The 60,948-nt window shown below is 43.7% G+C and overlaps 1 protein-coding gene and 2 long non-coding RNA genes across 4 annotated transcripts in view; all 3 read right to left on the bottom strand.

Moving 5' to 3' along the window:
* The window catches only part of LOC140687074 (uncharacterized), a 7,588-nt gene extending 31 nt beyond the window's left edge, over window positions 1–7,557 (bottom strand). Inside the window, exons 1-2 of the long non-coding RNA XR_012061134.1 lie at window positions 6,069–7,557; window positions 1–523 (exon numbers count right to left, since the gene is read on the bottom strand). The exon at window positions 1–523 is cut by the window's left edge and continues 31 nt beyond it. This is a non-coding gene — a long non-coding RNA (uncharacterized lncRNA). The remainder of the gene's footprint in view (window positions 524–6,068) is intronic.
* Window positions 7,558–31,110: 23,553 nt separating this feature from the next.
* Window positions 31,111–34,960, bottom strand: LOC116284233 (uncharacterized). Of its 2 annotated transcripts, XR_012061133.1 has the most exons (3): window positions 34,828–34,960; window positions 32,467–32,527; window positions 31,111–31,273 (listed from the first exon to the last, which is right to left on the bottom strand). It is a non-coding gene; the product is annotated as an uncharacterized lncRNA (long non-coding RNA). The 2 variants fall into 2 exon arrangements; XR_012061132.1 differs by lacking the exon at window positions 32,467–32,527.
* Window positions 34,961–53,372: 18,412 nt separating this feature from the next.
* Window positions 53,373–59,586, bottom strand: RPS15A (ribosomal protein S15a). Its single transcript, XM_006212093.4, has 5 exons — window positions 59,443–59,586; window positions 58,258–58,395; window positions 57,721–57,800; window positions 54,788–54,873; window positions 53,373–53,505 (listed from the first exon to the last, which is right to left on the bottom strand). The coding sequence occupies exons 2-5, from the start codon at window positions 58,388–58,390 to the stop codon at window positions 53,412–53,414; spliced, it is 393 nt and encodes a 130-aa protein (XP_006212155.1). The 5' UTR covers window positions 58,391–58,395; window positions 59,443–59,586; the 3' UTR covers window positions 53,373–53,411.
* Window positions 59,587–60,948: the final 1,362 nt, after the last annotated feature.

The following is a 60,948-nucleotide window of genomic DNA, read 5'->3' on the forward strand; positions in this document are numbered from 1 at the left end:
TTGGAGGCAAGAAGTTGAATCTGATATGCATCCTACCTGTGATTAATGTACAGTCTTACACGAGCATCATGACTTACTCAAATAAGTACAATTTAAAAAAAAAATAAGTACCACAGTGTAAACATAAGTGCAGCACTTGCAGGATTCAGAGATGGGACAGGAGGATAGAAAGGCAACGTGAAGGCAATGACATTGGAGTTAGGTCTTGAGACTCAGGTCCAATTTTGACACTTGGAAATGGGTGGAAGGAAAAGAACTGGAGGAGAAGGGGGAACAACACATCTTTCTTTTTCAAATCCCTGGCCAGGAATAAAAACAAGGAACCTTGAATTGCAAATATGCATCGATTACAGGTGACCGCTGGTGAACTGCACGCCCGATAGTGCACACACAATGCATGCACTGCTCACGTCCCCACCGTCTGAGATCCCAGCCAGTCCGTAAGGATGGAAAGTCAAGGCCGTCAACGATTTCTTGATCCGGCTATAGGACAGCATTACACAACTATAAGTTTAGTGGCAACCTTGAAAGAAAAAAGGAAAAAGCTAAAATGTGTTCCAATAAACTTTACTCATTCCACAGATAACTAATATTTTAGTTATAGGAGATAATATGGTGAGAAAGATAGCAAGCCCAGGGTGAGGATTCTGCCTAATGGGAACATGGGAACATTTAAAGAGCAGTAAAGTTTGTCATCCGCCTCTCAGTCTTGCTTTCTCAATATCATTCCCATAAAAGGAACCAGGGTTCCCAGGAGAAATAGCTGATTCTCAGGCTGGAAAATACAAGATGAGTCAGGAGCATCTTATAGAGAGCAAAAGTAAGGAAATGCTCAAAAAAAAAAAAAAAAAAGAGAGAGAGAGAGAGTGACATATCAAAGGGACACAGGAGCCAATCTGAAAGAGCCCCCAGTGGCCAAAGCTGGAACACGTTGAAACAATTTATACCCAAAGTATAAAATAAATATATATGAGTTTTCATACTTATGTAAATAAGTGGTTGAATAAATAAATACATTGAGGGGGAAAAGGACAAAGCTTCTGTACAAAAAAGTTTCAAATAATATCTACAGATTCCCACCACCACCAATTCCACTCCCTCTGGATGTGGACTGGACTGAGTAACTGGCTTCTAACAAATATGGAGACTAGCTTGAGTGTGAAGAGGGAAGACCGAGGCTGACAGCAGAGAGGCCTGACAGACACAGCCGTAACCATGTGATCAAGGTTGGCTGCCATCTCTACTGATGTCCACTGGGTAGTGCTATTCCTCCCCCCAAATTCCCCAGTCTGAACTGTGAGAAAAAAAAGATTCAGACAAACCCAAATTGAGGGACATTTGACAAAACACCCAACCAGTCCTCCTCAAAACCATCAAGTTCACAAAAACCAAGGAAAGAATGAGAAACTGTCACAGGCCAGAGGAAAGTAAGGAGACACCAGGACTACATACCATGTGGTGGAAAGAGCCTCTAAGTGTCCATGGACAGATGAACAGGTAAAGAAAATGTGGTATATTTACACAGTGGAATATTACTCAGCCACAAAAAAGGCAGAGATTCTGCCATTTTTGACCACATGGACGAACACTGAAGGCATTATGGTAAGTGAAGTAAGTCACAGCAAGACAAACACTGTGCAATCTCATCTATATGTGGAATCTAAACATGCTGAACTCATAGAAACAGAGAGCAGACTAGTGGTCATCAGGGCTGGGGGTTTGGGGAAGAAGGGAGATGTCAGTCAAAGGGCACAGTCATGCAGTTGTAAGATGAGTGAGTTCTGATGATCTAAGATGCCAGAGTTAACAATACTGTGTTGTATACTTGAAAGTTACTATAAGAGTAGAGTTTAATGTTCTTCCATGACAACAACAACAAAGTGGTAATCATGTGAGGTGATGGAAGTGGTAACTCACCTTACATGTGTATCACAATATACATCACAGTATATACGTGTATCGAGTCATTACATTGTACACCTTAAACTTATACAATTTTTGTATGTCAATTCTCTCTCAATAAACCTGGAAAAATAAAAATTGATGCAATGTGGCATCCTACATGGGATCCTGGTACAGGGAAAGAACATTAGTGGAAAGAACGAGGGAAATCCAGATAAAGTCCGAAGTTCCATTTTAAAAACATAAACATAAAGTTGGATACGTGATATTTAAAAATTTCCAAGGTGCAGCAAGAGGACACACCAGGAGCCATTAATCAGGACACAAAGATTTCAAAGCAGAAGAAAACTCTGGATAGAATTTTTTCCGTGCAAAACCCAAGGTACCTGCCTCTAGAAGGTTAACTGACTTATTTTATTGTTTTTGTTGTCATTTATCATTTTTGTCTCTCCCTTGCTACACACACACACACACATACACACACACTAGAATGTAAACTTCATGATAAAAGGGTCAAGTCTGTATTATTCACTTGCCTAGAAGTGAATTGTACCTAGAAAAATGCCTGGCATATAGTAAAACAATGTCTGGCTCAAAAAATACATGGTGAGTGAAGGAATGAGTCACAGAATTGGAAATACCATGATGCAGTCAACCATTCTTGACAGATTTTCAGATGGTCTTCAGTTCAGATTGGTTTTGTTACTGTTGCCTCCTGTTATACACAACGTATCTTTAGCTACTGAAGTACATCCTTACCTGCTAATCCCATTGGTCCTGCAGTAGGACTCCTCAAGGTGGAATTTCTGTCACAGCTTATACCCCCATCTTTTTTTTTTTTAACAAAAAAATGCCTTTCCTAAAAGGTTGTGATGATTTGCAATCACACCAGCAGTGTATAAAACTTCCTTATTTCTTTCCCTACTCTAGATAACATCAACGATTTTAATATTTTCCATTGATCTCCTTTGCCTAATTTCCTATTCGGTTGTTTTTATTTTGAGCTTGTGCTGTTGTTTTAAATCCACTTGTAGTGACTGTGGGCATTAGGGATAGTAAGTCTTCGCCACGAGTTTCGAATATGCTCTCTTTATTTATAGTTCACTCCGTCTTGTGCCCCAAGAGTTTTTATGAGAATACGGTCAGATCTGTCAGTTTTTTTCTTTTGAGGCTTCTGGGGTTCCCATCTTGCTGACATAAATTGACTTTCAATTCTAAGACTAACCTTCACATCTCAGAGAATTCATTTGGCAAGTCCTGGAGGGCGTGAGTCTATAAATTCACCGCCAGCCATTTCAGAATCCATCTTCCCAACATGTCTGTTCATTTCTCTCTCTAGTTGGGACTTGGTGACCTTATCCTTTGGACACAGTTTGGTCACTCTTTGGTTAGCCAAGAGCGCCAACACCGTTTACCATGAAAATCTGAAAAAGTGGACCATCACCAGTGCTGCTGTTTGCAGAGAGAGAGATGGGGGCCCCCAAAAAGGCTGAAAATGAACCAAAGACAGGGACCACGCTGATGCACTTTTCTCTCAACTTGCAATATTTTTAAATTTCCAACTTATGGAAAAGTTGTAAGAATGATACAACAAAAGACCACACATCCATAATTTAGATTTGACTGTTAACATTTTGTCCCTCCTTAAAAATTACTCTCCTCACACACAGATAAATAAATATCTATGCATAGATCTAATATTATGCTAACCCAATTGAGAGCAAGTTGCAGATACTTGAATCCTAAAAAGCTTGCCGTGTATTTCCTAAGAACAAGAACACTGTGCTGCAAAATTATAGCACAGTTATCACACTTTGGAAAATCACTATCAGTACAATAGTGTTACCTAATCTTCAGTCTATATGCAAATTTTCCCATTGTCTCTATAATGTCCTTTAAAGCTGGATTTATTTTTTTGGTCCAGGACCCAATCAAAGATCACATATCACATTTAATTGTCCTTTCCTTTTATTCTTCTTTCATCTAAAAATGTTTCCAAACATGTTTGTTTGTTTCTATGGCATTGATTTTTTTCAAAGTCCAAGCCAGTTATTTGGCACAATGCCCCTCGACTTGGATTTGTTAGATTGTCTCCTCGTGGTTACATTTTTGGCAAGAACACTGCGTAAGGACTGCTGTGACGTGTTCAGTGCTGTTGTCCCAGGAGGCGAATGATGATATGATTGATTACCCAGGTAAGGTGGTGCCTGCATCTCTCTCCATTCGAAAGGGACATTTACCGTAAATTGGTAAGTGATCTGTAGGTGGATAATTTGAGGCTTGTGCCACACCCTTCCCCACAATATTTCATCTACTGGTTCTTAGATTTGTTGTGGATTCTTGCATGAACTGAGTATTCCATTGATGGTTCCAAAACAAGAGCTTCTAAGTCTATCATTCTTTCCATGTTTATTAGTTGACATTCTTCAGCACGTTCTCATTCCCCTCTCTTGCCTTCCTTCTATCTTAATATCAGTATGGACTCATGGACTTGCCATTAATTCTATGTGTTATAATCCATTACTATCATTACTAATTTAGTTGTTCATATCACCCCAGATTTGGCCAGTGGGAGCCCCTTCAGGCTAACTCCTGTTTCATTGTGACATGCCTCCTTTTTTTTTTAAGAACACTATATTCTCTGGTTAAAAAAAAAAAGTTTCAAGTATACTTTGTACTTTTCCTGCCCCAGCCCTAGAACCAGCCATTTCTCCAAGGAGCGCTGGTAACTTTTAGTGGAAAGTGCTATTTAGAAACCAAGATGTGAGTAGGGAGAGGGCTCATTGCTCCTGGGATGTCATGCCTCAGTAGAGCAAATGCACTTTTAACAACCCCGGCATGGGAAGTCAAAGCCAAAGGCATCAGGCAGCTGCCACAGCAGCAGAGGCTGAATTCAATGCTGGAATCAGGTACCATCCTCCAAGTACAGGACATACTTGTTTTGTTTTGTTTTGTTTTGTTTTTTCAGGTGACCAGCACCCACTCCTCATTCATCTAACAACAGCAGGAAAAAGGAATTACCTCTCCTTCCTGTGGACGGTCACAGCGGGACTGTAAACCAAGGTGTCCTAAACCCCTCCTCATATCCAAGAGGTAGGTGCTAAATCCCCAAATCAGACAGGAGCCCCTGGACCCAGGAAGGAAGCTGAAGAAGGATACTGAGACTGTATGAGCGTAAGGGGTTTGACCATATATCCAGAGCTGGCAAAGTTACATGCCTTACAAGGTGAAGTTCCCCCATTGCAAGGTCTGATGGCTTCTCATTTAGCGAGAGCCTGAAAGCTTCCCTGTCTTTGTAGAAAAGTTCTGGCACAGTAGAGCACATGGTGAACTTCTTCCCCTAATATTGGGCCTTTCGTTCATCCTTCCCACTTCACAGAATGTAGTTGTTTTGACAAATGTCTAGATGGCTAGTGATACATTTTCATCTCCTTCCAAATCCACACAACTGAACCGCTGCTTGTAAATCAGCATTTTTTTTCCAGAGGAAAATCTTCCAAAACTTTGTGTCAATCCCTGCAGGGTTTCTTTATCTGCCTGCCTGCTTGCTTTGTGGGGGGTAAAAGAAAAGCCTAAAATCTTTTTTTTTCTTTTAATTGAGAGAAGCCTGAAATCTTGATACTCACAACTTCAAAAATTATTACATTTATTAACCTTCTATTTTCCTTTTTTAAAAATCCTTTTCCCCTTCCTCTTCCTTGTTATTCTTAAAAGAATAATCTTTGATATACGAGTGTTACACAAAGTGGTAGATTTGGGTGAAAGGAAGGGAGGGAGGGAGAGAGAAAAGTGAAGGAAGGATCAAAAGGAAGGAAGATTCTTATACTCCCCATGCTTCATAATGTAAAGACACAAGTTTTCTATCTTCTGGTACATAGGGTTTTTTTGAGTCACCCAACCCTTGGACACTGAACTTGTACATGTCAAAAGGATCTGGTTGTCATGAGGTACCATTGCTCTGGGGTGGATGGGGAGAAGCAGAGATCCAAGGGTGCCAATCTGATAGGGGGGGCCCTCATCCCCTCTAAATGAGCACCAGGCTTGACTTGCAAAATGAGCCCTGAGACTAAAAGGCATCACCATGGTTATTTCAGGGTTGCAGGAGACACCAGCTGTCAGAGCCTGAGGCTCCTCTCCCTGCTCTGCCCTCATGAATCTGAACTTACAGGACAAGATGGGAGGAGGCTCAGTGTTGGGTGATGAGTTCAGCTATCCATGGAAAGAAGTAAAACAGCTGAGGGGAGGGGAGGTTCTGTAGACGTTATTATCCATTTTTCTGCGGTTTGGAGCACAGACAGCCTTCCAACGGGGGAGCGGGGTGCTTTGTTTGCTACTCACTGAAGATAATTTTTTAGCTCATCCAACATTTATTGAGGGTCAGTGCCATCTGGAGAGGCAAACATGAGCAAGCTCTCAGGGTTTTGCTCATAAAGGGGGAATGGCCACCCCTGCCCTGAGCAGTGTGATAGCTTCCATTCATGTTGTGCTATGTTGACACCAACAGTGCCCTGCAGACCCTTCAGAGTGCACTTCTGAGTCTGGTCCTTGTGCAAACTTCATTTGTTCTTCTCCTACAGCTGGACCACTTACTGTTAACAGTGATTTCTGTATGATTTCTGTTGAGCTGAATGGGCCATGCAAGACGTTCAAAGATGGAGTTAAACTTGAAACAAGTAAATCCAAGTGGAGCCAAACATCAAAGGTACGCCAAGAAAAGATACCATACTTCCCAGATACTTGATACTCAAAATGTGATCGTCATGCCAGCAGCCTGGGTATGACCCGGGAGTTTGTGGGAAATGCACAATCTCTGGCCCCACCTCAGTCCTGTGAATCAGAACCTGCATATTAACAACATCCCCAGTGATTTGTGTGCATGCAGAAGTTTGAGAAGCAGAAGCTTAGACCACAGAAGAGCTCTCTCATATGAACGTATGAGAGACCTTGGCCAGCACATTAAGCAAGCCAAGTGACATCCAAGGGTCAACCAGGTGATCAGTGGGTAAAGCTGAACAGTGGTAGATAAAACGCAACCTGCTTTGTGTGCTGCATGGTTTCTGACGTTCTGAGAACAGGCACAGACTCAGACAGCTGAGAACGACTGCTTGCCCTGCACTCAATGCTACATCGTCCTCTGCGACAGTCACCACAGAGCTGCCAGGTAATTTACAGGTGGAGAAACTGAGGCTCTCAGAAGGTGAAGTGGCTCGCCCAAAGCCATAGGACTCCAGTGGGGTCCAGCTGGGACTTGAACGTTGACTGCCTGGTTCCAGGAAGGTGGTCCTTCTACAGCTGCTTTGAAGCAGTGTTGCTAAGGACCAGGCAGGTCATGTGATTGAAGGGAAATCAGTGTGACTTGGGCATGAAAAGAAACAGGATGTCTCCAGTGGGGAGCTGGGGAAAGTAGGTAGGCTGACACCACGCTGAAAGCTTCAGATCCTGCGTGTCTGGCTCCGTGAAGACCCCGCCTTCACATTCATATCCTTCCTGGGCACGCGGCAGTGAGATGATGTCAACAGTCCATCCTGCTGAGACCTAGAAACCATCCAGGACAACGTGCGTCCCTCAAATCTAGGACAGGTGCCTTCTTTGGGCAATAATGAGCTATTTTTCTCCTCAGCAGGGTGACCAAACTCTTCCCTTCATCTCCAAGTGAGGCTGAAAAAAAACAGATTTAGGGCTTCTTGCTGATACGAACTAACCTGAACAGAAAACCCCATTGTTCAGCCTTGTTTCCCCAGCCACCCGCCTAACCTGATAGTAGTCACTTAGAGAGAAGTTCCCCGCAGAGACACTGAAGAGCTCTGCTTCAGGTAATCAGCCGAGGCCTGGGCGCTCTGCAGACCTCAGGAGACGTTCTCGCAACTGTGCCAGGGTATGTTTCTCTCACTCCTCCTGACAACGTCTATAAAACTCTGGGTCCTGATGGGTTTCAGAAAAAGGGACCTCATGGATTCTGAGGAACAGGGAAGCTGGGGAAAGGCTGGAAGGCTACGGGCACTGGGTAGGAAGATCACCACTGTGTGGACAGTGTAGCTTAGCACTTGGCTTACCTGCCTCCGACAGCACTGTCTTCATGTAGGAGGCCAGGGTAGGAGAGAAAGAAGCGGAATTCCTGGAATGATGCTCCATTAAACTAACCCAATATATCACTTGGTTCATTTCGAGCTATCTTCAGGATAAATGAGAAATCAAAAGTCCCAAGAAAAATCTCAGCATCACTAACTGGCTCTGTTCAATGCATTCTGATGCAAAAAAAAAAAAAAGAAGAAGAATTAATAAACATAGCTTGGAAGTCCTCCTGGACCTGTACGATGAGGGTTGGCCAATGTTTTTCTCATACACGGAAATGGACAACTTCTCACCACTCCCTGACTCCCATCCACCCCATGATCAGTGGTTTCTTATGCTTGTGTCTCAGAAAGCAATCGCATCAGCAAAGCAGGTACCACTCTAGGTATTTCAAGTAAGTGAATTGATTATTTAGAGATCAGTGGAAGATCAATTGAAAAAGGGAGCCTGAGAAGCAAAAAGAAGAAGGGATGATAACCAGAGATCAGAAGCTGCTGACGCCCCTAGGCTAGCTCGATGGGCCTGCACCTGATGCCGCACCAGCAGAGATTCTGCTGCATCACTTCTGGATTTATCAAAGAGGGGCCGCCTCCACCAGGTTCTGCCTCCACCTGGGATACTGGTGCTGGAATCACTCCCCTTCTGCGGCTGTTACAGCTACAGAAATCTCCCTCCACTCCCGCCTTTTGATCTCCATCCAGTGCACCTCAAGAAAAAGCCAGGAGGCAGAGAAGCCAAGGAAATACAGTTTGCATATTCCCAGCCCCAGCACTACAGCCCCATTACAGAAGGGGAAGTGTTTACAACCAGCCCAGCAACCAAGCTGTCCCAGGTTGACAGTGCCACCCGGTGGTCAGCAATGGAAACAACATGACCCACCACCTTTCTTCTTTCTGTTCAGTAAACAGAGAGACAGGGAGACTTCACTTAGCTTTAAGCTGTGAGTAAGATTCAGATCCACATATGCCTGCTCTAAGCCTCAGGCTGAAGGAGCAGCAGCAACCCAGGACATGCTTTTCCAGAGTGGATTGTAAGAGTGCAAGAAGGTGAGCCAAAGCACACAGCACATCTGAGGCATCTGTTTACATCATAGCGGCTGCTAAGATTCCACTGGCCACAACGGATCACAGGACCACAGCCAATGTCTCACCATTCTCTGGGTAGTCAGGCTGTGCCTCAGGTTAGACTATATACCATGGGGGCAGCCAAAGTTAAAGGCAGATGAGAGTCAGCCAAGGAAGAGACCATGTCACTGAAAGCAGACCTGCGGTGCACACCAGGTTCAAGTGGTCCAGTGTTTACTTGCAGCACGAGAGGAGAGGCAGCCCGGTGCAATGTGTCAGTCCACATGGCCAGAGGATCCACAGCTGATACATCAATACCCCACGTCACGCTGCAACACAAGGACTCCAACCCATTCTCCTGGGGTCTGGAATACAGAAAGCTGCAGCATGCTTGAGGGCCACTGGTGCATGAGCTTAAGCAGAACAAAGAAGTGCACACCAAGCCAGGAACAGGGAAAGATACTCCTTCCCAAGGCCATAAGCCCAGCACGGGCTGTGAGAGCGCTTTATCTCCCCGTGAGTGGACATTCCAGCCTCAAGCTCACTCATATATGGCCAAGCTGGGGTCAAAGGACTGCACGCAGAGACTGCCTTTCCCAACGCCCAACATCCTGGGTGAGGAATCCACTCCACTCCACAGTGCAGTAGCACTGGGAGGTCATCAGGCAGAAGAACTGTGATTAATAATCCAACTGACCACAGAAGGCAGAAAACAAACTCTATCTCTTTCATCTCTCTATTCCTACCAACAAGTACCAGGATCCGTGCAGACAGACAACAAGCAATAATTGCTGAAACTGATTATGAATGGCATGGAACACGTGAGACAAATATGTAACACAGTGGTCAAGAATTCGGGCTTTAGACTCACAAGGATCTGAGCTAACAGCAAAATGAAAGAGCCACTTTAAAAACAGTTTGGTAGTTTCTTTTTTTTTTTTTTATAATAAAGATTGACATGGGGAGGGGACAGCTTATGGTTAGAGTGTACGCTTAGCATGCACGAGGTCCTGGGTTCAATCCCCAGTACTTCCATATAAATAAATAAGTAAACCTAGTTACCAACCCCCCAAAATAAAATCAAATAAAAATTAAAAAAAAAAAGATTGACATAAACTTACCATTAAACCCAGCAATTCCACTCCTAGGATCTACCCGAAAGAAACATACACGTCCACCCAAAGACTTGCACATGAATGTTTAGAGCAGAATTATTCAAAACAGCCAGGAAACGGAAATAATCCAAATGTCTATCAGATGGTAAACAGACGAACAAAATGTAGCATACCCATACGACGGAATGCTCGTCTGCAATAAAAATGAGTAAGCTACTGATACAGCACAGACATACCTCTGGGTAAATAAAAGAAGCCAAATGAAAAGACCACTTATTGTATGGTTCCACTTATATGAAATGTCCAGAAAGAGGTACATTTATAGAGACATACAGTAGATTGCTGGGATGCCTGGAGCTCCGGATGGAAAGGGAGATTGACTTCAAACGAGCACAAGGGATTTTGAGGGGTGATGGGATATACTGATTGCACAACTTTTACAATTTACTAAAAATCATCGAAATATACATGCAAATGGGTGAAGTATGATAAAAATTAAAGAAGATCCGGGTTCAGATCCTGGCTGTACTCACTATCCTTGTGACCCAGAGTGAATTATATAGCGACATAACCTTATGAGCCTCAATTTCACCATCTGTAAAATGGGGACAAAAGAGAGGACTATTGAGGGATCAGTGAGATAACGCCTGTTGCGCCCCCAGCAAAGGACCTGACAAGTGTCTGAAGAGCTGTTGTGACTTCTCCAGCACCCTGTGCTCTGGAGGAAATCACGTCATTCCAAGTCCATCCCAAGACCAAGGTCCAGTCCCTGTTTGTATTTAAGTTGCTGGTTCCCAGATACCCTTGGGAATATGTCAATCACTGCCTTGTTCCAAAATCCCAGATACAAAAATTACTTAGAATATTTCTGGGCCAGAAATTAAAATATATCAACTTCACTCACATCACAGCTTCAGAAACGGAGGCTTTTCCAGAATGCTATACTCAGATAAAAGAGGTTCTGACCAGATACAGGCATTTCCTCTCCACTTTTTATTTTACATATTTTTAATGGAGGAAAAAAACCACCTTGGCTTAGCAGGTCTGGGCTGCCTAGAGCTGACAGATTCTACAAGCAATTTGTAGGAAACATTCCAGCCTTTACAATGAACCTTGGGGGACAGAGCGGCCACTGAGACGGGTGATTCACTTCGATGACAGCTTCCTGATAAGGGCTCGAACCGGCCAGAGGGTTGGTCAATTTACAACTTCACAAAAGATTCAATAAAAGTCATAAATAAAAGAGCACATGGGTGTGAGTGCACTGCCCAGAGTTGGAAGGTCCCAGATGACAGAACACAAGGCTGGCGACTCTGATTTAAGGTTTATCACCGACGCAGTGAAAGGTACAGATCCCACATGCCAGGGGTGCTCACCGTCCAGCGCAGACAGACTGCATCCAAGGACTAGGGGAGCCATTTCTTAGATTCCTCGGCTGTGAATCTGTGGGCAGTGGGGACGAGGAAAGGCTGCCTTCCCTAATATACAGATCTTGGTGCCTCCAAGTTTGATCCTAGATAAGGACTCTTCTGGGAGTAACTGGATGTCTCCCCTTCCAAACTGCCCAACTTTCTACCATTCAATCCGCTCTTAGAGCTGAAGGCTTTGTCTCCTGATACAACACAAAACCACCTCAGAACAGGCCACGTGCACTCGCATTCAATCATCTAATAACCCTTCTTCCTATGATTATCAATATTCATAAAATTGATTCTGCGCTCTCTTCCCCTCTGGAAATAATTCAAACTTCAAGGCGTTGCTGTGACGGTGAGGGTTAAATGAGCTGGAGTTAAAAATAAATAAGTGACCCTCAGCACGTGCCTGGCACAGAGTCATCCGCCATAAACTGTAGCTATATAATTGCTCACAGTCTAAACCCTTTCCCACGAGAGGATTTAAAGCTCATGTGGCGGTGTTATAATAATAAAATTAATAGTAATAATTATTACCACTATTAATCACAGCTCTTGGCTTGTTTTGTGCACAAAGTGTGCTAGAAGCTCTGGTCCCTTCTCTCACTTGGAGAAGGTAGGATTTTCATTATACATATTTCTGTAGATTTTATGTATAGCATGATACACATAGTCAGATAGCACATGGTAAGAGGACCGGTGTGATATGCCAAAGGGTGGTCAGGAAAGTCTTCCCTGATAAAGTGGCATTTGAGCAGAATCCTGAGTGAAGTGAGGGAGAGGACCACGTGGCTACGTGGAGGAAGGGCATCCCAGGTACCAGGAACAGCAAGTGCAAAGGCTCTCAGGTGGGATCAAAGCACAGGAATTTTCCTGTGACGTTTCCCTTCTGAACTATCTCGCCTGGAGTGAGAGAGATCTCCGATTTGGGCATAAGTGCATTGATTACGTTTCAGAATAAGACCCTCTTCCTGGACGAAAAAAAAGAAAAAGAGGAAATCATTAAACTGAGCCTGAAAAAGAAAAGACTAGCACGCAGGCAACGAAGGTGGCATCAAAGCCGTCGGAGATGGAAATTACATGAACAGCAGCCTAGACTCCTCAAATGTAGACTTCTCCCATCCAGGTTCTTCACAATCTCCAGACGCTTTATGCTGTACACCAGAAATTGGCACACCTGACTATACTTCAATAAATAAATAAATATATATATATATATATATATATATTTAAAAAAAAAAAAACCTCCAGACGCTTGAAGGAAAACACTGTAGGTAAACTGCTATGTATTTTTCCCTCATTGCCTGTGCAAACCCATCCTTCTAAGCTACACGTGTCCTTATCTTCTTTCTCTATTCTCCATCACACCGGTTGCCCGGAGCCCATGTTTCTCCATTTTTCAGCTCTCAAAATTGCACACAGAGTTGCCTGCTGCCTTTGGTCTGTCAAGACTCATACATAGTCTGACATGCTGGCTAAGAACAGAAAGGGAGATGGGAGGCTGAGAAGGCAGAAGGGAGCAAGAGCCTGAGTCTTGCCCAGAGAGGCCGGGAATATGAGCATTTGCTCAGGCGGGTCAATAGGGTGTGGGTTGCATGAATCTTAAGGGCAGTACAATGCCTCGTTCTAGGAGAACACAGTGTCCGATAGTTCTCCCCCACATATGTGAATGGAAAGCTGCTCGCTCTTAGGGCAAAAGGAGATTAAGGGCCAACACTTACTGAGCACCTACTATGCACGTGGCACACATCTCCCTAATCCCTACAGCAGCCCTGAGAGAGGGGCAGCTCATCTCATTTCGTAGATTAGAATAATAGGATACTGTGAACTCCATCAGAGCAGGGAGTTTGCTCGTGTGCCCACACCGTCAGCAGAATGCCTAGCACCTCGGAGGTGCTCAGTAAACACTTGGTGAATGAGTGAATGAGGAAACTAAGACTCACAGAAATACAGCACATAGGAGTAGTGAAGAACGAGACATTGGAGGTGAAGAGACTTGAGCGTGAGCCCGGCTCTGCCATTTACCGGCCGTGTAATCGCTAATCTTTGCCTGCAAAACGGATCTAACAGTGGAACCCACCTCCTGGATCTGAGGGAGGATTGGAGAAGTTCTTACAAAAGTACTTGTAATCAAGCCCTCGATAAATGGTAGTTATTTCTATTATGGAATCATGACGGTCAAGGCTACACTTGAATCAATGTTTGATGATGATGAAGATGAAAAAGGAGGAGGAGGAGAGAGAAGATCAGGATGGTCTCAGGAGCTTCAGTTGGAAAAAAGATCCTGGCTTGAAATCTTATGGAAGATTGCTGAATAGATGAAAATTTCCCTATATATTCTTACTGAATTGGCGCAGTCTCCTTAAGGGCCACCATCTGTCTTGAACATTCTAAGGACTCAGAATTTAAGCTTCGACTTTCCCTAGTCCAGACAAGTGAAGTTAGATGTGACTTTTTTTCCTTCCACTGTCCAATTTGAGAATGACTTTTCAAGGTTAATATTTAGTCCCTTTTAGGACATTCCCCACAGAGCTTATTCAAAAGGCCTGGATTGAATGTTTCTCAAATACAGTGGTTCTAAAAGTGTGCTTCCACGACCAGCAGCATCAGTGACACCTAGGAACTTGTTAGAAATGTGAATTCTTCACCCACCCTAGATCCCCTGAACAGGAAACTCTGGGCGTGGGGCCCAGCGATCAGAGTTTTAACACAGGCGACTGCTGCATGGGTAAGTTTTGAGAATTGCTGCTCTAATGAAAGCCGAAGAGGGCGGCCACAAACTGTCCTCTCCAGTTAGCCCCTGAGAGGCTTCTGGTGTTCAGGTGAGAAGAATGAGGCGGCAGCAAGACTCCCTGGAGACTGCGCATCTTCTCCAGCAAATGGCAAAGGAGTTTTAACATGAGGAACCATAAAACTGTGTAGCTCAGTCACCCAAAAAACACTGAGTGCCTACTATGTTCCAGGTGCTGTGCTAAGTTCCAGGGGTATCAGGGCAAACACAACATGTGATTCCAGGTCTCCAGGGATGAACACTGGGTGTGAAAGACCTGCGTTTCACACGCATCAAACTGGTAAGGATGGAAAGTCTGACAAAACCAAATGCTGGAGAAACAGGAAGTCTCACGTACTGCTGGTAAGAGTGGAAATGGTACAACTGCTCTGGGGAGCAACTGGGGGAAATCTAGTAAAGCTGAAGACGTAGAGCTCCTAGTAATTTCATTCCTAGGTTTATATCCTAAGCCTGGAGAAGCTCCATCGGTTTTCACGAAGAGAAGTGCACAGGAATATTTACTGCAGCGCTGTCCGCAAAGCAGGAACACAGGGACAACCTAAATGTCCACTTACAGGGGAATGGATAAACAAATCGTGATAGAGCTGTACAGTGGCACGCCATCAGTAACAAGCTAACACGAAAGAAGTGGAAAATGAGTGAAACGCAACTTTGACCAATTGAAAAATCATCATAATTAACCAAAAAAGCAAGTCTAGGAATGATATGGATGGTGGGATTCTATTTAAAGTTTTAAAATACGCAACGTAATACTATATGTTAATAACTGGTGGTACATATGCAGCGGAAGTATTCAAATACGCATGGAATAAAAATACAGCTGGAGGGTGGAGGTCACCACTGGGAAAGGAGGGAGAGGGGAAGGGACACAAGCTTTAGATGGGTCCACAGTGGAATCAGATTGCATCTGTGATGTTACATTTCTCAAACTGAGTGATGGGTAAACGTTTGTTCACTCTACTCGTCTTTAAAGTTTTTTGTGTGCCTGAAACATTTCATAACAAAACTTACAAAAGCCATTGCAAGTAATTAATTAATAATGATCAATATGTCCAGTACTGCAAAGAAGGACTATAGGTTGTCATAAGTGAAGACATAACAAATTCCTCTATTTCAACCCTCCTCTTAACTTGCTGCAAAAGTCTTACATTCAGCTCCAGCCAGTCATGAATGATATGTCACTTTAGCTTATCTATATTCTTTAATTTTTCTACCAAGAAAATAGACCACTTGGATTTCAAGATATCTAACTGACAGTTTTGAACAAAGCAGTCAAAATCAGTGTACAAATGTTTGCATAGGCTATTCCAATGTTCTATATGTCTAATATATGCTTGTAAGTATAGACACATAAGGGAGGGAGTGGAGAATTCTAGAAAGCTCTACATAAAGAAGTCGGAAGTCATTATTTCTGGGAGGTAGGAGTATTGGAAATTGGTGGGAGTATTTGCTTCTTATAGTGTTTCATCCCCTTCTCGTCTTTCTTCTAGAACAGAATCCATCCTTCCTCCGGGAAACCTATTTCTTGTATGTCAAGTGAGATTTGCATTGGCTCCACCTCCCTGGGCCATTGACTCACTAAACTGACCAATTAGAGCACTTTATTTGTAGCCACAGGGAATGGCTCAAGAATGTACATGTGATATACTTCCAACCAATCAAGTCCCTCCCTGAGACTCTTCTGAGAAAAGACATTTCCCTTCTAGTAGATTGTTCAATTGATAGGGATTAACCTGGGGTTAACAGTGTCCACTTTTCCCCCAGCTGGAGTAGGCCTATTAGAGAAATGAATAGAGAGAGAGCAAGCGTATCCCATTTTGAGTATTTTGAGCCTCGGACACAGCCATGCCTGATTTATCCCTGGAACATCCTTGTTATCTGAGCCAATGTATTGTTTTGAATCACCTAAATCAGTCTGAGATTGATTCCTGACACTTAGACTGAACAAGTTCTGACTTTTATACTTTTATTTTGTTCCCCTCTATTTTCTACATTTGTCCACAATGAGCATGTATCACATGTAAAACATGTTTCAGATGCAAAAATTTAAAAAGGAAGGAAGGAAGGAAACAGCAGATCAGCATTTGTCTGCAGAGGGCTTGCTGGTGGACACGCCTGCCTAATTTGGGGGAGGCCATGGTTTGCCTCTGGCTCGTGAGTCTGTTGGCCCCTTTGAGGTCTCCTGGCCTGACTCACTGCTTTCAGACTAAAGACTTGACACCCCCAAATCAAGAGCACTGCCAAATCCACCTTTTCCAGCACCCCCACTGGTCCCTGCTTTAAAGTGATAATTAGCATAAAGTTGGGTATCTTTTCCCTCTGGGAGAAAATTCTTTAATGGCGTGAAGTGGAGCAGAGTGTGGGTGGATTTAACAAGGAGGTAAGGAAGCTTATGTAAGTGGCATTATTATATATGATTATATCACCAGGGTAAGAGAGACTCATTCCTACTTGGGTGTTATACCGATCATTAAGTTTTAGGCTTACATGAAATAAAGTGATGAAGAAAAGCCATGCTCTCTCTCCTTCACCCAACCCCAGAATAACATCAATACTCATTCAGCCTTACCCTGTTCCCAGCACCATTCTAAGCTCCTTCCGTGCATTAAATCCTCACAGCAATCCCTTGGGGGGGGGGTATTGTTACTATACCCATTTTACAGATGAGGAGACTGAGTTACAAGAGATCACAGAATTTGCCCAAGATCCCACAGCTGGAAAGTGGGCAAGCCAAATTCCCAGTACACACTGTTCAGCTCCCTCCATCCACATGCTAAACCTCTTGGACAAGCCAACACCAATGCTGTGTATAAAACCAAAAAGTAACAAGTCAGATCTCTGTTTGGTTGAACACACCATAAATTAGGCAGTGAGGGGGGAAAAATCAATCCACCTATTTTTGTTTTCTTATATTTTAATTAAATTGACCTCCTAGCTTGTGCAAAGCCACCAAATCAGGAATTACTCTAAACAAAAACCTCTGCGTATAAGGCAGAGGTTTCAAAGTGGAGAGCCATCGACCAAATTCAGCCCACAGGTATGTTTGGCACTGGCTGAATCAGGTTGTTTTTCAAACTGTTTTAAATGGAGTATGTGCTCTCTAGTTTATAGTCCTCACCACTCCCTAATGCCTTCCATCTGGCCCACTCATTTGCAGGGAATCTGAACTAGCAGCCTCTGATATAAGGAATGCTTGGTAGCAGAAGGAAGTGGAAAAGGAAACTCTTTTTTTGTTGACTTCCAAAGAGTATTTGGGTAATAATAATAGTTTAAATGTGTTAAGGGCTTACTCTATGCCAGATCTTGTACAAGGTGCTTTGTCTCATTTGATCACAGCAACAGTCCTGTGAGAGGTTAAGTGGTGTGGTGACCGTGAGAATGCACTTAGGATTTGAGATCCATTGCACCCCAAGAATGATGAGTGCAACAGGGACACTAAAGCAGGCCTGCTGCTAGAAAACACAGGCTCCTCTGACAGCCCACGTGGATGCCCCAGCCTTCCTCAGGCGGCACGGTGCGGACACTCCCAGGCAACCTTCTCTCTCCCTCCTCTCCTTCACTGGAGGTTGGACTTGCATAGCAGTCTGATTTCCTTCACACAAGCACCTCCCCTAATAAAGTCCTTGCACAGTGCTTCTCAGAACACTGTCTGCTTCCTGGAGCTGACACTGGGGCTTTCCCACGGTCACAACTAGCAAGTGACAGCCAGGATTTCAGCCGGGCCCACCAGACCCCAGAAGCCAGAGCTCTGAACCACTACCTCAGCCACCCCCACTTTTTTTTTTTTCCTGCTATAGGCTCTTCTTTTCTCAAAACTCTTTCTGGTCCAGAATAACCAGAAATCACCATCTGGACCTAAGAGTGAGCCAGAGGCAAGAGGGAGTTTCAGACCCCAAAGCCAGGCATGATGCACACACCGGGACTCCTCACAGTTGCCATGGTGACCAGGAAGTGTGTTGGCTACCCAGAGCCCAAGGAAGGAAGCACAGGCGACTGACGAGGGGACATAAGTCTATGATGCGCCTTTCCCAAAGCACTGAGGGCCAGCCAGCCCCCTTCCTCAGGGCTGCAGGGAAGCACAGGCCATACAACACGAGAGGGAGCACTGAACTGAGAGTCTGGGGGTGTCCCCAGCCTACCTCCAAGATGCATCAGCAAACAGGATGAGTAACCAAGGGCTCTGTAGCCCATGAACTATATCATGTCTACTGTCATCACATTTGATCCTTAGGTACAGTCATTATACGTGTAAGGACTTTTACCTGTTAAAACATTTGCATGCTTAATTTCACCCTTGTGAACGGAGGTGAAATTCACTTTATTCATCATCACTAAACAAATCCCTGCAGCGACTCCCCCCAGCACAGGCTACGGAGAGCCGCCGCTGTGAGAAGCAGCTCCCTTTTACACCAATTGGGTGGGAGTGTCCTCACGACTTCTGTTGTGCAAAGGTCGTATTTAACACTCTCCTTTGACTTCTCTGGCCAGAGTACATCTCTCTTTACCAGCATCACACATGCTCTCCTTGCTGCTCAAGCGTCAGCAGCTTGGAAGAGTGACTGCCTCTCCCCTCCAGTGTCCCCCAGGACCCTCCAGATTACTGCATGTCTGCCTCGGAGTCAGACCATCTTGATACACACTCCACATTCAGTGAAAGTCCATCCACCCACACTCCTGCGATTTGGTGTCACTTTATCTTAGGACTTCTCGTATGTTACAAGAGAAAAATATTATGTACCTTCTTGAACCAATAGAGATATTTAGGCCCAAAAAGCTTACACCACTTGACCAAAGAGATCTCCTAACTATCCACCCAGAGTCTTTCCCTCCAGCTCTTCCTCACAGACACCAAAAGAAATATTCTAATGCCCAAATCCTATCTTCTGTTTAAAATCATCTGATGCTGCCCTGTAACTTACCCCAGACCCTGACCTTCATTTTACCCAACTGGACACACAAGACAGGTCACATTCACATAAGCAGGACCATCTTTGGACACATGGTGGGGAGGGAGGGGTGTCATTCCCAGCATGCCAATCCTGTCTGTTTCTCTCCCACTCAAAGCAGCACATTCATAGGCAAGTACAAGAGAGGGACACTATTACAGACATACACTTGTGCGTTTCCTGTTCACTAAGTAAACTGTCGGGAAGCTTCTTTCCAGGAACCAACACCACTTGTAAAATGCTTCCCAATGGAATGCTGTGAACCAAGGTTAAGACTTTGACCCAGAAGCTAGTAGGTGCTCAGTAAACGTAGGTTGAATAAATAAAGGCAATACCAGCAGGCAAAGGGAGCTGATAAAGTGTAGTGGGCTACTGGAGACACTGGGCACTGCCTGGCTTTATGAAAGGCCCAATGATGTCAGATGCCGAGCTTCAGAACCAAAAGAGAATCCATATTTAGGCCAGCATTTCCCAAACTGCAGTCACTCAAGAACCACCATCTCTAGTTGTATGTGTGTGTATATAATATTGTTTCTCCTATACTATTATTTGCTTCATCAATTTATAATAAAGCAACTCTCACCTCTAAAAAATTAAATACACTTACTGAAAATGGAAGCTTTGTAACATTCCGGTAAATGGAAAGCCAGTATCATTTGTCATAAGTTGCAGGCAATCATAAAAAATAAACACAATGAAGATCTCCCCCCAAAATCCAATTTTAACTAGGATTCTCTGCTGAAAGCTCTATGCTATGAGGCCTGCTCTCCCTTTATTAAAATAAAAGGGGGTGGGCAGAAAAATGTCAGAGCCATACAGGTATCAAACTGAGATATTCCCCTAGGTGTAATCAGGTTAAAAGAGAACCTAAACAGGACTAATAGTTCAAAACACACCCCAGACACAACTCCTTCTTAACTTCAGCATGGATGCCACCTTAGTGTAAGTCACCATCATCTCTCTTCTAGCACTTTGCTACTCAGTCACCTGGAACCAGCTGCCTCACGTCACCGAGGCGCTTGTGTTTAGCAAGCCCTGCAGGAGATTCTGATGCAGACCTGAGTTGAGAACCACTGCCCTCAATGACAACAGCCTCTTCTCAGGTCTATCAGATGCCATTTTGCCTCCCAACACGCACCCACCAACATTTCTTTCTCCTCACAGCAGCCAAAGTGACATGTCTAAATTCGTAAGTCATACTGCTTCATTTCCCCATTTAAACCTCCAAAGACTTCCACTGGACTTGGAATAAAATCAAATGTCTTCCTTTTCCTGCAAGGGTCAGAGGCTAGCCCCATCTTCCCCTTTGAAATCTAACTCCTACTTCCCAGTGCTCTGCTTCATACACCCTGGCCTTCTCCAAGTCCTTCCAAGGTCCCCAAGAATGCTTCTGCCTCAGGGCCTTTGCACATCCTATTCTCTCTGCCAACATGCCCAGAGCTCACCCCCTCGCTTCATTCGGTTCCTACTTGAATGCCCCCTCCTTAGAGAGGCCCTGACCACCCATGAAAAGGCTACCCTTCTTAGGGTGACCAACTCATCCCAGTTTGCCCAGTTTTAAAACCGGAAATCCCCAGAGGGGAAAGCAGGTGGAAAATGTTAATAAATTGGGGGTTTGAGATTTGCAAATGCTAAAATACTGTATATACAATAGATAAACAGCAAGTTTCTACTATACAGCACAGGGAACTATATTCAGTATCTTGCGGTAACCTATAATGAAAAAGAATATGAGAATGAATATACAGATGTATATGTATGACTGGAGCATTGTGTTATACACCAGAAGCTGACACAACATTGTAAACTGACTATATTTCAAAAAGAAAAAAAAAAATTTTTTTAACCAAAAACCCCCTGTGCTGGGAACCCCTCTTCAGTCCCCAGTGAAACAGAACAGTTGTTCATCCTACAGTCCCCACCCCTCCCTCCCACAGAACCCTGCTTTATTCTTCTTATCTTATCGCATGTTCATATTTTTGCTTTTTTGTTTTCTTCCTCCTTCACTAGACTATGAGTCCCATGAGAGCAGGCAGTTTGGGGTATTTTGTTCACGACTGTATACCTGACACAAAGAACAGCACCCGGCACACAACTGGCATTTAACAAATATTACTTGACAAAAATATCAAAGGAATGACCCTCGTGGCTTATTTAATCTATTGCTTACAGTTTAGTTGCCTCTCCTGTTTGGCTGCAATGAGCAAAGCTTTCTCCAGATTTAGAATGATATCCCTGGGCTAGGTTACCAGAAGTGGATTTATTGAGCTGAGGAGAATACCATGTTTAAGCTTTGGATACCCAGCGTCAAATTGTTTTCCAAAAGGGTCAGACCCCCCTCTACCAATTCCCATTGCATCCTGGGTCCCCATGTCGACCTCACTCCACCCTGGCCAGAGCCAGCATTATCATTGTTAAAATCCTTCCTGGGTGGAAGTGTAGCTGTTTGTTGTTTTAATTTGCATGTCTTTGATTACGAGATATAAGCTGATCATTTCCCCGTGTGCTTCGCTAATTGCATTTCATCTTTTTTGAGTTGTCTGTTCATACCCCTTTGCTTGTTTTTCTACCCAGTTGCAAGACTTAGGTTATTGATTTGTTTGAGTTCTTTGAAAAAGAAAGATATTAGCCCTTTTTCCCTCATACATGAAAGGCTTGATTCTTTGCATTTTCTGACGCCTGCTGTCAATTCTGGCCCTTCTATATTTCCTTATTCCCTCTTTTTGCATCTTTCTTTTCACTTGAGCTTAGATTTTTTTCATAATTATTGAATAGATATTTAGTAAAAGCCTCTAAAAGCTTCCCATCTCACTCAGAGTGTAAGATGCATTTTTAAAAAATCACCTACAAGGCACTCCGTGATCTGTGTCCACACCCCCATGTTACCTCTCCGACCTCAGGTCCTACCCCTCTGCCCCTGGGTCTCTCTGCTCCAGACTTTCTGGCTCCTCTGCTGATCTTCAAACACACCAGCCCACCCCTACCTCAGGACCTTTACACGTGCTTCTCCCGCTGCCTGGAAGGCTCTGTCCCCAGATCCCTACCTGACTCCCTCCCTCACTCCCTTCAAGTCTTTACTCAAATGTCATCTCAGTGAGTCCCTCCTTGATCACCTTATCTAGAATTTCAGTCCCTGTGGCAGACAGAATGTCTCCTGCAAACACATTCACATCCCAATCCCCGGGACCTGTCAATATGTGACCTTATCTGGCAAAAGGGAGGTCACAGATGATGCGGATGTTTTTAAGTCACGGATTTTGAGATGAGAAGATGATCTGGGTGGGCCCAATCGAATCATATGGGTCCTTATAAGAGGCAGCATCAGAGTCAGAGGGGATGTGACAACCCAGCAGAGGCTGGAGTGATGCAGAGCCAAGAACCGAGGAACTTGGCAGCCTTTAGAAGCTGGACAACACGATAAGGAAATGGATCTGCCCCTAGAACCTCCAGAAGGAGTGCAGCCTGGCAGACTGGCCTAGACTTCTGACCTCCAGAACAGTAAGACAAGAAACATGGATTGTTTTCAGCCACTCCATGTATAGTCTGTTACAACAGCCATCAGAAACAAATACAGCCCCAGTACCTCCCCTCCACTGCCTGATTGGTTTCTTCTTGTCATTCATCACTGTCCAAATTCCTGTAATTTTGTATGCCTTTTTTTTTTTTTAATTCTTGCCTCCCCTAACAGAAGATAAACTCTGTGAGGACAGGAGTTGTCTCTCTGGCCCACTGTCACACCCCCGGTACCTGGAACGGTGCCTGGCATGCATCGGGAATTCTGTAAGCCTCTGTTGAATGAATGGACGCAGGAATGAGAATGAAGGGGGCTTTTGTTCGCCTGTCAAATAGAAACCCTGGTCAGCTGAGGTTGCTGGAAGGTCATTCCATCCGAAGGGCCACTCTGGGTAGAACAGGGTCTTGGAGAAGAAACCAGGCACTGGAAGATGATGAGTCTGAATTCTAGAGAACTCCTGGGGTTGCTCCATCCACCACCCTTTAACAGGACACACCTGTGCAATCAGTGGAGGACACGATGTCGTGGTCAAGCCTGCGCCCGAGACTCAGACTTCCCGGGTTCATACCCTAGCTCAGTGCTGTGTCCGACAGAATTACATTGCGAGCGTGTTACATTCTTTAAAATTTCCTAGCAGCCATATTTTAAAAGGTTTGTTAAAAGGTGAAATTTTAGTATGTTGTATTTGGCTTAATGTATTCGGGACATTATAATTTCAACATGTAATCCATTTTTAAAAATTATTGGTGAGATATTTGTTTTCTTCCTCCTTCTTTTTTCTGTATACTAAGTCTTTAAACGCCCATGCATCTTTTATGGTACTTTCAATGTGGACATTAGATTTTCAGCAGTTAAAGTGAAACAGAATCCCACTAAAACCATCAAGTTGTTTTCTCAGAAAAATACTTCACATAGCTTCAGTTTTTAAATTAAACGCAAATGAGTTAAAGTTAAATAAAATTTAGAATTCACTCCCTTCTCGGCACTGGGTGAGTTTGCAGGACTCAGTAGCCACATGCGGCCAGTGGCCCCCCCGTCTTGGGCAGCACAGCCCCATGGTGCAAACTCTCCTGGGCAATGTGACCTTGTGCATGTTATTTAAGCTCTCTGAATCTCCTTCCATCATGCACAGAACAGGCGTGATAATAGTAGCTATTTTTGTGGGTTAAATGCAGTCATGCGTGGAAAAGTAACTGGTCCACAGTAAACACTTTATAAATTATAGCTATTGTTACCCTGGGGCAATTTCTTGTCTTTCCAAGGAGGAGCCCATGGTTAGAAAGGAGACTGGACTGACATTTATGGATCACCTACTGTGTGCCAGCCCAGAGCTGCAGGTGTTCTGTCTCCAACTGCCCAGCAAACCTTCCCGGTGGGAGTTGTCACCTCCACCTGGCCCGCCCCCCTGAACTCCCAGGCGGCTGGAAGGAGCCCATCTCCCTGCTGGCAGTGGGAGGATGGCTGTCCAACAGAAACCACCCTGGGAAATACAGCCGTGCTTTTCAGTTATCTTCAAAGACTGGTACCTTCTGCCTGGGCGGCTGTCTGCTGGCCTTCCTGCTCTTCTTCCCTCTGCGCCTCCCACCCTCCCATCTTCCTCTGTCCCTCCCTCCCCCCTCCTCCTCCTCTCCCACACCCTCTCCTGCCCTCCCTCCCCCTTTGCTAGGAGATCCTGAAGCTGCTTCTCCAGCCTGTTTATAGACAGCCCCTTATCTCAGAGTTTTCCAACACGATGTTTCTCTCCCCACGGGGAATGGAGGATGGCAGCTGGTGGCTCAAACCCACTCTTAAAGGGAGAGGGCCCCTCCTACAGCCCCTCCTGGTCTAGACTCGAGCTTCCTGAGACATAAATAATTAGAGAAACTCAGCCATAGAACACCCAGAAAAATCCAACCTATTTCTTTGGCTTCCAAGATGTTCTTGCAGAAGGTGGGGCCAGAGCTCTTGCCTCCCACAAAGGTCACAACAGAAAGAGCTTGGATGCTGGAGTCTGGAAGCCTGGGTACCCCCTCCCCTTACTTCTTGGCCCTGGACAAGTTGTTTCATCTCTCTGAGTCCAGTTTCTTCACCTGTAAAAAATATATAGCGATCCCCTCCTGAGAGGTCATTGTAAGGATTAATGAATGCATCAAAGGCACCGTGCTTGGCATACAGTACGTGCTCAATAAATGGTGATTATTAGCTGTCAACTCCTTGAGAACAAGAACCGTGACTGTATCTCATTCACAGCTCCATCTGCAATACCAGAGATGCATAGTAGGTGCTACACAACCAGCATTGTATACATAAAAACACGCATTTTAATGTAATGATACTGAGCCCCCCAGACCAGTGAAAACTTGCAAGTTGCTCCCCACATGCCAAGGCCAGGAGGGCCAGGCAAGTGAGGCACTCCCCTTGGGCGCAAGATGTAAGGGGGCAGCAAAAAAAAAAAACAGTCATCAAGATAAACAGTATTTTGGTGCAATATTCTAAAAAAACAAAAGGAATGCAAAAATATCCATGAAGAACAAAAACAAAAATCCAAGTTTCAAATAAAGACAAAGCCAGTGTTATCAATTTTTCCTTCTGCCTCCAGCTCCCCACCCCCCAACCCGGACACTGCCAGGCATGGTCTAAGCGCTTTTCAAATATTAACCCATCCCACCCTCACAATAACCCTATGAAGTAAACACTTCAAATAATCACCATTCAGCCCTCGTGATAACCCAGTGACATAGCTACAAGCGTTCAGATGAGGAAAAGGGGGAAAAGAGAAGTAACTTGTCCCAGGTGGCTCAGCTCCCAAGTGCCAGAGCTGGGAGTGGAACCCGGGCCATCTGAACTGAGAGACCCAGTTCCTACCACAATCCTGTGCCCTTCAACGATGCAGCTCTGCCCATTGGGTCTTCTATCATTAGATCATGTGCTCCAGCCACAGCTTTGGTGGCAGAGCAGGGCCTGGTCCTGTCACTCAGATCACAGACATGTGCCACCCCCTGGTGGGCTGGATCCTGCAGACGCAGGAATAATCTTACCAACAGCCTGTCCTACAAGGGCTCATGGGGCCTGGCCCAGGGCTCCGGGAGGCTGGAAGAAGGAGTGACTAACTCGGCTGTCTCGCCAGGAGGTCACTTGAAATGCAGAGGTGGCTCCTGCCTTCCATCCTGTGACAGCTGACGCACCTTTGAGAGATGAGTAAGCGCTTGTTGTCAGCTGGAGAATACAGGGCAGCAATGTCCCCGTTTGACACACACGGAAACTCGGCTCCAAGTGACTGTTACCAAAGGCACGGAACTCGGGGGTAAAGGTGGCTCCGTGCCACCCTCGGTTCTTCGTGGTCCCCTAAAGACCCTTTGTGAGCAGCATGAGGTGATGGTGACAAGCACAGAGTCAGACACTCTGCTCTTTCTAAACTGGGTGACCCTGGGCAAGGCACACAGCTCCAGCCTCGGTTTCTTCATCAAGGAAATGGGGGTAGTTGTCTACTTTTTTTTTTTTTTCGAGGGGAGGTAGTTAAGTTTACTTCTTTATTGAGGAGGCACTGGGGATTGAACCCAGGACCTTGTGCATGCTAAGCACGCACTCTACCACTTGAGCTGTACCCTCCCCTCGGTTTATCTACTTTATATATAGTAGCACCTGCAAATTTCAAACTCCCAATTTATCCCTTCCCACCCTCTTCCCCCACTGGTAACCATAACTGTTTTCTATGTCTGTGAATCTCTTTCTGTTTTGTAAATAAGTTCATTTGTGTCTTTTTTTTTAGATTCCACACAGAAGTGATATATTGTATTTTTCTTTCTCTTTCACAGGGAACTCTATTCAATATCTTGTAGTAACCTATAATGAAAAAGAATATAAAAATGAATATATGTGTATATATATAACTGAAACATTATGCTGTACACTGGAAATTGAAACAATATTGTAAACTGACTATACTTCAATTTAAAAAAAAATGTTTTTTAATGGCGATAGAGATGCCAACCTCACATTGGAGGTTAAATATAATAAATGCAAATAAAGTACCCAGCGCAGTGCTAGGCAGGTAGAAAGAACTCAGTTAAGTGGTACCTACTGTCACTGTTTTCAAAAATGGGTTGCAGTGCCCACTGCCAAAGGTCACCTATGTTTACAAAACAATGCAGCACTCAGTCCTCCACGAGGAACCACCCATTTAATGGCCTGTTTGACGCAGTGAAACAGTAAGTTCATTGAAAAACTCAAGCGCAAAGACATCATTACCTGAAGAGTCAGAAAAGCTCACTGATTCCACCCCCCAGGGATTCTGTTTACATTCGCCTGGAGGGTCTCGGCATCATTTCTGTGTAAAGTTTTCCCAGGTGATCCTACGGGGGCGGCCAGGGGTGAGAACCCCCAAGCAAGTGGGAGGGGAGGAGTTAACGTGGGGAAGGGGTTCTGGTGGGGGAGTGGCGAGGCTGGCGATGACCTGGTAGTAGATACAGGGATGTCCACTTGAGTCATCACTCACTCACAGCACTTTCAAGTTTTACGTGCTTTTTGTATCAGAATTCACAGCCTTGACTTTTTATTAAGGAGAATTCTAAACATACACTAAGTAAACAAATGAGTAAAATGCATCCTCGTGTGTTACCACTCGGGTCTCCAAACACCCAACCGTGGCCAGTCCTGCCCCACCCACACTCAAGGCGCTGCCTCCACCAGTATTTTGCAACAAATGCCAGATGTGAAATCATTTCATCTGTATTTCCACATGTAACTCTAAAAGATAAAAGCTCTTTTTTAATACAACTACACTACCATTATCACAGCTAACAAATTAATAATTCCTTGTGGTCCTTAAATATCCAATAAGTGTTCAGATTGTCTCATGAATGCCATACTGCTTTTTTTTTTTTTTTAACATTTTTCCCTCCAGGATTTACAGAAGGTCTGCACCATGGCAAGGGGCTGGTTCGTCTTCCGGGTTTCAGATTTTAGCGCTTCCCACACTTTAACTTGTAGGTGAATTTCCTGGGGATCTTGTTAAAATGAAGATTCTAACTGAGCAGGTTTGGGGCAGGGCCTGAGAGTATCCATTCCCGACATGTCCCAGCAGGTGATGTGCTGCTGCTGGTCCGTGGACCACACGTTAAATGGCCAAGCTCTATTTCATAATAAAAGGAAGTATTTATTTAAAGTGATGTTGAGATCTTTGGGCAGACTCAGTGATCTGGGGAGCAAATCCTGCTGGCTGGGATGGCCTGTCCCAGGAAGTGCAATTGATTATCACACCTGCTGCAGGTGTTTAAAAGCCAAAGGCAACACCTGAGCCCCCGAGATTAGTGCCTGACACCCTGGCTATCCAGGGGCTCATCCTGGCCCTCCTGAAACCAGAGGCCACCTCATCCCAAGCCTCAGAACCTCCGGAAGTGCATTGATTTGTTCAGTTTCTGGCAGGCAGACAGAAACACAAGCTGCAGAAAGAAAGCAGTCACCTCTTCTCGCAGTTCCACGTTTAATTAAAAAGCCCCGTGCTGCCAGATTGCAAGCACCCTCCACTGATCTGCGAGACCTATTGACTGCTCAGCTCTCCCAGCAAGCCACAGCGGAGAGAAGGCTTTATCTTCCTTTAATCAGACCTGCTTCCCTCAGATCCAGTTCTGACAGGGCCACCGCCTCCTCCTCCCCGGCTCCCATCGCCCGGTGCTCAGCTGGCCCCGGTACAGCCAGCAGCACCAGCATCAGCCACAGCGCCTGCGAGGTCTGTGCCCCGGGGAGCTGCCGGCACTGTCACCAGCACCACAGCCGAGGAGTACGGAGCCTATGCCGCGTGCCAGGCCCTGGGCCAAGTACCACTTCGCGTGCGCTCTCTCCTCAGACGCGTTAACGTAATTAAGTTTTCTGTGTGTTAGGATTCTCTGATTGCCTGAGCTCATGTTGCCCGCGCTGGGCATTTTTTCTCTGTCTATCACCTGTTCTATTTTCATCACAGCCCTTATTATTATCTGAAACCATCTATTTTTCTTTGCCTGCTTGTTCACTGTCTCTGCCCCCTGGAATGTAAATTTCACAAGGGCATGGAGTTCGCCTCTCTCATTCACACAGAGTCCCCGGCACCTGAAACAGCCTGGGCGCACAGAAAGTTCTCAGTGAATGTTGAGACGGTTCATCCACGTTGTCACAGTGCACATTTTCCCCTTTTTAAGGCCGAAGGGTAACCCGTCATATATACTATATACCACGTGTGCCTTATCCATTCATCTGTCGAAGGACACAGGCTGTTTCTGTACCTTGACTACTGAGGACAGTGCTGCAGTGACCCCAGGAGGGCAAATATCTCTTTGAAATCTTGATTTTGATTCTTTTGGATTAAATACCCAAAAATGGGATTGCTGGATCATATCGTGGTTCTATTTTTAATTTTTTTAAGAACCTCCATACTGTTTTCCACAGCAGATGTACTGTTTTGCATTCTCACCAACAAGGCACAAGTGTTCTGATTTATGCATGTCCTGGCCAAGACTTGTCTTCTTGTCAAGAGGGTAGATCTCGTGTTAAATGTTCTCACCACAACAAAATAAAATTTTAAATAAACAAGCGTGTGCTGAATTTGGTTTATCGCATTTACTCCTCCTGGCAGCCCTACGAGCTCACTAGTCTTACACTCATTTTCCAGATGAGGAAACTGAGGTGCAAGGAGAAAAAGCAATCCACACAGATGTCCTGCACCTGAGTCCACCTAACTCCAGCAACGCCTCTTAACCTGGGGTCCATGAGCTTGTAACCTGGAGTCAGCGAACTCGGATGGGAAAAAATATTACCTCTTAAATTTCCAAACATCTAACTGAAACATTGCATTTTCTTCCATCATGAATGTTGACAACAAACTGCAGTGGAGTCAGCAGCCCCCACAACTCCATCACCAACTGGAATCAAAGATATTTCCATGTCCCATTACATTTGTCGCAGGTATCTTAGAACGTCATTTACATGAATCGCTTCCTTGAAATTACAATCATAGTAACGCAGCCGACCCACCAACACACCTTATGTGGTATGTTAATAAAGAAGCACACACACTGCTACATCACAACTTGACTTGGTAATATTTTGTTAAATGTGTTTTAATGTAATTGGTTGCTGGAAAGAAGCCAGACAAAGACAAATACTGCAGGGTCCACTTATATCTTATATGTGGAATCTTAAAAAAATTTTTTCAATTAAAAAAAAAAAGTCAAATTCATAGAAACAAAGAATAGAAAAGTGGTTTCCAGGGTCTGGGGGGTGGGATAAATAGGAAGAGGGTTAGGGAGAGGATACCAACTTTCAGTTAGAGGATGAGTAAGTTCTGAGGATCTAATGTATAACATGGTAACTATGGGTGATAACATGGTATTATATGTCATTGAAATTTGCTAAGAAGGACAACTTGAATGTTCTCACACACACACACACACACACACACACACACACACAAAAGAAACAGGTAAATCTGTGAGATGATGGATGTGTTAACTCAATGGTGAGAATCCTTTCACAAAGGATATGCATATCATATACCATTACGTTGCACGTGTAAACTTTTACAATTTGTCAATTAAACCTCAATAAAGCATATATATATATATATATATATATATATATATATATATATATATATATATATATATGACTGCCTTTGCAGTCCTATGGATTCTATATTAAAAAACATAACTCTGAAATGGGGCCCAGGCACAAAAAAGATTAAGGACCAGGCTCTGGAGCCCATGCTCTGATCACCTGGCTGGGAATAGCTCTCATCTTAGACCGAAGGTGAGTTACCCGGGCCCAGTACTGCCGGCTGCCCCCTTCAAGGGCAGGGACAGTGAAGCCCACTGTGGGAGAGTGGCCAGGCAGACCCACTGGGAGGTAGTCTGGGTCCCAGCTCAGCGCCTTCGCAGCTGTACCACACTGCCACCTAAGGACGCAAAGCATTTCAGTCCTGCCGCTGCCCAGATGTATGTGCTGCAGTGACTTGTATTCACTGGTTCATGCAAAACAATCATTACTCACTCACACACTGCCAGGGAGGATCTTTGGGCCAGGAATTCAGACAAGGTAACAGTGGGGATGTTCCATGATGTCTGGAGCTCCAGCTGAGAAATCTAAAGGGTTGGGTATGACTAGGTGGCCATCTGGAATCATCTGGAGGCAGCCTCACTCACATCTGGTGGTTGATGCTGGCTGTCAACCCCTGAGCTATTGTCCAGAACACTGACAGGAGCCTCTCCATGAAGTCTCTCCACGTGGGCTAATCTGGGCTGCCTCACAGGCTGGGACTGGGCCCCAAGAGAAGACAGGAGTGTGTGGTGACTTTATGATTTTATTCTAGCTTCAGGAGTCACATAGCATCACTTCTGCTGCATTCTTTGGATGGAAGCAGTCACAAAGGTACACCCGAATTCAAGGGGACAGGACCTAAGTCCCAGCCCTCAGTGGGAGGAGGGTCAAGATCACCTTGTGAAAAAGAGCCTGTGGGATGAGACATTGTTGCTGTCATCTTTGGGAGATGCAGTCTGCCACACCAACCTAACCCTTGGGGTGAAAGGGATGGTGTTGTCAGAGAGGACTTCCTGGACAAAATGATAGCCAAGCTGAGGCTTAAAGGACAACCAGGAGTTGGCCTGGAAAAGGACAATCTCATTTCACACCAAGGAAACAAAGTCCTAGGGCAAAGTCCTAGAGTTTAACAATGTAGGAATATGTACATAGCATACTCAGTCATGAGCTGGGCTGGAGGAAACGGTGAAAGATGAGGCTGAGAAGGAGGTAGAGGCCAGATGGTGAGGGATCTCTTAGGCCATGTTCAGGATTTTGGTCCTGATGCTCAAGACAATGGGAGCCATTGAAGTGTGTTGAGCAGGTGTGTTGGGCATCACATTGTGTCCTCTGGGGTGGGGGATGAATAAGAGGAAGCAGAGAGGCGAGAGGTGACAGTGGCAGCGAAGGTGGGGAGAAGTGGACAGAGCCAGCAGATGCTTTGGAAGCAAAACTGATGGATTTGGTGACAGATTCTATGTGAGGAGTAAAGAGTCCAAGAATATGTCCCTTCAATGAGGCAGCTTCTAGGCCTCTGGGGTCCAGGTCTGGTGGACTAATCCCAGGTCTGCATCCCTCCACAATTTCCCTGGTCCCACACCCTTTGGATCAAGAAAACTCTGGCTAAAGATGGAATCTTCCAGCAGCTGCTGCTGCTGATTGTGGTGATGATGGTGGTGATGGTGATGGTGGTGGTGATGGTGGTGATGGTGGTGGTGATGGTGATGGTGATGGTGATAGTGGTGGTGGTTATAGCGGTGATGGTGGTGGTGGTGGTGGTGATGGTGGTGGTGGTGATGGTGGTGATGGTGATGATGGTGATGATGGTGATAGTGGTGCAACAGTGATGGTGGTGATGATGATGGTGATGGTGATAGTGGTAGTGGTGGTGGTGGTGGTGATACTGGTGATGATGGTGATGATGATTATAATGGTGGTTGTGATGGACCTTCTTGTTGTTGTGTTGGAGTTTTGGTTTTCTTTTCTTTTTTATGCTTTCTCCAACATCTAATCTCTTCCTCTGTTACCCTGGTGGCTCCCCTGGGAGGGCCCCATTTTGAAGAGCTTGGGCTCTAACCTGCTTCAACTGAATTTTAAGACCCTATTCCGGAGAATATCACACTTACGTGGTGACTTCCAGCCCCGCTCTGCAGATTACTGTTTCCTCTGCAAAGTCTGTATTCATCTCTGTTTTAAAAAGAAAAACCTTATCACCTGGTTTCCAGCTGAAATAGGAATTTGCTGGTACTTTCCAACTTCTAACCAAAATCTGGAACTTCCTGTGGTCCCAGCTGAGCACCACCTCCCTTCTGCCACCTACCTCTTCTGCCGCTTTTACAGGCCGGCTGATGGGTGCCCATGATATAGGCCTTCTTGTTGTCAGCTCCTCCTTCCTCCAGTGTTGGGCCTGCATCTCAATTTAGGGGTGTTCCCTGCCACTTCCTGACCCCAAAGCCCCATGGGATCCAGCACCAGATACAGCCCCACCCGACAAGCTCCTCTCCCTGTGCCCACCCTCCCCCACCTCCCTTCTTCTAGGATAGGTGTGTGGGGCTGGATGGATCCTGCCCTGAAAAGAACCCAGCACCAGGTCAGAATCTCCACCAGGGTTTGAATTTCAGCTCTGATTCAATTAGCTGTGTGGTCTCGGGCAAATCACTTCACCTCTCTGAGCCTGCTTTTTCAAACCACTACTCTGCATTCATGACTGGGACTCCTATTTGATATTCCATTAGGCCATGAAAGGCCTCCTCAGTTCTCTAAGTCAGACCACAAAACTCCTCAATTCCCTAGATTTCAGATGGGGAGAAATAAACAGTCTTGACCTGTTTCACTCTGCCTTGTTGAAAGAGGGTTCCTAACAGGTTCCAGCGCCAGCAGGCAGGGCCCCTTAACACAGGATCTCACTCAAGTAACTGATAAGGAGAGGAGCAAAGTGATACTGTCGTTAGGACTCCTGGTCCTAAACCAGCCTGCCTCGGGGCCCCAAGAGAAGAGAGTACATTTGCCTGAGGCCTTAGACCTCTTATGTGTCACCCAGTCCAGCCAGGTGGCGCTAGAAAGCCTTCCTTCCACAGGAGGCCAGGAGCTGGCCAAGCAGAGAGAGAAGTGGCACACAGGCCAGCTGGTGCCCGGGCTTGGAGGTCAGAGCGTAGCTGCCTCCCAAGAGGTGGACCCATTCCCAAGGCTGCAGATCCCCGCTAGTCAGCATGACGGACTCCTGAATCTGTGCCTGACCCCGACCCTCCCCTGCAGGCCAGACGCAGGCCCGTGGATCTCTCACTCGGCATCACAAACTCAAAGTGGAAAAGCCAACTCTTCGTGTCCTTCCCCCCCATGCTGTTTTATCTCCCTGACTTTTCCACCTTCTCCGGCCAAATTTCTGACTTCAGAGCCCGTGCATTCTATCATCCCATGTGAGTTTCCAGCAGGCCAGCCAGTACCCCAGCTTCAAAGAATCCCCAGCCCTCCAGGGATAGGGCTGGGATAGTGGACAGCGGACGGAGAAGGGCGTGGTGCACTTGCTGCAAACTGGCCAAGGGGAGGAGGCGAGCGGGGGTGGGCAAAGTGTGAGCAACGGGAGCAATGAGGGGGCCTCCCATATGAGAGGCCTTCTCAGAGTTGGCTCAACTCACAGAGGCTGAGTGTCAATTGTCAGTGAATTTTTGTGGTTATTAGTGTTAAAAAAATTTCTTTTAAACAGAGGCTGTGATGTGCTGCAGGTCAGAGGCATCCTACAGACAGAGCCCTCAGGGCAGGAAAGCCAGGAGTCAGCAGAAATCCTAGAGAGGCCTTGGGTCTCAGAAACCAGATAGAGGCAGGGGTAGAAGGAGAGACATCTGGGGAAATCTTACTAAGATCACAAGATCTCAGATAACATTGGTTTACATTAAGAAGTGAAGGGGCAGGATACCATAATAATAGAAATAGAGTAATAATATTAGAAATGCTAGTAATAGGGGCACTACAGACAGGCCCAAAGATGTTTACAATCAGTAAAAAATTAAAAGCAACCTTGACACTCAGTGAAAGGTAGTACCAGTTATTCTCATGTGTATGCATATGTGTGTATAAACCATACATATTAGTGTGTATATATGTATATACATGTAAATATCAGCATGTATGATATAAACTAGTGTATAGATGTATATGATATGTATCAGCATGTATGTGTATATACATGTGAATATACATGTGCACGTATGTCAGCATATATATCAGTGTGTATACACGTATGGATGTGTATACACACATATTTGCATGTATCTGACCATGTATGATATGTCAGTGCGTATCTGTGTGTATGGCATATATTGGTGTGTGCATATACTGGTATGTAAACCTGTGTGTCAGCATACATAATATTTACTAATAGAGTAATATCTCCATCTTGTTTAGAAACACTTAGAAACACTTTTTTCACTGAACCTAGAATAGAAACAAATCATCAAATTCAAACTTCTGAGGTTCCTGAGGTTTCTCACCAGCCTGGGGGATTCCTTCAGGTTCAAGGCTTGACCAGACTTTGCAGAAGGGGTGGACTGGCTGGTGCTTCCCTCTGACACAGAGAGGATACTGAGTCCCCACTCGATGACCACAGGGTTCAGCAGTGTCTTCAGCTCCTGTGAAGGGGGGTGGGGCAGAGGGAAAGGGAAGAAGCACAGACTGGGTGCCAGCACCTAAGCCTCGCCGCCATAGATCTGTGAGGTACACAGTTTATTATCCCATTTTACAGATGGGGAAACAAGCCCAGAAGGCAAAGGGGTGAGCCACAGGGTTGAAAAAAAAAAAAAAAAGATGGTTCTAAGTTAGGAGCCAGCTCAGTGAGGACAGGGACTGCCTGTGTCTGTCTCGTTCACTGCAGCATCTCCAGAGCCTAGAACAGGTGCTCAGAAACATCTGTTGCATGGATGGATGGATGCATGGACGGGCGGATGGACTGGGTGCACCAACTACTCCTATCCTTCAAACCTCAAACCAATAATCTTGCTTCAAGGCCAGAGGGCGCCCACTCTCCTTTCTTCTCCCTCCTGCATCCTCCTCTCTCCCAGACCTGGTAAACGCTCTGCCCCAGCATCACACACGCCCTCTCTCCAGCTGGTCTTGAGTTCTGCAAGGGATATTTCAGGACATTTGTGGTCATGTGCTGCCACCTACGGGGAGTCCTGAGCTACTGCAGAGAGGAGCCCTGTTTGACTCAGATCTTATGTTACGCAGAAAGGAAAACTGAAGCACAAAAGGGCATTTGGCAAGGACTTGGTAAAGGCCACAGTAAATCGAGGGCTGGTTTAGGTTTAGAATCTTTTGTCAAAGGAGGAAAACATTGGGCTAGTTCAGAGATGTTCAGTCAGGTAGAGCAGGAGAGGGCAGGGGGAGGGGACAACTACGGGTAGGAAGGAGCTCTCTGTCTTATTTCACTTCAAAACAACCCTGCAAGGAGTGTGTCCAGGTAGCACTGTTACTTAAAAAAAGGAAAGAGAATCTGTGAAGGCAATTTGGAAAGTCCCAGAACAAAAGAGCTGAATAAACAGGACTTAGAAAACAGGAACCAGGACAGCTCAGAAGATCCCAGGCGGAGGGACTCAAGAGCCCTCTTGGGGGTTCCATCCCCTGCCGCAGAGGTGTCTCTACATAAAAGGCAAACCCCTGCAATGGACTGTCCAGGCAGCCTGATTACGTGGCCACCTAATACGCTGGGCCCAGGGCTGGCAGACCAGAACTGCAAAGTGTCAGGTAGAAGTCATTGCCTCAAGGAAGGGATGCTGAACCCGAAAGCAGCAGTTGTCCCCATCTTGCAGGTGAGGACACTCAGTCTCAGCTTTGATAGGGGTGGTGTTGTTAGACAGGTTTTTGTAGGTTGCAAGGAAAAGAAACATTCTCAGGTTTCATTACAAGATGGGGGAAAGCAAAGCCTTAGCCACCCAGCCAGCCTCCTAGAGGCTGGAACAGTTTTGGTTTACAGCAAACAGCAGCTCTGTAAATCGGGGGGACGCCCTTGGAAGACCCTCCGCAGGGGCACCCTAGCCAGGCACACTCGGGCTCCGCCATCATGGTGACTCAGCACCTCTGGGTCTTGGCCTATTCCTCTGCTGTCCTTACTCTCCTCTGTCAGTTTCTGCTGACTCACAGTTCTTGTTAATTCATGGCTCCTACTCACCCATCGCTTATATTGACTCAAGGCTTCTACTTAGAACTTTCCTTCTGTGTGACTCTCTGCTTCTGCCCCGATACTGACACTAATCCTTTCTCCATGTCTTATACTCAAAATCTGCAGAAGGATCTGAAGTGTTCAGTTGGTCCCCAGTATCCCTGTGGCTTGAATTTCTCACACTGAGCTGCCTCACAATCTTCTGATCAGCCTAGATATTACCTGTCCATAAGTGGCGTTCCACTCCTGTCCAAACAGTTGTATCCTGGGTCCCAAGTTGCAAAGTGGATAACTCAGAACAGAGAACCCCTCTGAAGGGGTTTTGGGCATGGAGCGTATGCAGATTGTTAAAGCCAGCTTGTACATGGCAGGACCAGGATTCGAGCCCAGGATTTCTGGTTCCAAGTCTTCCCCTCCTGATTACACAGGCTGTCCTGCCCTCTGCAATCAGGAAACAGTAATAACCAACATTGACTGAGCCTTATATGCCAAGCACCATTCTGGCTTTACACTGATGATCTCAATCCTGACTTCGATCGTCTTTAATTGTGCCCATTTCACAGAAAAGAAAACTCATTTATAAAGATTAAATAACAGGCTCAAAGTTATACACCTAGGAAGTGGCAAAAAGTGACCTGAACTCAGGCCTGTTTGAGTTTGTAAAGGAGAAAGAAAAGGAATACAGAGAGACTTTTGCTGGTAGAAAGCTATAAATCACCTAGATTTGCACCTTCCACTTTCATTTGCACTAACCAAATGTGGCTACTGAGTACTTGATATGTGTCTAGTCCAAAGTACCTTTTCCAACCACAGTTGTAAATGGGAAAGCTGGAATATTCACAAATATGTGGAAATTAAACAACACTCCTAAGCAATCAATGGATCAAAAAAACCAAAAGGAAAATCAAAAAAATCTTGAAGCAAACAAAAATGAAAACACAACATATTAAAACTTATAGGATGCAGCAAAAGTAGTTCTAATTAAATGCCTACATTAAGAAAACTGAACATCAAATAAAAAACCTAGCTTTACACCTCAAGAAACTAGAAAAAGAATAAACTAAACCCAATGTTAGCAGAAGGAAGGAAATAACAAGGATCAGAGCAGAGATAAATGAAACACAGGTTATAAAAACTATAGAAAAGATCAATGAAAACTAAAAGTAGGTTTTTAGGAAAGATAAACAAGTTTAGCAAACATTTTACCTGGACTAAAGAGTGAAAGGAGACTCAAATAATAAAATTGGAAATGAAAGAGAAGACATTACAACTGATACCACAGGAATACAAAGGATCAAAGTAGTCTTCTGAACATTTATATGCCAACAAACTGGGTAACTGAGAAGAAATAGATAAATTCCTAGAAACATTCAACCTACCAAGACTAAATCATAAAGAAATAGAAAATCTAAACAGATCTATAATTAGTAAGGAGATTGATCAGTAAATCAAAAATATCCCAACAAAGAAAAAACTAGGACCAGATGGCTTCAATAGTTCCACCAAGCATCTAAAGAATTGACACCAATCCTCCTCAAACTCTTCCAAAAAAAACTGAAGAAAAAGGAACACTTCTAAACTCATTTTACTAGGCCAGCATTACCCTGATAAGAAGGCCAGATGAGCACACTACAAGAAAAGAAACTTATACAGCATTATCCCTGATGAGCGTAGATGCAAAAATCCTCAGTGAAATACAAGCAAACCAAATTCAGCAGCACATTATAAGGGTCACATGCCATGATCAAGTGGGATTTACCTGTGGCCTGTAAGGATGGTTCAACATACACAAGTCAATCAATGAGATACACTACATTAACAGAATGAAGCATAAAAATCATATGGTCATCTCAATAGGTGTAGAAAAAGCATTCAACATTCTTTCATGATTAAAAACTCTCAGCAGATTAGGTGTAGAAGGAATATATGCCAACAATATAAAGGCTATAAATGACAAGCTCACAGATTACATTATACTCAATAGTGAAAAGCAAAAGCTTTTCCTCTAAGATCAAAAACAAGACAAAGATGCCCATTCTCACCACTCCTACCCAAAATAGTACTGGGAGTTGCAGACAGAGCAATTAGACAAGAAAAAGAAATAAAAATCACCCAGATCAGAAGAAGTTAAATTATCTCTGTTTGCAGATAACAGAATATTATGTATAGAAAACCCTAAAGACTCCACCAAAAGAACTGTTAGAACTAATACACAAATTCAGTAAAGTTGCAGGATACAAAATCAACATGCGAAAATTAGTTGCATCCTATACACTAACAACAAACTATCTGAAAGAGAAATTAAGAAAGCAATGGCATTTACTAGAACATCAAAAATAATAACTCAAGATTAAATTTAACCAAGGAGGTGAAAGACTGGTTTACTGAAAACTATAAGACAGTGAAAGAAATTGAAGAAGATACAAATAAATGAAAAGGTAAGAATATGAAAATGAATATATGTATGTTCACGTTTGACTGAAGCATTATGCTATACACCAGAAATTGACACATTGTAAATAGACTATATTTCAATAAAAAATATATATATACAGAAAAAAAAAGGTATCCCATGTTCATAGATTGGAAGAAGTAACATTGTTAAAATGTCCACACCTTCCAAAATAATCAACAGATTCAACACAACCCCATCAAAATTCCAAAGACAATTTTCATAGAAATAATGAGAAAAAAAAAAAGAAACATAAAATTTGTAGAGAACCACAAAAGATCTTGAATAGCCAAAGCAATCTTGAGAAAGAAGAACAAAGCTGGAGATATTGCACTTCTTAATTTCAAACTCTATTACAAAGCCATAGTAATCAAAACAGTATGATACTGGTATTAAAAACAAACATACAGAACAATGGAACAGAATAGGGCGTCTACATATATAGTCAACTAATCTTGGACAATGGCACCAAGAAAGGATAATAAATGGTTCTGGTGTCTCATAAATGGTTTTGGGGAAACTGGACAGCCACATGCAGAATAAAATTGGGCCCCTATCTTACACCACTCACAAAAACTAACTTGGAATGGATTAAAGACTTAAATGTAAGACCTGAAATGGTAAAACTCCTAAAAGAAAACATACGGGAAAATCTCCTTGCCATGGTCTTGGCAATGATTTTTCTGGATATGACACCAAAACACAGGCAACAAAAGCAAAAAGAAACATCAAACTAAAGAGCTTCTGCATACCAAAGGAAACAATGAACAAATGAAAAAGCAATCTACAGAATGGGAGAAAATCTTTGAAAACCATCTATCCGATATATTCCTCATATATATAAGGAATTCATACAACTCAATGGCAAAAAAAAACAAAACTGATTAAAAAATGGACTAAGGATCTGAAGAGACATTTTTCCAAAGAACATACAAATGGCCAACAGGTACATGAAAAGGTGCTCAAAATTACCAATCATCAGGGAAAAGAAAATTAAAACCAGAATGAGCTAACCTCGTACCTGTTAGGATGGCTATTATCAAAGAGAAGAGAGAACAAATGTTGGCGAGAAAGTGGAGGAAGGAAACCCTTATACACTGTGAGAATGTAAATTGGTGCAGCCACTATGAAAAACAGGGTGGAAGTTCCTCAAAAAATTAAAACTAGAACTACCATATGATCCAGCAATCCCACTTCTGGGTATATATTCAAAGGAAAGTAAGTCAGTATCCAGAAGAGACAGCTACACTTCCATATTTGTTGCAGCATTAATCACGACAGCCAAGATACAGAAACAATCTAAGTGTCCATCAATGGATAAATGGATAAAGAAAATGTGGTATGTATGTATATAATGGCATATTATTCAGCCATTAAAAAGAAGGAAATCCTGCCATCTGCAACAACACGAATGAACCTGGAGGGCATTAGGTCCTAATTAAATAATCCAAACAAAAAGACAAATACTGCATGTTACATTTAGAAAACACACACACACACAGAATTCACCCCTGGCTTGAAAGGCCAAAGTCTCCCAAACTCCCTCTTAGAAGCTCCCAGCCCATCAATGAAGGAATTTATCTTCGTGCACAGACAGATGGGGACAGTAAGAAGGATCAACTACTCAGAGAATCCAGACACCCTCCACCAAGGAAAATCCCACTTGTAAAAATTGGAGGATTCTTTAGCTGTGAAAGTTGCTTAATAATTGAATAGGAAACTTATTTTGATTCCCAAGGGGAAAAGCCAGACAAAAAGGAATGCAAATTCCCATTCACCAGGAGCCAAACAAGCAGAAAACACGAATCACAAGATTCTTTCCCTCACACCAGACTCACGTTCTATCTCATGGGAAAGAAAAAAGAAAATCAAATTCTCTGACATCTGGATTTGCTCTAACAAGCAGACTAGGGAGGCAGCTGCCCACATTTTCCCAGTACCTACACTGAGGTCCCTTGGAATCACCCACCGAGGACCAGCCACAGCCTGTGTTTTCTCCTGTGAACCTCTTGGATCCTTTGAAGGCTAATGGGAGAGGCTAGCTCATGACCAGGAAGTCAGACACCTGTGAGACCAGTGCCCAGTGGGGATGGCAGAGAGCGGGGTCAAGTCACCCAGCCCACTCGGCTGGGGTAAAACAAGGGAAGGCTTGAGCAAATTTTACCTTCCACATGGCACAGAGGATTTTGTATTTGTTCTTAGTAAAGATTCACCAGTTCAACAGATAGTTGCAAAATGATGTTTCCAACTCCCCTTTAAAAGTAGCTGTTTACACAAGCACACCTGACATTAGGGAGTTGGAGAAAGCCCCCGCGTATACGTTTGGATTCTGATACTGGTAACAGCAGCGGTGAGGATTTTCTGAACACATACCCTGTGCCAGACACTGGACTAAGCTCTTAATGTGTTCACCCATTTAACCCTCGTGACAAGCCCATGACGCCAGTGCAGTGGTTATGACAGAGGCCAGGGTCTGAGGCTGCCTCCTCCAGCTGTATGACCAAGTGACTTGACCGTTTCCTCATCCATACAGTGCGTATAACAGCTGTACCGACCTTGTAATACTAAGAGGGAAATTAAATGAGTTATGGCATGAACAGTGTCCGGAACACAGCAGGCACAGTACAAGTACGGCTGCCATCACCATCGTCCATCTTCGCAGATGATACAACGGAAGCTCAAAGGCAGGAAGGCTAAGCCCCACCCCCACAGTCCATTCTACCGTCAACCTCACGGTCAAGCCCCTGTCCTCCCCTACACTCCCTGCACACAGCGGCTGGATTACGCTCTATAAGCCCCTGTCCTTTCGACGCCTCAGGAAGCAGGGACACCATGTCTTCTCTCTGCTTTGGGAGCGATCATGCTGGAACCTCAGCTGGGCCCCCACCCACCCATCCACAACACCACCTTCTAGGCTGGAACCACGCACTCGTCGGAGCTCTCCCTGGTTCCTCCTCACCACACTGCGCGCTTTTCTAAGAGGATACAGAAATACAACCCCAGCCAGACCAGCCCATGTTGTTACCGTAACAGCCAGAGAACGCATGAAGCAGTGGTTCCTCAGTGTCACTGCACATGTGTACGTTTAGTGTAAACACATCCCATCCTCAAGGCCCCAAAACAGGCCTATATTTTTAGGAAGGCAAGGAGACAGGAGAAGGACTATCTGGTAATTCAAGACTATTTTGGTTCACTTTTCCTTTATGCCAGTCCTCCAATTCCTCTCCATAGAAGAAAATAGAAAAGAAATTTTGGCCATTAGAAAGAACTTACACAACATAAGAGAATTCATTTACTCAAAAAACATTTCTTGAGGACCTTCTACGTGCCAGGCACCAGGCCAAGTTCAGGACTTCACCTCTGCTGAGAGTAGTTTCTGCCCAGCTAAAGCAATCCTTGAAATACTTACAACAGAGACTTACTGTTATCTGAGGATTTGCTATCCACGTACTGTAACGGTAACTCATCACCTCACTGGCCTAGGGCCCTGCTGGCTCCCAGAGGTCCACACTTCCCACAGTGCTCCTAAGTACCCGTGGGAGTCCCCACGTGGTGCCTTACATATGGTCACAAGTCAGTCCTGCCCCATCAGGAAGCACCTGCCCCCTGAGGGGCTGCTTCCAACGCCCTGGGGACCTCCTGTGTCAGAGACCCGCGGCAGCCTGGGAGACTGGGGGAGGATGAGTCCTTCCTCTGGTGTCTTATGCTCTGTGAGAGGGCATCCAAGTAGGGCTTACAAATTGTGGTTACCATCTTTTTTAAAAATGGGTTTTCTTTTTTTGCAGGGGGGTGGGGGGAGGCACTGGGAGGTAATTAGGTTTATTTATTTTTAGAGGAGGTACTAGGGATTGAACCCAGGACCTCGTGCATGCTAAGCATGCGCTAATACCTTCCTCCCAAATTAAGCATTTTAAAGTGCATACACAATTTGGTGACATTAAGCACATTCATAGAGTTGTGAAACCATCACCTCTACCTAATTCCAAAACATTTTCATTATCCCAAAACGAAATCCCACACCCATTAAGCAGACAGTTTCATTCTGCCCTCTTCCCAGGCCCTGGCAACCAGTAGTCTGTCTTCTGTCTCTATGGACTTACCTATACTGAATATTTCACATAAATGGAATAATACAATATGTGACCTTTTGTGTCTGGCTTCTTTCACTTAGCATAATGTTTTTGAGGTTCATCCACATCACAGGATGTATTAGTATGTCATTCCTTCTTATAGCTGAATGATACTCCATTTTATGGAAAGACCACATTTGGATTATTCGTTCATCATGCGACGGACATCTGAGTTGTTCCCATATTTTGGCTCTGTAGTGAATAGTGCTGCTATGAACATTTGTGCAAATGTTTTTGTTTGAACATGTTTTCAATTCTTTTGGGTTTATACCTCAGTGAATTGCTGGGTCATGTGGTAATTCTGTGTTCAACTTACTGAGCAACTGCCAAACTGTTTTCCACAATGGCTGCACCATTTTACATTCCCATTAGCAATGTCTGAGGGTTCCAATTTCTCTACATTCTCACCAACACGTTATTTTTTACCTTTTGATTATAGCCATCCTATCTTTTTTTAATTTAATTAATTTTTTCATGTGATTGTGGGTTTTTTTGCTTTTTTATTGAAGTACAGTCAGTTACAATGTGTCAATTTCTGGTGCACAGCACAATGTCCCAGTCATGCACATATATACATACATTCTTTTTAACATTCTTTTTCATTAAAGGTTATTACAAGATATTGAACATAGTTCCCTGTGCTATACAGAAGAAACTTTTTAAAAAATCTGTTCTTATATGTAGTGGTTAACATTTGTAAATCTCAAACTCCCAAATGTATCCCTTCCCACCCCCTTTCCCCAATAACCATAACATTGTTTACTATGTCTGCAAGTTTTTCTGCTCTGTAGATGAGTTCATAGTGTCCTTTTTTTTTTCTTTTTTTTTTTGATTCCACATGAGTGATATCATATGGTATTTTTCTTTCTCTTTCTGGCTTTCTTCACTTAGAATGACAATCTCTAGTTCCATCCATATTGCTGCAAATGGTATTACTTTATTGTTTATGACTCAGTAGTATTCCTGTGTATAAATACACCATAACTTCTTTATCCAGTCATCTGTCGATGGACATTTAGGCTGCTTCCATGTCTTGACTATTGTATATAGTGCCCTACAGCCATCCTATTGAGTGTGACATGATATCTGGTTGTGGTTTTGACTGGCATTTCCCTTACAATTAATGATGTTGAGTATCTTTTCATGTGCTTGTTGGCCATTTGTGTATCTCCTTTGGAGAAATGTCTATTCACATCCTCTGCCCACTTTTTAATTACCTTGTCTTTTGTTCTTGAGATATAAAAGTCCATTATATATTCTAGATACTGGACCCTAATCAGATACATGATTTGCAATGGTTTCTCCCATTCTGTCAGTTGTCTTCCTTTTCTTGATGGTATCTTTTGATGCATAAAAGTTTTTAACTTTGACATAGTCCAATTTATCTACTTTTTAGTTTCTCATGCTTTTGGTGTCATATCTAAAAATCCATTGGCAAATCCAAGGTCATGAAATTTTACCCCTATGTTTTCTTCTAAGTTTTACAGTTTCAGCTCTTTGATCCATTTTGAATTAATTTTAGTATATGGTGTGAGGCAGTGGTCCAACTTCATTCCTTTGCATGTGAGTATCTAGCTGTCCTGGCACTAATTGTTGAAGAAACTGTTCTTTCTCCATTAAATGGTCTTAGCTTCCTTGCCAAAAATTAACTGACCATAGATGTATATGTTTATTTCTAGACTGTCATCCTATTCTATTCTGATCTATTATGTTTGTGTTTATTCCTTTGGGGACTCCAGTTATGCACATGCTAGGATTACCGTGTACCACAGGTCTCTTAGGCTCTGTTCATTCTCTTTCAATCTTTTCTCTTTCTGCTCCTCAGACTGAATAATTTCAGCTGCCCTGTCTTGAAGTTCACTGATTCCGTCTGCCTGCAGAAATCTGCTGGTGAACCCCTCTAGTGAATTTTTCCTTTCAGTCATTATACTCTTTGGCTCCAGAATTTCTATTTGGCTCCTTTTTAAAATGCCTATCTCTTTATTGATATTTTCTAGACATTGAGACATTGTTCTCCTGGTTTCCTTTAGCTCTTTGAGCATATTTCAGAGAGCTGATTTAAAGTCTTTATCTAATAAGTCCAATCTTGTTGCCTCATAGGCACTTCCTATTAATTAACTTATCTTTTTCCTGTGAATGGTCACAATGTCTTGTTTCTTTGCATGACTCATGATTTTTTTGTTTTGTTTTGTTTCTGAATACTGGATATTTTGAATATGTGGCAGCCCTGGAAGTCAGATTTTCCTTCCTCTCCAGGGTTTATTGTTGCTGCCTATTATAGGTTACCATTGTTTGCTTGTTTTGTGATTTTCTAAACTATTTTTGTAAGGTCTGTAGTCTTTGTCACTAAATTCTATGTTCCTTTAGCTTATTGGACAACTGCTGTTTTGACAGTTAACCTTAAATGTCTGGAGCCAAAAAAAGAAATGAAGAAGAAATTTTTTAAAGGAAAGAAAAACTACACTCCTAGTCTTTGCAAACTGGATACACGTCAGGGCACTCCTTTAACACTTGGGCAGGCTGTTTGCAACTCTGCCTTAGCTTCACTTCCTGCTTGCACAGAGCCTGAAGGCCAGAAGAAATGAATGTTTAGTCTTCTCAGGCCTTTTCTGAGCATGTGTCTCACTCTTAGCCTGCACATGACTTTCTTGATTCCCTGGCATACGTGGATGCTTTGAAAAGCCCTATTCCCACACACACCTCTTTCCCGGGCTTCTTGGTCAATTACTTATCCCAAGTATTGTCCCTTGCCCCAGACTGCTTAGACCAGTACCTGTGCCTTTAAACAATTTCAGCAAAAGCCACCTGGGAAGTCACCCCAGCCCTGGGAATGCCCTGAGTGAAGAAACAGGAAGCCTTTCCATCTGTCCTGAAGGAGCCACCAGGCAGGCTGACACCTACCACACTTCTTTCAGAACAAGTTCTTCTTCTGGCACTAGCCACCAGCACGAGAAGTCTGGGCCACCACCCTCATGGTCATGGAGTGTGGGGGATGATGGGTGGGCAATTTAAAAATGCCACTGCACCCTCCTACCATAAAGCAGCAGTTTCTCTCTTCACCAAGTTTTCCCTTAGTGGTTGTAAATTTTTAACTAGATTTCAGAGTTCTTCAAAAGCTGGTTCTGACAGTTTTCGCCAGCTTGTTAGTTGTTTGAGGGGAGAGATAAAGCCCTGGGTTTCCTATTCCACCATTTTTGGTTGCCCAGCACCTTCTGAGCACTCTTTCTCTGGGGAAATTCCTACATTGTGAGTCTAAAGAGTCCCCAGGATGGAAGCCCAGGACTTGTTTTCCCCATCTTCCTCGCAGCCAGCAGTGGACTTAGATCCTAGCAAGACTGGCCCCATATCTCAGAAATCCATCTAAGAATAAATGTATTAAGGGTGTACAAGGGTCACTCAGGATCGTATGCTTAGCACTGGCTCAGCATGAACTGTAATCCTAAACATCCCATTTCGTAATACTGTTCAGGCCCAATAATGCTCTCCGCATCTCTTAGCCTGAAATCTCTAAACAAAAGGCAACTGTATCTGAATGTCACAAAGGTTTGTGGGTCGTGGCTTCTGCAGTGTTGCTGACTGACACTGCTTCAGAGTATGGGAAGCATTTAAGCACTGAAAACACTTAAGTGAGAGGACAAATTAATTAACTTCTTAATTAACTCCTATCCTCAAGTAGCATGTGTGAAATAGATTCTAGCATAACAAGCATCACTTTCCAGCAGCACTAAGAATCCATCTTTCTGTTTCTCTTCATGTTCCTGCTCGTTGTTTCTGAGGAACATTTAGTGATTTAAGTAGTTCATATCACTCTCGCATTTGTATATATGAGATCCAGGATTTCTATTTGGATAGAAGTTTCTATCTTCTTCACACAAGATGTGAAAGTGACAGCAATTATTTATATTAGCAACTAGACTGACACTGAATATGAGAATTGCAAAACATTATGTAACAGAAATACTACATAATAAAACTGTTAATTAAGTTGTTCTCAAAATGTTAAAAATTTTCAGCTTTTAACAACTTTGATTTAAAACTTTGATATTCAGTACTTACATAATTTGTATTTTTCCCTGTAATTTTAATATTTTTGAATACTTTAGAAAAGCAACTTCATTGAGGCTTTCAAGCTTTAAATTTTTAAAATTTTTATATTTACTTTCATTTATACTTTCTATGAAAACATATTCAAATTTTTATATTTTGAAGTGAATTACACTTTATTTTTCATCACTTGGGTCATTACTGCCTTTACAACATAAATTATGCAAACTTTTATTATAACAACATATTTAGTGTTTTATGAAAATGAAGTGAAGAGAAATAAATTTTACAGAATATGTAATAGTTTATGAGTTATGAATGTCTTTATTTCTCAGCCAAATACTGCTGTCCCATCAACTTGCTCAGAATATTGCAATAATTCAGTTCTGACATTCTGCCAACTTCATCATATAAAACCAAATTTGTTTAGGGTTTCATTGTTGTTATGAAGCTGTCAGTATAGAAGAGTAGAATATACTTTACTAAACATCTTGTTGTTAGCCTGATTTATAACTTTTAAATGTATGACACACAGGCCTCTTTTTCAGCTCTTGCCCTGGCACTGTCTGCTTGCAGTTAGGAGTATGAAGCTTTGATCCAATAGAACAGTGCTTCTGAACCCAGGGTGACTTTGCCCTGCAGGGGAATGTAGCATTGTCTACAGACATTTTTGCTTGTCTCAACTGGCATGAAATACGAGGAGGCCAAGAATGCTGCTAACATCCTACAATACACAGGACAACCACCCTCCCCCCCCACACACACCCACAACAAAGAATTACCCTGCCCAAAATGTGAATAGTGTCAAGGTTGAGAAACCCTGCATCAGAGGATAACATGAAGAAAGTCAGTGTGGAACTGATGCTAGTAAGGGTGACAGCGAAACTGCAAGCATCCAGAAACAGCAGGGGCAAAGAACTCTGGAGCTAAATTCTGCAGTGGAATAGGCCAGAGGTATAATGGAAATACCATTCCTGGCTGAAAGCCTCCAAACTAATTCTCCGGCCCTTCCAGAGATTCTGTTGAGTTACCTTATATCCTACAATAAATTAAACTAGCTAGAGCAGTTTCTGTTTTTTGCAACTGAGAACACTGACTAATAAAGCAGGTAGAACCAATATCCCAGCCTCCATTTGACAGATGGCAAGACTGATCCCTTGAAAGTCCCAGATCAATGAAAGCGCTAGAAGTAGGGCCATGTTAGTTTGCTTGCAAGTGACTAGAATTTAGCTCAAATCAGTAAATTTAATTTTAGCTCTATTAATTTACTTTAAATAATATACTAAATTTAATTCAAACCAGTGCTTTAAAAAAGAAAAGAGAGAAAGTGGTATCCTTTGCTCACAGAATACAAACAGGAAGGGCAGAAGTGCAGCTGCATCTCAGGAAAAACTGGAAGCCAGATTCAAACACCATGAGGACCTGGCACATCTTGTCTGTCTGCTCAAGGACATTTCTCTGTTATCACACCAAGTAGCTTTTTCCACATGGCAGAAATCATGACAATCAGCAGCACTCAAGGTTTTTAAATATTATAATTTCCACCACTTTAAAGAGACAAATCTCACATCTCCCAGGTTCGAAATATCCTAAGGTTTCTTCAACCCGGCTGGAGGCAGGTGCCCCACCTAGGGATCATCTGTGGCAGAGGGCTGGGGGGTAGGGGTAGTTAAGAGCCACGTGCACGCACGGAGGGAGTTGCGGTAGGTAACGGAAAAGCTACGTTGAGAACAGAGGGCACTATAGTCTCCTGACATCCACTCAAAGAAAAATAATCCCTTTTCTTCTATAGCCCATCCATTTCCTCTGTGTAATTTGATGAGCCTTGACTAAGTTTCAGAGGTTGCTCTAGGAACCTGTCTCAGTAGGTCAGTAACAAATCTGAACCACGGGGGATTTCTTGCTCTTCCTACACTCTCATTGCTGGATGGCTGGATCTCTGCACTGTCACCCACACTCCCAAGCCAGGCCTAATGGAGCCCAGCGCCCATTCCGTGGCAGAAAGAAATGGGGCACACTGGAGGTCTCTCACCAACCACTAAATGTTTCATCCTGGAAGTTCCACTCACAGTTCATTCACTGGCCAGAATTAACCACATTGGAAAGTACATATGCCTGTCAAGTGGAGAACCTGGATAGTTTGCCAACAGCTCTAATTACCACCCTAGAACTTTACAAGCGTTATACTGAATCTTCACACTCACCACAGGAAGTTTACCATTATCCCCACATTAAAGATGAGGAAACTGATGCGCAGAAAGGCAAGGCAACTGGCCCAAGATCACACAGCATGTGTGTGACTAGCGAGGGCAGCATCTGACTCTACAGTCCATTCTATTAACCATTTATCTCTCTTTACTGCCTCCCTTGGCTTATCTTCTGTGTGGTCTTCAGCACTTCCATTGGCCATTAGATCTCTTAAAACATAAAAATGGGGACCTGGGTGCCAAGACAGTTACCTTGAACTGAAGCCTGCCCGTGTCCCACTCTACTCCCATGCAACCTGAGACTGATTTGGGGGACCATGGGATTCCGTGGACACAACACTGTAACACAGGTGCTGAATGATTACACTTTAAAAACCATACTCTCTCCCGTGGCCATGAGGGTCAGAGATGACTTTTTTAAACATGCTGACACTGTCTTGGATAGGCTAGATGCTGGGGATGGAGATGAGTAACAGGATTCCTACTGTGGGGCCTGGACTAGGTGTCTGTGCACCCTTGTACCCCAAGTGCCCGGATATAGTAATCATCTGATAAATACTAGTTACGCCGAAGACAAGGAGAATGTGCGACAGAACATAAATGTCTCAACACAGGGAGACTGGGGGGAAGTATTTAAATCCTGACCTTGCCACGTCCTAGTATCTTGAATAAATGGCATCACAGCTCTGGGTTTCACTTTTTCCACCTGAAAACTGAAGCCAATAATAGTAGCCATGATGCAGAATTAAGAGTTAGGATAAAATGAGATGATATACATACATGTAGGCTCTTGGTTCCAAGCCTGGCACATTGTAGTAAAGACTCAACAAACACTAAAAACTATTATTAGTCTTAAGGCTTTCGTATTTTCAGGAGAGAAAAGATTAAGTATAATAATACATGTTCCTTTTGGAGGAAGGTTTAGTATAAAAGTGACATTTAAGCTAGGGGAGAGGCAAAGGGATTCCAGGTAGGGTAAGCTATAAAGACAGACTCAGGGCTGATCTAGGATTTAGCATCATCCTTATATATATATCACAGATGAGACAACTGGTCCTGGCAGGTACGTCCTGGGAGGCAGTGCATTAGACTGGAAAGCCACATGAGAATCAGATTCCGCTTCTCCTAGAACTCGTCTTCTGTTGGATCAGGAGCGGAAGGCAAACTTCCTAGCTTGGGATAAAGAAAAAAAGTCTCCTCTGATGTTCACCTGACCAAGACGGTAACTCTGGCTCACCCACAAAAATGAGTGCTCTTCTACCTGTTACCTGGAGGCGAGGCAAAACAGCCTCTAAATGAGGACACAGCACACACTGATACGACCATGGACTTACTGCTAAGATGTGGAGGACATCCTTGGCAGTGTTCTTTATGACCTATCAAACTACAAGTTTCTTTCAACCTCTGATCAAAGCCTCTGTGCTCTATGCAACATCTTTCTAGAAAAATACACAGGTTATCAAATTTTTTTTTTCAGAAAGTTCATCACCTCCCTGACAGCCATCTAGTCTAGGCTAAGAAACCAGGGTCTGGGTAGGTGCTGGGCCCCTTTGAACACTATGACTCAGTGCATCTGGTGTACCCGGAAATCTAGACACTGTTCTACACCAAGCCCCAGGTCTCTCTGCCTGTTGGCAGCAGTAGCACACGAGGGAAGGCTGGATTCACACCACAGGGAAGTATAACTGGCTTCGGAGCCAAGTCATCCTGCCAGCAAGACTGTCTCCAGACTCAAACCCAAGGGTCTAGCCTCAGCCAACCAGCCCCAGGTCAGGTCACAACTGATTTACTGGGGTCTCAGAAACATGGACTAAGGCTGTTTCCTCACCAATATTCACTCCTGATGTCAAAGGACACAGGATTCCCCACTAAATGGTGATGGCAAATGGGGCATTTTCTTGTCCTTACTTCAGTATTTTAAGTCAATGCCCAGTAAGATGATTCAATCAGAGGTGCTTATGGAACCATTCCCTACATGCCAGATATTGGGCTCGGGACCAGGAATACAACAGTGAACAAAACCAACACAGCCCCTGTCCGCCTAGAGCTTACAATCTTGGCATTAAGAGAAATCACTTCTACTCTCTTAAATTTGCTGTGTCCTAGTATGTAGTCCTAGTACGTAGTCAAATTTTGCTGTACTCCAAAAATTAACACAACACTATAAAACAACAATTTTTAAGATATGTATAAATCTGAAAATAAAAAATTTAAAGAGAAATAATCAACTATCAGGTCTTGAAGAACCTTCCGTACTCAGTTCACCTCTGTGCCTGACAAATACTACATTAATATGCCTGTCAAGTGCTTAATAACTACATTTTACATCATCTCATCTTTACCTCAACTCTGAGGTAGGTTTTCCACTGTCTACAATAGAGATGAGGAGATCAAGGCTATTAAGCAGAAAAGCAGACCTCTGTTTTGGTCTGTTGAACCCTCCAAACCCATGTTCATTACTCATGGCCTTCCAGCATGAGAGGCTCCAAACCCAGACGTGCCTCTCAACTTGCTTTCTTCTTACATTTGAGCAAGTGGGACCACCACATGTGGCCATTACTGGCCTCACCTAGGCCCTCCCTTCAGAAAGTTACTAAGTTACTGAATACTAACCATACTCCAGGCACTGTCAGCAACCCCATGAGGTTAATTTCTCCCTTTTTACAGAAAGGGGGGGTTCAAAGGAGCTGTCACTTGCCAGACTTCAGCTTATGCCAGGTCAGCAATGAGTCGGCATCCCCACCCAGGCTGAGATACCCGAGCGAGTGCTCACTGAACTGCTCAGCCCACAAGTCAGAAAACAGCCCTTTAGGAAAAGTATCAGGACAATCCCAAGAGAAAACAGTGAAACTTACCCTTTTCTGGAAAAAAAAGAAATCAAACCTATACATCAAACAGGTCTATAGTACCTAACATCTTAACTTGTAATAAGGCCTGCAATCTGGTAGCCTTTTATACTTTGGCCCACATGACCAGAAAATAATTGAAGAAAAATAGCTGCTGGGTTTTTTTGTAAGGCTATTTTCTGCCACATTCATCCCACTCCCATGCCAGGCAAATACAGGTGGCTAGGAACACCATTAACACATCCAGGCCCTCTTTCAAGACTCCCTTCTCCTTAGCCAGACTCTCAGACCTACCAAGAGTCCAGCCTGTGCTATCCAATGGGGAACACCAGCCACAAGGAGGCTAGTCATAATAAGATGTGATTTAGGTGTAAATAACTATAGTGTTCGTTTCAAAGACATTACAAAGAGTAAAAATCCCAATCGCTTTTCGTATCAATTACATGTAAAATTTTTAACCTTCTGAACACAAAATGTTACTTAAAAATCAATCCCATTTCTTTTTACTTGTCTTCCTGTTGCTACTAGAAGGCTTAACTACACATGTAGCTCTTGTTACAGCACTGCTCTTAGAAAGGGGTAGTGCAGCCCCGGTCTGCTTCACAGAAGCCAGCCTGCCCACTTTGGTGGTTACGCTGGGCATCTCCCAGGTGAAGTGGTCCAGTACACAAATTCTCCCCAATTCCAGAATACACCTGGTGACAGGTTCATAGTAAAACTAGTTTTTAAAAGATGTCTCATTCTTTTAAAATGACATTTTATAAACACATATTGCTAAAGTCACTGATACGCCATCTAAATTTACTTCAAGAGAAGTCTGAGTGAACTGTGGGCTCTCGTTATCTGCTCCCTTTCCTTATAAGCATTTACATAGTTAATTGCAGCCATATCATTTATTTAGGGCATGAAATGTGTACTCTTTCAAGCTAAAAACAGGAAAGGCACAATTCCTTCCAGGGTTAAATAAGACTCCAGAAAGGGACAGCTTCACCACCTGGACCTCAAGCCAGTCAACCATCCGGTGTCAGACACACCCTCCTCTGGTGAGCCAGGAGAGTGATGGGGTAAGTTATCCCAAATCAACTTTCTTGTTTACTTCAGGGAAAAAGCATTCACCAATTAACACAAAGGCTGTACACTGCCGCAGACGCTCCTGCTACTCTGCTGTACAAAGTTCAAAACGACTGAGGGAAGCACCAGAGTCCACTGAGGCATTTTATTTGCTCGTATGTATTACACCCCTAGAAAAAGAATCCAAGGATCTTCCCCCCTGTGTGTTTTCGCCTTGCTTCTTCATGGTCCATGATGCCGGCTGACGTTGTCAGTACAATGAAACTATGGAAAGTTAAAAAAAAAATGTTGGTGAGTTTTCCTAAACATAGTTCAACACAGAGCTGCTTTTTAATACAAAAAACCACCAACATTCATCAGTGCTTAAGATGCCTTCCCATAATGGACAGACTGCTGCCGCCTGCGGGCTGGCTCCTAGACGCAAACAGAGGCTTCAGCTACACGTGCTCATACAGCCCTGCCCTCAGCTGACAGCAAGAAACAATGCTATTCAGTCTAGTCAAAGACAAAGAACAAACCATAGGCATATGTAGAATAGATGAGATTATACTGTATAGCACAGGGAAATATATACAAGATCTTACAGTAGCTCACAGCGAAAAAGAAGGTGACAATGAATATATATGTTCACGTATAACTGAAGAACTGTGCTCTACAGTAGAAACTGACACAACACTGTAAACTGACTAACTCAATAAAAAAAGTAAAAACAAAAAGAACGAACTCCTTTAGCTTCAAAACGTCACTCTACTCTTAAGGAAGTACTGATACAAACCTGACTGAACTATTTCTGCCACTTAATGTACACATGATCACAAACTATTGTACACACAGCTAATTGGACAAAGGAGTCCCACCTGGCCCAGCTACCCCATAAATTACCATGGGGATCAAAATAAGGCATGTAAGATGGTATGCTAACTGTGAGGCATTAAAACTAGTATCATAAATACAATCAGAAATCACTGTTCATATAGACTAACCATGAAGCGACAGCAAATTCCAACATTGCCAAATATATGACTGGGGGCTAAGTTATCAACAACAGATAGATAAACACTGCATCAGATCCTAAAGTGCTTTACCAGAACTAAATCAGGTGATATCTTTTAAGAGTCACTTTTAAGATGAAGAAATCAAGGCTGACTTGCCCAAGGCCTCATAGCCTTAAAAGAAAAACAAAGATTTGAACTCAGTCTCTTATCAAAGATGAGTATTTTCAAACTGAGTTTCCTCAAAAGATCTAGGGTTCAGAAGTAATTCTGGCCATACAAGGGGATTCACAGCAAACATGTATGAACTATATGCACTGAGCTGAAACAGCAGACATTGAAAGGCACACAAATTTGTCAGCCTCAGCTTTCACATGCCGCCCAGAACCTGGACCTAACACATGAAATGTGGCAACACAGGAGCTAATCCTGAGGTCAAGCTGGTTGGAATGGAGACAATTACTGCTGTAACTAAAAAATAACTCCACTCAAGCCAAATTACATCACAGCAATCCTTAGCATTAACTTCTTTTACAAAAGGAAAATCAACTCACCCAAACTGACGGGACGGGAGCAGGTTATTCTGCCATTTTTCTAGATCTTTGAGTTGCACATCAAATCTGGGGCTGATCACTCCACACTGTAAAAACAAAACAGAAAATGCTTTTCACATTTCACCAATAACAGAAAAACTGAGTAACACTAAAAAGTATTTATAACGGAAGTCATATAAACCAACCGAACATTTAATAGGTAACTATGCCGTGCCATCTTTGATATAAATGCTATCAGAAAAAAAATACTGAATTAAGGCTACACCAGCTTAGAAGAAAAACCAAACCACTGGAAAAGTCAAAAAAGAGGTAAAACACAAGGCATCTCATGAGTGTCAGGTCACCAGTGTGCATTCCTACAGCCTGGAGACAAATGACCAAATTTTAAAGAGCTAAGAAACCAAGTCTTAAGACAGATAAAACTGTAGTCAAACTTTTTAACTTAAGGTTGAAATTATCGTGAGAACCCAAATCCTCCTCTTGTAAGTTAAAACGCATAACATTAGAATTCCTAAACAAGCTCCACAAGCACTAAACTAAAAACTAAGAACTGCTGCTCCACACCGATGAAGGACCAGTAACCATTTCTGGAGCATACTATCCCACAACACCACATCTTCTCAAACTAACATTTCCTGGCAAAATGGATAGGAAAGCAGAAAGCAGTAAGGATTTTGTTATCCCATCTGCTTGCTACTGGGAAAACAGCAACAACTATCCTCCAAAGTGAGAGTTCTCTAAGAGCCAAAGCACTGTAATCAATCATATCTAAGCCATTAAACACAGGAAGTGTTCAAACATCCTCTAACAGGCTACATGAGACTACCCATGGGTTCACAAGGTCTATGACTAGATCAACTGGGAAGATGAGGGGATCCAAAGGTGCCTTAATCTGAGCTAAACATGATCCCCCGCCACCAGCTGCTCACATCACTACTCTACAAATCACCAGCATACTTAAAAATATCAAAGCAGGTCTCCCACTATCTACACACAGCAAATGATCATGTGAGCACTCAGGATTAGTACCACTGAAGTGTATACTTCAATCAGCTAAAAAAGCAGACAGGCAGTTTTGTGTATCATTAAGAAGATCCCAAGACAGTAAAGAAACTATGAAGTTAGGACTCACTTAAGTCTTTGGAGCAGTTACGCATCACCGAACAGATACGAACCCACAGAAACTGAAAATGACCTATCAGGCCCAACTGCCCTCTGGCAGGAAGCCCACTCAGGTTCTTTTTGTAATACTATACTATCAGCTACAGGTGCCAAGGGCAATCCCACACTGGATGGAAAGAATACAGGGACAGGAATAAGGAAAACCCAAGGAAGCTAAGTGAAAGGCCTTTCTGAGGTCACCACATCACCACTCCCAGGCTTTTATTTATTCCAGCAGCAAAAATCCCTCTAGCAGAATTCCAGAATTCCCTCTCGCAATCTTAAGAGGATATGATTAAGGCCAGAATTTTCTTCATCTACAGTGTTTAAACCCTACCTACTTTCCAGCCTCATTACATTTTCAGGAAGGTACATTCATCTGTTGCATGAGTGGGCAAATTTCTTCTTATATAGGAAGAAAACTGAAATTCAGAGAAACCCCAAACTAAGTTTGTTTTGCTAAAGTCAGCTAAATAAGTGGCAAGGCCTGGATTCCAACTACCAGTAAGCCAGAATTTTTCAAACTATTATACCCTAGAATAAGGATGCCACAGATGAGTTCCATTTGAGAAATGCTCTTTTCAAACTTATTTCTCAAGCTATTATGTATAGTGAATGTTCAAGAGGAATTTGAAACAGCACTTCTGCAATCGAGTTTTTTGCTTTTTAACATCAACCCAATCTTTCAGATGTACTATAAACTATACACTGGAAGCAGCTCTTTCCCAGGCTAACTAGCTCAGAGACCTTGAGCAGGACTCAGATCTCAGCTTAACTCCTAAAAATAGAGAAAAGAAAAAAAACGACACATTCTCTTCTACCTCAAAAACACACTGTGAGGGTCAGGGAAGAATAGTAAATCCACATCCTTCTCTGGGATTGGGATCTAATGGCTACAACACAACAGAACAAGACACAGATCCAAAATTACCTTTGAAAATTCTTCAAATCTCTCCACAAAGGCTTCACATCCAGTAGTTTTCACCTGACACTAAGAAGTTAACCGTGCATGAAGCAAGTTCACTATCTAGGGAAGCAACTTTGTAAAGCAGAAATTGTTGGACCAGGAAATAACGTCACCAATCAATCTGTCCCCACCACTAACCACTCACTTTCTGGGCCACCTTTCCCCACTCAGTTGGTCAGCAGGATCTCAGACTCCCTGCTAATGTGAAAGCTACAAACCTGAACTCAAAGCAAAGTAGCAGTTCAGAGACCCTAATCTGCTAGTAGACAAACACCTGCCCCCCAAATACGTGGAGTTAAACCACAGTGAAAAGAATCAAACTAGGTTATCCTTACAATTCAAACTGAAAGGGAGAACAAACCTCAAAGGCAAACAATCAACCTATGACAGCAAAACCGTAAGTATTATATTGTTAGAAAATCCCGTATTTGGCTCAGAACACCCAATACACTGACAGGATTAGTGGCTTTGAGCCACCCAGGTTTAAGCCACTGAGGTGGACAGTTTATACCACTAAAGATTCAAAACACCAGTACCACCAGTTGTTGCTTCACCCCCACCCTCCCAGGTCTCCCTCCCTTCAGACAGCCTATTCCACAAACACTAGACCAACTCACAATTCTACCTGGAGAACAAATGAAGTAAACGTGATACAAAGATTAATGATTCTAATCAATTTCTAATTTTTTAACCTAACTAGATAAAAAACAAGCACAACACTGCTATTTGGTTTTACAACAGCAATTACGACACCACGTTAGATTATTTTTAAGGTTCTCAAATGTGGGAAATAATCAATTCTTACCTTATTTAGCCTGCCTGTGAGGTTCACAACAATTTTCCCAGCTCTGTGATCATCGATGATTTCAAATTCGCCAATGTAACCTACAGAATATAACTGACTGTTATAATTTTTAAGGTTCAGGGGACAACACCCAAAACAATTCCAAAAAGGGGATTCTTTCCTCCTTGCCCCTTCATAGCTTCCCACTCCCAAAGGCTACCTCGTGCCCAAGACGTGCAACAATCCTCCTTTCCATCTCAAGCTCTTAGAAGAGCCCAGGGGCCCTTTCAGTGACATGTTGCAGCTGCAATATTAGAGAAGGACCATTTTAGCTGCCAAACACCTAGCAGGGCAACCGTCACAAACCTCCACAGTCCTGATCTACTCAGAGTTTCTTGAACAGCATGATTTATCCAGACTATCCTGTCCACAGCTCAAGTCAACTGAAGGATACCTTGCTCCCCTATCTTCCCAGTCCTCTCCCCGAACATTTAATTTCTACAGGACCCACACCCTAGTATGTTCACATCAAAACATAAAACCCAGCAACACACTTACCATGCTTCATCATCACAGTTAGAAACCGGACAATGACTTTGGAGCACGGCCTAATAAGAACCTGGCGTTTGCCTCTCTTTTCGGCATTGTTGATGCTCTTGAGAGCATCAGCCAGAACGTTCATGCGCACCATTATGGCTGTTCAGGGAAGACACAATAGGAATTTTAGCGACATTGCCATCAACAGACACCCGACTATTCCACTGCGAATACATCCTTTTCTTTCTGCCTCTGTCATGACGAAATTTCCCTATCTTTAAGCAGGCTGGTTCCCCAGAGGAACATGTCAACTACCAAGAATATCAGCTAAGGTAGTCAAGTTATTCAGAACGGGACCTGATAATGACGAACAATGTTTCCCAAACTACAGGAATCCAGCAGCGTCTGTACCATTAACATTGTCCTTTAAACCAACTAGCCAGATATCGGCCTTGTCCTAATATGCAAAAGATACTGCTTAACTTTCACCTATTACTGTTGAAACTAAAACGTCCGTCCTTGTGCCATCCAAAACTATATCCAACAGCAAACGTACCACAGTGGCAGATAGGAACGTCCTAAACGCACCGACTGGACTCCATCCCAATGAGCACGAACTTCGCTTAATAAAGTTTTGAAAGCTAAACACAGAGACCAAAGCACGTCTCAAATGCAAACAGTAGGGATTCAACCTACTTCCTCAAGCTCAACAAACTGTCTGAGGGAAAACCCTGGAGCCCGGACGAGGTTAGTTCCCAGCAAACCGCCACCCCAGGCAGGAAGCAGTTTTCCCTAAGGGTCGTTAGTCTCCCAAGCTCCCAGCGCGGTCGCAGTAATGGGAAGCTGCAAGTCCCAGCCAGCGCCACGGTCCCCGAAGCTTCTCGGAGCCAAGGAGCTACCTCAGCCACTAAGGAGAGGTCCTGGGGCAGTCAATCAACTCCGGGCTACGGCCCCTCCGGACGGCCGAAAGCTCCAGGTCCCGCCAGGGCTGCGGCCTGCACCCCAAAGTCCGAGCTCCCCAGAGCGCAGAGCATGGGATAGCCGGGCATGTCTCTCCCCTCCGCCTGCCCAAACCCCCACAAGGCCAGCATCCCCGGCCCAGGAGGCCTCCGGCATCCTCGCAGAGCACCGAAGCCAAACCTCAGGTGGCAGGATGGCACCGATAATCGACGGATGATGTTGGACAGCTCAGAGAAAGGTACTCACCGGCACGGAAAGATGGCGGAAAGAGGACGGGAGGGGCGAGCGCACGGAATTATGGGAAGCGGTCAGACTATCGCGAGACTTTCAAAGGACCGCCAAAAACAAAAAAAGATTGCCTAGTGGAAGGAGGTGTGCAAAGGGGCGGAGCCTCCTCAGGGGTGGATAGTAGAGAGTCGACGGAATCGAACATAACCCAGGTGAGTAGAGGTGCGGCATTAGCCATAGGTTCGATAACCTTCTAGCACCTAATCCGTAGAAATAAAAAGCTGACAGGGGTCTAGATATTTGCTAATTTTTATTGCAATAACTGTTCACCATTTAGAATAAATGTTGATATATGCGTATTTACAGTATTTTTGGAAGGCCCACAGAAATCGGTAATTGCCGCTTGGGAGGGCGTTAGGAACTGGGATGAAATACTTGCTTTTCACCCAAAACTATTTCGTTTTATCTTCTGAAACATATGTATAGATTACTTTTTTAAAGCAGTCAAAAATATTTTTTGTAATCAGTGCTTCCTTTCTGACTCTTCTTAAATATTCGAAATTATTTACTAGAGGTCCAGACTTTTCTTTCGAGTTCTGAGATACACAGTTCGCAAGAAAGCCACACTGTTTCGAAATAAACGCTCAGCCTCTTAAAGGTTATTGCGAGATAATGGAGGCAAAGGGCTCGCAAAATGTCTGGCAGAGTAAATACCCAGTAGATACTGCTTGAAGCCCTGGGTGGGAGTGAATTCTGGCTTCGCCCTCTGTGGAGCTGAGTGACCTCAGGCTAGTTGCCTAATATCTGAAACTTCTGCCATAGACGTCATTCCTCGCTGTTTTCACCATTACCCTCCCTTCTTACTCTTCCCCTTTTTTCCCACATGGCCGCCAGAATAATCTTTTTAAAACTTAAGGCAGTCTATGACTCTCCAACAGTGTCTATTATCCTCAGTAAAGTCCAAATTCCTTACAAAAGCTTACAAGATCCTCCCTGACCTGCACACCTACCTCCTTGCATGGGAACAGCAGCCCTCATCCCGCACCTTTCTCCCCTGGCTTGCTTTTCTTAAAATATTTCAAGCATATTCCGCCTCAGGGCCTTTGCATTTGCTTTTCCCTTTAACTTGAACATTCCTCCCCCAGTTTGCCGGGAGGTTGTTCCCTGCCCCTACTTCCCTCAGCTCTATATTCAGTCACACACACTCACACACCTCCTCCCTGTTCCCCCCACCCCCATATTGGAAGTGTATTTATTGTCTGTCTCCATTAAGCAAGCAGGTTTTGTTCACCACTATACCCACAGCTGCTAGATAAGTTTTCTGGTACATGGTAGGCCCTTGATACCTATTGATGAATAAGTAAATGGGCAAATCAGTTTCCCATCTGTAAAATGGGGATGATACTACCAATCACTTGGAGTTGCTGGGAGAATAAATGAAATAATCCAAATAAAAGAGACTCATACAAAACCTGGCAGGGGTGTGTGCTCAATCAACGTGTTATTAGCATATGTCTCAGCCCA

This window comes from Vicugna pacos, chromosome 18 (genome assembly GCF_048564905.1).
Source record: "Vicugna pacos chromosome 18, VicPac4, whole genome shotgun sequence".
NCBI classification, from domain to species: domain Eukaryota; kingdom Metazoa; phylum Chordata; class Mammalia; order Artiodactyla; family Camelidae; genus Vicugna; species Vicugna pacos.

Coding starts and splice junctions, on each gene's coding strand:
- RPS15A (XM_006212093.4), bottom strand. CDS start 58,390: ATGGTGCGCATGAACGTTCTGGCTGATGCTCTCAAGAGCATCAACAAT. Junction 57,801..58,257: donor AACTGTGATGATGAAGCATG/GTAAGTGTGTTG, acceptor TATATTCTGTAG/GTTACATTGGCGAATTTGAA. Junction 54,874..57,720: donor TCACAGGCAGGCTAAATAAG/GTAAGAATTGAT, acceptor TTGTTTTTACAG/TGTGGAGTGATCAGCCCCAG.